At 47.1% G+C, this 64,965-nt stretch overlaps 5 protein-coding genes across 9 annotated transcripts; 4 read left to right on the forward strand and 1 right to left on the reverse strand.

The window, feature by feature from the left end:
• Positions 1–2,903: 2,903 nt before the first annotated feature.
• LOC118233158 (delta-type opioid receptor-like) lies at positions 2,904–7,882 on the forward strand. Its single transcript, XM_035428541.1, has 3 exons — positions 2,904–3,309; positions 4,633–4,985; positions 5,528–7,882. The coding sequence occupies exons 1-3, from the start codon at positions 3,071–3,073 to the stop codon at positions 6,055–6,057; spliced, it is 1,122 nt and encodes a 373-aa protein (XP_035284432.1). The 5' UTR covers positions 2,904–3,070; the 3' UTR covers positions 6,058–7,882.
• A 1,902-nt stretch (positions 7,883–9,784) lies between these two features.
• On the forward strand, positions 9,785–15,007 carry LOC118232919 (charged multivesicular body protein 5-like). The gene is made up of 8 exons (XM_035428166.1): positions 9,785–9,992; positions 10,769–10,873; positions 11,343–11,389; positions 11,659–11,752; positions 12,324–12,395; positions 13,303–13,411; positions 13,826–13,941; positions 14,549–15,007. The coding sequence occupies exons 1-8, from the start codon at positions 9,924–9,926 to the stop codon at positions 14,597–14,599; spliced, it is 663 nt and encodes a 220-aa protein (XP_035284057.1). The 5' UTR covers positions 9,785–9,923; the 3' UTR covers positions 14,600–15,007.
• A 1,409-nt stretch (positions 15,008–16,416) lies between these two features.
• On the forward strand, positions 16,417–20,713 carry bag1 (BCL2 associated athanogene 1). The gene is made up of 7 exons (XM_035427847.1): positions 16,417–16,524; positions 16,840–16,965; positions 17,267–17,349; positions 17,679–17,792; positions 18,266–18,373; positions 18,561–18,623; positions 19,093–20,713. The coding sequence occupies exons 1-7, from the start codon at positions 16,488–16,490 to the stop codon at positions 19,180–19,182; spliced, it is 621 nt and encodes a 206-aa protein (XP_035283738.1). The 5' UTR covers positions 16,417–16,487; the 3' UTR covers positions 19,183–20,713.
• Positions 20,714–21,105: 392 nt separating this feature from the next.
• On the reverse strand, positions 21,106–25,654 carry myl12.2 (myosin, light chain 12, genome duplicate 2). Its single transcript, XM_035430434.1, has 4 exons — positions 25,512–25,654; positions 22,743–22,945; positions 22,070–22,231; positions 21,106–21,769 (listed from the first exon to the last, which is right to left on the reverse strand). Exons 2-4 carry the CDS (start codon positions 22,924–22,926, stop codon positions 21,597–21,599), a joined length of 519 nt encoding a protein of 172 aa, XP_035286325.1. The 5' UTR covers positions 22,927–22,945; positions 25,512–25,654; the 3' UTR covers positions 21,106–21,596.
• Positions 24,578–58,814, forward strand: myom1a (myomesin 1a (skelemin)). Of its 5 annotated transcripts, none has more exons than XM_035430431.1 (38): positions 24,578–24,665; positions 25,923–26,039; positions 34,985–35,122; positions 35,508–35,682; positions 35,971–36,128; positions 37,790–37,882; positions 38,387–38,475; positions 38,755–38,793; positions 39,059–39,220; positions 39,654–39,815; positions 40,970–41,111; positions 41,792–41,988; positions 42,481–42,537; positions 42,780–42,904; positions 43,700–43,883; positions 44,225–44,399; positions 44,822–44,943; positions 45,736–45,932; positions 46,506–46,632; positions 47,220–47,404; positions 47,644–47,758; positions 48,181–48,337; positions 48,486–48,592; positions 48,819–48,863; positions 49,547–49,683; positions 49,866–50,010; positions 50,694–50,753; positions 51,141–51,208; positions 51,309–51,422; positions 53,041–53,130; positions 53,483–53,570; positions 53,939–53,977; positions 54,330–54,435; positions 54,898–55,061; positions 55,496–55,532; positions 56,081–56,103; positions 56,754–56,809; positions 58,381–58,814. In XM_035430431.1, exons 3-38 carry the CDS (start codon positions 34,986–34,988, stop codon positions 58,702–58,704), a joined length of 4,401 nt encoding a protein of 1,466 aa, XP_035286322.1. In that variant the 5' UTR covers positions 24,578–24,665; positions 25,923–26,039; position 34,985; the 3' UTR covers positions 58,705–58,814. The 5 variants fall into 5 exon arrangements, with proteins under 5 accessions (XP_035286322.1, XP_035286321.1, XP_035286319.1 ...); XM_035430428.1 differs by lacking the exons at positions 24,578–24,665; positions 25,923–26,039 and adding exons at positions 28,744–28,905; positions 30,720–30,914; XM_035430430.1 differs by lacking the exon at positions 25,923–26,039 and having other exon boundaries at positions 24,625–24,665.
• Positions 58,815–64,965: the final 6,151 nt, after the last annotated feature.

The raw sequence follows: 64,965 nt of genomic DNA on the forward strand, positions 1-64,965 counted from the left end.
CAGGAAGCGCGCGGTTTAGGGACAGGAAGCGTGCGGTTTAGGGACAGGAAGCACGCGGTTTAGGGACAGGAAGCATGCAGTTTAAGGCCAGGAAGTGCGTGGTTTAGGGACAGGAAGCGTGCAGTTTAAGGCCAGGAAGCGTGCGGTTTAGGAACAGGAAGCACACGGTTTAGGGACAGGAAGCGCGTGGTTTACGGACAGGAAGCGCACGGTTTAGGGACAGGAAGCGTGCGGTTTAGGGACAGGAAGCGTGCGGTTTAGGGCCAGGAAGTGCACGGTTTAAGGCCAGGAAGCGTGCGGTTTAGGGACAGGAAGTGTGCGGTTTAGGGACAGGAAACGCGCGGTTTAGGGACAGGAAGCGGCGCGTTTTCGCTTCGGTGGCCCGCTCTTCCATCTCTGGTTGCTAGGAGACCGTAATGTGTTTTAAATGCGTTTAAGTGGCTCCAAGGACTTACTGTACAAATCAAAACAACAAAAAAAACTGCACCTGAATAGCGGCGTGTGTGTGTGTGTGTGTGTGTGAGTGTGTGTGTGTGTGTGTGTGTGTGTGTGTGTGTGAGTGTGAGTGTGTGAGTGTGTGAGTGTGTGAGTGTGTGAGTGTGTGAGTGCGTGTGTGTGTGTGTGTGTGAGTGTGTGTGTGTGTGTGTGTGTGTGTGTGAGTGTGTGTGTGTGTGTATGTGTGTGTGTGTGTGTGTGTGTGAGTGTGTGTGTGTGTGTGTGTGTGTGTATGTGTGTGTGTGTGTGTGTGTGAGGTACTGGCCTTGCCCTCGATTTGAACGGCTGCACGGCTTCATTCAAAACATTTTTTTTTTTTCTGGAAAAGACAGGATGTGCTGAAGTTCATGTTGATCTCTTTTTAACCACAGATTTTAATAGCAGTCAATGATACACAAACTGGTGTAATTAAAATTTAAACACATAGATGTGGTTTAAGTAGCCTATACCCGAACACACAGAGCAGTGAGCATCGCTCTGGAGGGAAGAGAGGAAATGGAGCCGACGGGTGCTGTACCTGTTCTTTGGCTCTTAGGCAGACATTTCGTAGCTCTGAAAGGGTGTACAACGAGCCTCAGTCGCCTCAGGTGAACGGGCATTTGTTCCAGAAAACCTGTGCTGTAAAGGCCCCAAGCTGGGATTCGAACCTACGACCTTCTTGCTGTGAGGTGACAGTGCTACCCCCTGCACCACCATGCCGCCCAACTCAAAACCAATCAACTAAAAAAAAATTTTTTTACATTTTAAAAATCATGAGAATCCAGTATATTTTCAAAAGATCATCAGACCCTTCACGACTGTTTTTCAAAATAACTAGACCAGGTTAAAACCTAGTATATGGCTGGACCTAACACATGTGATCCAACCAACCAATGGTGTAACTTCATCACTTCATCACACAGTCAGTCAGTCAGTCACAGACATTTGGCTGTTGCGGTCCAGCCAAAAAATGCGATGATCACGGTTCGCATATTTTTCATGGGGATGAATGTCAAGCACCGATGACGGAATCAATATCAATCAAGAACAATTTGACTGCGTCTTCTCATTTCAGCTCTTAAAAACAAACTACTTTTTCTGAAGCTCTTGCGGAAGTCATTGGTCAAGGTTCTTGAAATTCCACTTCACCGAGTACTTGTCTGAGGAGGTACAAGTGTCCTTTCACCGCAGAGTGTCTGTTTCATCATCATCTCGGTTCAGAAGCAGCTCTTTGCCAAATCCGGCACACTCAAAATTCCGGTTTTATGTCCTTCTTTCATTGAACTAGAGCTTGCAACAGGATGCAACGTCTTAAAACAGTATTTTCAGATTGTAATGATTTTGAAATCTAATAATAAAAAAATTTGTTCATAACCCAAAACTGTTTGGTGTATTAAATGCAGTTAACCAAGTTAAGGACCTGCGTACATCCAGGTTTAATGAAAATGGTCGGACACGTGAGCATTCACAAAGGGAATGAGTGTTCATGAGTGTTGGCTTTCAAAGTGGCCTGTGTACCACGTGACTTCTCTCATCATTTTCTACCATTCCTGTCCCTTTGTATTTTTGGGTGGACCGCAACAGCGGGGCCAGCCCCGTAAACGCGAATGTCTGTGACTGAGTCACTGAGCGATGAAGTTACACCGCGCATGTCTGTGACTGAGCGAATGAGTGATGAAGTTACACCAGTGGTCGGCCGGTTCGGTCCAGCCATTCACTAGGTTTTGATATGATCTTGTTGTAGTAACATTAATAAACCGCGTCTGCAAGCTTTCTGTTGGTATTTCATGTGACATAATTTTTTGAAACTCGAATAAAATTCCATGCAACCCTTTCTCCAGGTTTCTGTTCTAATGGGGTGTCACGGGAGGAGAGGAGGTCTTCACCGTCTTTCACTTCACTGGGCTACTTTCCTCGAAGTCCTTTCGGTGTTAATGCTCTCTGTACAAATATGCTCTTCATTTAATAACTCTGATGTTGCATTTTACAGATCATACATGGCATATAAAAATACAAAAACTATTCATGAAATGGGAGTAAATGCAGCCGCAACAATATCGCTCAGTGGTAGGCAGCGTGCAAAGACTTATCCACGGGCGTAAACCACATACAGAGAATCGCTGGGCGGTAATTGTCCCAGTTGTGATGTCATCCTGCGCGAGCTGCAGGGGCCGGGGAGGGCTCTTAGGGGAGTCGTGCACGGAGAGCAGCCGCCCGCAGACAGAAATCCTCAAAGTTCGCAACACTCAATCTCTGTAGAAACCTACCGGCGTTTCTTTTTAGTTTTTATTATTAATTAATATTTTTGTAATACTAACCAGGGAGAGCGGGAAGTTAAAAAAAAAAAAGCTAGACTATCGGGTATGTAGCCAAATTTATTTTATTTAATTGCGAACTTGCGTGTGTGCGCGCGCGTGTGTGAGCGCGCGTGCGTGCATGCATGCGTGTGTGTGTGTGTGTGCAGGTTGGTTTCAGTGAACAGTGCAAATAGGAGGTAGATTCGTTGTTTTTGTTTATATACGTTTTCCCTGCTATCCCCCGCGCCCCAAATCTACACTTCTTCTGTGTTTCTTAGTTTCTCCAAGTCTCGCGGACGATGGACAGCGGTGTTGTGGAAATCTTTAAGGACGACAGGTGCTTCCCGGTCCTTTCCGAGGAGTGCTCTCCGAATTCCACATGGCAGTCCGCTTCACCCGACAGTTACAACCACACAGCCAACGGCAGCTCGCCGAGCGAACCGGTGTCCCCCATCATGCCCCTCATCACGGCGGTCTATTCCGTGGTCTTCGTGGTAGGACTAGTGGGGAATTGCCTTGTAATGTATGTTATCATCAGGTAAGACATGCTTGTTTTGCAGCGAACATTAGTGCGGACTACTGAAATAGTTTAAGATACGGTTCGTAGCTAATAAAAGTCGTCAACGATAAGAGATATGAGAAGAATAATGGCAAATATGTATATAATATTTGATATATGAAAACATGTTGAATTATAACGGACAAAATAAGGCCAAATGCTAAATTCATTTTTGGAACATTGCAATATATAAAAACGTACCAAATTTTATGTGCAATTCTATGGGCGGATTTACGTTTTTCTCATTCGTATGAGAAAATATAATAGACGCCAAAATGACACAAGTTGCCCTGTGGCTTCAGTACTTCTGAAATGTGGATGCGTAAACGCCCCCCTGTGGTTACGTTAGGTAGTGGTCGGTCCCAGAAGCGAAGCTAAATTATCTCCAACCAACCGGTCATCACCACCGGTCCATTTATATTAAAACGTTGTTGTCCTTTTTTAAAAAGAATAAATATTGTATATTATTTTATAATCGTATTTAATAATTATGTAATGTAATTAGCTATATAATGTAGTAGTCATATATTTGGATAAGACTTTCATAGGGATAACGTGATATGATGATTAAGATCTATTATGAAATGGCTGAATATGCTTTTTGTGGATGTATGCAGAACCGCTTTTTTCGGCTGAACTTTTCTCAGATTGTTTTGATTTACAATCACAGTTTACTGTGTGCACAGTGGTCATTTAGCAACAGAATTTCCTGGCCACCTACAGTACAAACCTCTGTTTGCCTAATTTATAATGAAAAAGATTTTAAAATGTTTTAATTGTGTGTTCCCCATAATGTGGCCCTGGTTTTGTCTGTTGATGGCTCCCTGCCACAAATACACAGCAATACACTGGAAGGAGGGGTAGTGAGGACGTTGGCCACATTGTGGGGTCACCTCACCTACCAGGACTCCTGGCACAGTATTTCATGAAGCAGTGTTACTGAGTTAGCCGGATAACTGCGCCAACTCACAAATCTTGAACATGGACAGAAGTAAAAAGATGTGTTCCGGGTTTTACTCAGCATAGTTATCCAGCTAACTCAGTTGTCCTGCTTTGATACAGAGCTCCAGTATTAAATTATGTTTATTTAATCTGTTTTCAATTGTTTCCAGTCTATTTAGCAAATAGTGCATTTTCTATGTGAAATTGTGAGCAGTATGACATTATTCTGGGCTAAGTGGTTTGTGGACACACAAGAGCTGTCATTCAAACAAATACAACAAAAAGAAAAGAAGAAGAGTGCAGTGCATTCCCCAGTGCGTGGCTCTTGTTATGGCGCCTCCTGCTGGTCTCCCGCCGCAGGTACACGAAGATGAAAACGGCCACCAACATCTACATCTTTAACCTGGCGCTGGCGGACGCGCTGATGACCACCACCATGCCCTTCCAGAGCATGGGCAACCTGCTGGACTCCTGGCCCTTCGGCGAGGTGGTGTGCAAGGTGTGCATCTCCATCGACTACTACAACATGTTCACCAGCATCCTCACGCTCACCATGATGAGCGTGGACCGCTACGTGGCCGTGTGCCACCCCGTCACCGCGCTGGAGTTCCGCACGCCCGTCAAGGCCAAGATCGTCAACGTGGCCATCTGGGTCCTGTCCTCCGCCGCCGGGGTCCCCGCCCTGCTGCTGGGAGGCACCGAGACCGAAAACGGTGGGGAGAGGGGTGAGGGGTGGGGGGGTTGGGGGAGAGGGGTAGAGGGTGGGGTGGGCTGTTGTTTAGGGGTGGGGGTTGGGGGCAGGGGTGGGGAATTGTAAGGGTGGGGGTTGGGGGTGAGGGGTAGGGTTGGGGTGCTGTGTGAAGGGTGGGGTGGGTGTTGGGTTTGAGGGGTGAGGAGTGGGGTGGGTGTTGAGGGTGAGGGGTGGGGGCATTGGTGGGGGAGAAGAGTGGGCTGTGGGTTGGGGGTGAGGGGTGGGCTGGGTGTTGGGTTTGAGGGGTGAGGAGTGGGGTGGGTGTTGAGGGTGAGGGGTGGGGGCATTGGTGGGGGAGAAGAGTGGGCTGTGGGTTGGGGGTGAGGGGTGGGCTGGGTGTTGGGTTTGAGGGGTGAGGGGTGGGCTGGGTGTTGGGTTTGAGGGGTGAGGAGTGGGGTGGGTGTTGGGGTGCTGACACTTTCGCGTCAGTCCCATTCCAATACATTAAACTAATGAAGTCAGGGAGACGGAGAGAGCGGGTTCTGACCGCTTTGCTTCTCGCAGGGACCACGGAGTGCGCGCTGCAGTTCCCGGAGCCCTACCTGTACTGGGACACGCTGATGAAGCTGTGCGTGTTCCTGCTGGGCTTCGTGGTGCCGGTGCTGATCATCACGGTGTGCTACACGCTGATGGTGCTGCGTCTGCGCAGCGTGCGGCTGCTGTCGGGATCGCGGGAGCGGGACCGCGGCCTGCGGCGCATCACGCGCCTGGTGCTGGTGGTGGTGGCCGTGTTCGTGGTCTGCTGGACGCCCATCCACATCTTCATCCTGGCCAAGGCGCTGGGCCGCGTGCCCGAGACGCCCGGCGTCATGGCGTCCTACTTCTTCTGCGTCGCCCTGGGCTACACCAACAGCTGCCTCAACCCCGTGCTCTACGCCTTCCTGGACGAGAACTTCAAGCGCTGCTTCCGGGACTTCTGCCGCGGCCCGGGGCTGAGCTCCGAGAGGCCCAGCATCAGCCGGGGGCGGAGCACCCTCCGAGACTCCGCCCAGCAGGGAGCGGAGGCGGGGCCCTGCGCCGGTAAGCCCGTATGACTAACCGTGGAGCTGTCCTCCTTCCCCCCCCGCCATGGCCGCGACGACTCCAACGGCCTGGGAGAAACTCAGGTCACCACCGCCCTGTAGTGCCCCTGTGTGGCCTGTAGCCTCCGTTAGGTCAAAGGTTAGAGGTTAAAGGTGAAAATCCCCGCATCTCAGACCCAGAGTTCTCACTCTCTCCATCGCTGCCTAGCAACTAATCCTTCCAATGAGCACAAGGCAGCATAGCCCCTTAAAAAGGGTCACCCCTTGTTCGGAGGTCCCGTCCGAACACTCGGAAATAGCTCCCTCTCTCTCCCTCTCTCATTTCGGTCATCTGAAGTGACTGGTGATTGGCTGGATGACATTTCGGCCATATTGCTTTGGCTTGTCCATGTAGATGAAGGGCCTATTCCAATCGCTTATTTTATCCGTCCTTGTCTCCTCGGTCCTTGACTGACTCAGAAATCGATTGAGGTCCACCATCTTCAACAGAGGTGACTGAAATGTAATTTATTGTGCAATATTTCATTTAAAAAGAGAGCAAGGGTTGTCTAGATTTTTTCTGTAACTGTATAACGTCCAGTAAGTGAAAAGGGCTTGTTTTTTTTTGACAAAATCTTACTGTGTGTGGTGTGATGTCTCTCCTCTCTTACTGTTGGAGTGCAGTCATAAATCTGACTTTTAATGAGGATGTATTACAAGTATGGGGCAATGCCACATTAGAAAGGGGCATGAACATAAAAAGTTGTTAAATGTATTTGATTTTGATATGATTCCAAACTATTTTAAAGTTCTATTCTGTAACTCTATCTCAGATCTCCAACAGTAATTTGAGAGGGCCAAAGTGTCTGCCAGTTTTTGGATGTGTTCCAGCTGTTAGATGTTTTGTTTGTCACTGATTGGCTAAATTGTGACTTTAATTAAAATTGGTTGCTAATTGAAAGGAAACCACAAAACAAGTAAATGTGTAGACCGGAAAAGGAGATCCCTGGTCTACCTCAAAACCCCGCCTCCCCCCCACCACCCCTCCCTCCTTGACTATCTGTCCAGTCTGAAGTTTGCCAGATTGGTTCAGAATTTCAACCAACCCCTCAAAGAACACTCCTGGCTATGCTGCTGGTTGCACTGCAGATCCATGATACAGCCATTTTTATGTTCCCGGAATGAACAAATATTTGCGTGTGATTACCACCGCCTAATCAGGTTATGCAATGACGTCTCTCCATCCGTTTATCCGTCCATCCGTGACAGACACATCTGGAAAAGTAATGGTCAGATTGCCGTGAAATTTGCTGTGCACATTATTGTTCCCGAGAAAAAGAAACGTATTGATTTTGGTGACCCGATAACCTGTCATCTAGCGTCACCATCAGGCCAAACATATCTCAAAAAGTGATGACTGGATTGCCAAGGCTGGATTGCTGTGCACATTCATGTGAGGAGGGGCTGTTGTGCCTCAGTGAAAGTCTGAGTCGATCCTTTCTAGACTTATAAGAAAATAAAATTGTTACTTTTTTCCCTCTTTCTGGTTTTGAAATGTAAAGATGCAGTGGGGAGGTGGAACACAGTTTCTGTGTTGACATCATCTTGACTGTCACTTGTGCTTTCCTCCTGGTGTTCTACTTGTGCAGTCTCTTTTGTAACAAACATCTGTGGGGTCTAAATCATATTAATCTCTCACAAACCGGTTTTTTGGACTCTTATAACACATAATATTATTATTTCCTTTTCTATTGAACTGTTGGTATCTGTAAATGTAAATGGGGAATTCTCTCAGGGAAATTGACTGGAAATTCTAACTGACATCTCCTATAGCAGTGTTTCTCAACCCTGGTCCTGGGGACCCACTGCCCTGCATGTTTTAGATGTCTCCCTGCTCCAACACACCTGATTCAAGCTCTGCAGAAGCAGGATAACGACCCATTCATTTGAATCAGGTGTGTTGGAGCAGGGAGACATCTAGAACATGCGGGGCAGTGGGTCCCCAGGACCAGGGTTGAGAAACACTGCTCTAGAGGCTAAATATCCATGGATGCAGTGGTCTTTACAGTCTCACTGGCTGAGGTTTCAGATGGCTAGCTTGTGGGAGTTAGCATAGCTGTCAGAGAGTAGCGACTGTCTTACCTGAAAGGCATAGCTTTACACTGACATGAAAGGTGTGGCTTTACTATCACGTGTAAGATATGATTTACAGTCACCTGAAAGTTGTGGTTTACTATCATCTGCAAGCAATGGCTCATTATCACATAATTGTTGTTTTAAGTCGCAATGCTCTACTCCTCTGGTTTTTCCACTGTATAGCTTGTGTTTTCACATATTTAATTATTTTTCTTTTTTTTTTTGTAAGTCAATGAGGTAAAAAAATATAAACAACAGGATGGTGAGATTTTTTTAGAGAAAACTTTCAGATAAAACAGTAGCGATTTGAAGTTTTGTGGACTTTGTAGACAAATGCAACTTTCCCTTGTGCTGCCCAACATTGGTAATGTAGTGTAATGCTTATAGTAAGTGCCATGGTATAGGCTAAATAAACCACTCCACAGCCTGTGGTTCTCATATATAAGCGCTTGTGTGCTGGCAATTGCACACCTTGTACCACATTTCCGCCTCTGGCTTGTGTATATACATACATTTTATACAACCTTTTTTGGCCATCTGTATCAAGAGTACTGATAATTATGGGCCTGACTGTAATATTGTGAGAAACACACAATTTGTTGTTGCTTATTCATTTACTTATAGATATGCAAATATTTGCTCGTTTGCATGTTTATAAGGGTAGTTGATTGCACTCAGTCTGTGGACAATCACATGAAATAGTGGCACATGTCAATGCTATGCTGATATGAATTAATGAGCAGGTACTGGTGCCAGATGTTCATGCGCTTGTAAAGTTTTTGAACAATGTTATTGTCCTTGACCGTGATAAAAATAAATCAGCTTGTGAAATCAGTGACTTGTGACATTGCATCTGTTCTGCCGTACTGCAAATGGCTTGTGGGTTCCTACCTGTATTTATTGTATATGTTAAATATAAAATATGATTTTTAATTAACAAGCTGCCTATGCTGTCTCTTACTGTACACGTGGAATGGTTGTGTAATTTCTCTTTATTTTGTTTTGAAAGGTCACTAGCAGTGTAATATTATAATGTGTAATATGTATTCATTGTAATATTATATATCAAGAATGCTATATTTGCTCTGTTTTATCTACGCTATTCGATGTTATGCGTATCCAAAAGAAACGTATTTTGTATGCAGTCAGCAAACTTGTGAACTAATTGTTACAATGAACTGTTTACTGACCCAGAACATAAGTAAATAAATGAGAAAAAAGAGAAACCAGCTTCGTGTTTTACTTTATCTATGAAATAGTTGCACACAATGAGTTTTTGTACCGGTCAGAGTGACATTTGTTCGACTGGTTCATTTTTTACGGAAACCAAAATGTATTTTTGTATTCCGGATCATCTTTTTGTCAAAGTCAGTGCGAAGCTGTGTGACATGGAAGCTATAAAGTGTTCGGAATTTCGGTTCAACAAGCTGTGGCTGCACCCAACAGAGTGGCTCGGGCTGATGGGTGTTCACAATACGTCACGTCACAGCGACAATAAAATTACTAAAGTATTATTGAATCAAATGTTACTAACGGAGTTCCATTCTCTTGCCACTCATTGCGCTGCGCGGCACGTCAGAACGCTTCATCACCAACCAATTGGGATACTTTTTGTGACGTCATATGTGAGGCTGTTTCCGGGTGTGGGAGCGTGGATTATTGTGTTCCTGGGCAGGGATTGAATCGCGTCTTTGTGTATTTTTGGGTCCATACATTCGAGAGCCTCGGGGATTTTTCGTAGTCTATTATCAGTGAAGAAAATAATGAATCGTATTTTCGGACGGGGTAAACCAAAAGGACCACCACCAAATCTCTCCGACTGCATTGGAAATGTAAGTTGCCAGTTCGATACCGCTAACGCTAGTTAGTTTGTTAACAATTTAGCTGTCAAAATACAGACAATGCAGTGCATTGGTGTTGGCGTTAGCTGATTTTCGGTCATTTTCCGTAAAACGCTAGTTAGGCTACTTAACCAGATGCAAATCTACTATTCCCATTTAGCATAGCGTAAGCTGAATAACCATGGGAACATGTAGCAAGTTTGTAAACAGTCGTTTTAAATTGCGACATGAATCATTACTTGGGGTGGCTACGATTTTTTTCGCTAGCAGGCTAAATGGTGAAACTTAATTCTTTTGAAATGTTGTCAGCTAGTGCTAACATCAGAATAACAAGCAGGCTAGAAACATTTATCATAAACGCACAGCCTTTAATGACAAATGCTTGTACAGTTAGGCAGTGAAAAGTAAGAGGAATAAATCAGTAGCCTTTGTTCCAAACAGTTGTACAAGGGATTGTGTTCTGTATAATTTTCAGACATAACGAGCAGTTCTACTCGTGTGTGGGGTTACTAGCTAGGCTTTTATGAAAACGCTGCGTATTTGGGCTGTGTATTTCCCTGTTCATATGCGCGAACCCGTTTTACTGGTTTGCGCCTCTCATCTACGATAGCTGCAGATAATAGAAAAATGCGCGGCCTAGTCGCGCCTCGTGAACCTGCCCTGTTCCGTCATCGAGTTGATGTTTATGTTGTCGTCGCACGATGTAACGTGAAGCTCTGCTTCCGCACCATGTGAGCTAAGGCTTGTCATGCACCTGTCCTGCCCAGGTGGACGGGAGGGCGGAGTCCATCGATAAGAAGATCGCCAGGCTCGACGCGGAGCTGGTGAAGTACAAGGATCAGATGAAAAAGATGCGGGAGGGGCCGTCCAAGGTAAACCACGGCACCCGAGAGCAACATCTTACTCGAAATCGATTCCCAAAAACATACAGTAAGCAGGGGAAAAAAGCGTTCAAGTGATGTCACTGGCTTACTACGCACTGTTCTTGTGCTTAGTCATGGACAGTTGCTTCATTGGAATGAAACGGTTACATTACATTACATTACAGGCATTTAGCAGACGCTCTTATCCAGAGCGACTTACACAACTTTTTACATAGCATTTTTACATTGTATCCATTTATACAGCTGGATATATACTGAAGCAATTTCGGTTAAGTACTTTGCTCAAGGGTACAGCGGCAGTGTCCTACCCGGGAATCGAACCTGCAACCTTTTGGTCACAAGCCCAGTTTCTTACCCACTGTCCTACGGTTAAGCTTTTCTTTTTAACAGGCTGTAGGCGACGCGGTGTAAGACTATTCTTAATGACAGTGTTGATGTAAACCTTTTTTTTTTCCAGAACATGGTGAAGCAGAAGGCCATGAGGGTACTGAAGCAGAAGAGGATGTGAGTCTCTCTTATTTTGACTCGGACACATGAAACAACCCCATAGTTTCCCCCCTGGGCACATGGGAAATGTAGTTCACCCGTCTTTATACGTTGCCGCGCTGTCCTGTGTAATATGTTTACAAGCTACTCACAAGTCACCGTTGAGACAGAGGCGCGGTCAGCTCCAGGCAATGTAACACACGAGGAGCCGGCGGAAAGCCGTGGGAATGTGACACTCCCCGAGGTTCACACCCCGTAATGGCCGTCGTCGCGGTTCTGCCCTTCAGGTACGAGGGGCAGCGGGACAACCTGACGCAGCAGTCCTTCAACATGGAGCAGGCCAACTACACCATCCAGTCGCTGAAGGACACCAAGACCACGGTGAGCATCGTCAGCCGCGGTCTTACCGGTCTCAGCACCGTCTCGTTAAAATGTGAGCTGGTAGTCTGTGTAACAGCAAGAGGTGCTCGCGGTCTTATACTCGAGGCACATACTGTTGGGTTGTTTAAGCCTCGGCTTGTTGCTATGCTGGATACACTAGACTGCTGATATATGGTCAGCCTAGATAGGCCTGCTGGTCTGTTCTCCTCATTACGTGTTGTTTTTGATCTTGATGGGCTGAATGGCCCGTTCTTGTCAGTTGGAGTTCTTATGTTCTTATGTGACATAGGTACACAGCCCTCTCTGATTTGAGTATTCTCTTCAACGGCAGGGGTTCCCGAACTTGCTGAGCCCAATTAATGAGCAAATGCATATTCTGTGTCCCATCCCCATATAAAATGTAGTCCGGCATATGTTTAATAGGGATTTTAGAATATTGTTAAAACTAGTGGTGTGCATATAGGTGGATAGTGTATTATATACAGGATTTTTTTACAGTGTGATTTTGTGACCCTTCATTTGGGGGAAGTGGCACAGAGCAGCTGAACATAAGTGTGTGCTCCTGTTCCAGGTGGATGCCATGAAAATCGGTGCCAAGGAGATGAAGAAAGCTTACAAGCAAGTGAAGATTGACCAGATCGAGGTACGTGTTCTCCATGTACAGTCAGTGTTCTCATCTAGCGTTACTTCTGCCATTATTAATATTGGCTGGAAGATACTCTCGTCCAGAGTGATTTATACAGCTTACATTTTTACACACAGTCCATGTGTACAGTAGAATATTTGCTGGAGCAGTTCAGGTTTAGTATCTTGCTCAAGCGTAAATGGTAAATGGACTGCATTTATATAGCGCTTTTATCCAAAGCGCTTTACAATTGATGCCTCTCATTCGCCAGAGAAGTTAGGGGTTAGGTGTCTTGCTCAAGGACACTTCGACACGCCCAGGGCGGGGTTTGAACAGGCAACCCTCCGACTGCCAGACAATCGGTCTAACCTCCTGAGCTATGTCGCCCCGTAGAAGCGTACAATGGCATTGGGATTTCAATTCCCATTCTCTAAGTTGCGAACCAGAATCCTTAACGATGACACTACATTGACTCTGTTCAACCAATGCCACTTGTTTTTAATTGAAAACAGAATTCAGTTAAAGCATAATAATAATAATAATAATAATAATACACCCTTCATACAATTGTTGTGGCTCAACATGCACACAGAGAAATGAATTGGGTGGAATGGCATGTTCTACTTTTTGGGTGTTCTTATGTTCTACAACACAAGAATCTAGCTAAATGGCCTTATGATGGTGATGATGAGGATGATGGTGACGATGGTGGTGATTACAGATAAAGGGATGATAAAGCTGATGATGTCTGTGGGAGTGATGAAGATGCTGGCACATTGATGAGAATGATATCGGTGATGGTGTGTGATGGCATTAATGCTAGTGAAAGTGGTGATAGTGGCGATGGAGTTGATGGCATTAATGCTAGTGAAAGTGGTGATATTGGCATTGACACTGATGCAGTGAGTCTCCTTCTCTCTCTCAGGACCTGCAGGACCAGCTGGAGGACATGATGGAGGACGCCAACGAGGTGCAGGAGGCTCTGAGCCGCAGCTACGGCACGCCGGAGATCGACGAGGACGACCTGGAGGCGGGTACGTACCGCGACCGAAACGCTCCACACACTCTCCCAGAGCTGCGTGTGTGTGTGTGTGTGTGTGTGTGTGTGTGTGTGTGTGTGTGTGTGTGTGTGTGTGTGTGTGTGTGTGTGTGTGTGTGTGTGTGTGTGTGTGTGTGTGTGTGTGTGTGTGTGTGCTGCTCGCCATTGTAGTTCCACATCAGTATCTATCTGATGGTTGTGATTCTTAATCGTGTGTGTGTGTGTGTGTGTGCGCGTGTGTGTACATGTTGCATGTGTGTGTGTGTTGCATGTGTGTGTGTGTGTTGCGTGTGCATGTGTATGTGTTGCGTGTGCGTGTGTGTGTTGCGTGTGCGTGTGTGTTGCGTGTGCGTGTGTGTGTGTGTGTGTATGCGTGTGTGTGTGTATTCGTGCGCGCGTGTCCCCTCAGAGCTGGACGCGCTGGGTGATGAGCTCTTATTGGACGAGGACAGCTCTTACCTAGACGAAGCCTCTTCTGCTCCCTCCATTCCAGAGGGCGTGCCCAGCGAAATCAAAACCAACAAGGTACAGACCACACCCACGGGCCTGTCCGTCAAAGCACTGACCACACCCACGGGCCTGTCCGTCAAAGCACTGACCACACCCACGGGCCTGTCAGTCAAAGCACTGACCACACCCACGGGCCTGTCAGTCAAAGCACTGACCACACCCACGGGCCTGTCAGTCAAAGCACTGACCACACCCACGGGCCTGTCAGTCAAAGCACTGACCACACCCACGGGCCTGTCCGTCAAAGCGCTGACCACACCCACATTATCATCAGTGAAAGCACTGGCTATATCCAGTAAACCCTCAATAATGTTTATGTACAAAATATGTTTGTCATGTATAACCATTACAAGAGCAACAACACAGTTCACATCCAAAAACCAACTATATCTGTCAACTGCAGTATGCTTTTGTGCCATTGTAAGAATTGAACAGTAGATGGCGATGTTGTTTTTTCCTATCGCTGTAATGACTTAAGTATACAGGTAGATAATGCAATATGGGCACAGTATCTGGGAGTTCCGCCATGAGTAAGAAACAAAGATTGTTGCAGACAAATAAAGAAGCTCCAGTTTCTGCTGTGCTTGTTCAGAAATTAATGTGTTTCGTGGTTGTTTTCCAGGATGGCGTTTTGGTGGATGAATTCGGCCTCCCACAGATCCCGGCCACATAAGATGCTCATTAGAGGCGACACTTTGAACACTTTTTTTTAAAGATGTAAAATAACATTTATATATGAAAATGGCAAGAATGTGGCCTGTACGCAGTCAAACGTTGAATTTGAAGTGACAGGTGTGAAGCATTGAAGCTGGTTTTTTTTTTTCTCGTTTATTTCTGTTCATGGTGCTGCCATGCTAGCAAATGCTCTCTTTAGCCTGTTTCGATTGATCCAACTCCTTAACATAGTATTTAACAGTGAACAGTGACCTGAAAAGCAAGCTGTTGTGTTGAAGATTATAAGGTCTGGATAGTGACTTGATACACATTTTAAAGACCCTCAAAATGTGGCCTGCCTTTTCCTCTGTAAAATAACTCTATGTATCCCATTTGAAATGAATATAATAAAGTACATTTTAAATTAGTCTGGGTAGAGTTTGTGGTGCTTTTAATAGAATGTTAAAGGGGTTTTGCTTTTTTATGGGCTTGAAAGCACAGCTTGCTCAATACACCTCTGGAGTTTTTTTTTGTTTTGTTTTTTTTAAAACTATTTTGACATGCTGCCTATGATAGATGATTTTAACTACAGTAATAATCCAAGCATGTTTTATTCACTTTCACAGCACCTGTTTAGGCATACATATATGGGCAAATATAAAACTGTTACAATATAATGTATAATACATTGCTGTGAAATACGTTGAAAGCATTGCAATATCTGAAATTGTAAATAGTTTGTGTATTTGCATAATTAGTCCAGCTGTATATTGTAAAGCATTTCAATATGTTTTCTGGTCTTAATATATATATTCCTATATACTTCAGTACCTTCTATTTTTAATTCAGGCATAGATATACAGGCTGGGATACAGAATTGCATTAATGTTGTTATCTGATGTGGAGAGACTGCACACATTCCTTCAGAAAAAAAAGATAAAATAAGTTTTTAGACATATTTACTAGTGAATTTGTCCACAAAAACAGGCATTTTTGCCAGCGCTGGTATGTAAATAAGAAGAATATATGAATTGCAATTTTAAACTACAGCTCTGTATCCACCGTAGGGGACCCGCATTGGCACATATTAACACACACAGGTCACCACTGGAATCATCCACTTGGCTGTTCTCTTCAGCAATATCAATGGAAGAAATCAGATCTTCATAGTTATTTGTCCAATGTCTGTGCATAATTTTGTGTTCTTTTCTGCTATACAGTGATTGATGTCTCTATATTGTGTTGCCAAGACGACAGCTTTGGTTTCTGTTACTTCTGTCACTACAGGCAATGTCTCATTTTTTTTCTTGACGAACAAGAGATAAACCACACCACTGCCAAGTGTACTTTCAGTAAGAGAATAGCTTTACCTGTTCTGTGATTTACATGGTAAAGGTCTGATTTGGTTTGGTCTGGCACACATATTTCAGGATTCTGCACATCTTGGACATTACAATGAGGTGTTCGACAACGATCTAAGGCTGAAATGTTCATGCCATCACTAAAACAGGTATTTGTATTTTTATTCATTTATTTCTATTAATATAATTCTATGGTGTGTGTGTGTTTGTGTGTGTGCACTCCGAAATGCACTTGTCCATACACCATTGTAATCCTTTCCAGAACAACTTTTATATGTTTATTTTACTTATATTATTGTGTTTACAATGCTATTTTTCCTTAAAAATAAAATAAATAAATAAATAAAAATAAAAAATAAAAAACCTAGCCACACTTTTTCATTTAACATCGATGTCCCTAAACAAATATGAAATTACATACTGAATGTACTACCCTTATTTAAATGTTTTTTATGAATGAGATCAAATTCTCATTTCGGCGATTTGTACGGACGTTTTCCGGTGTGCGCAGGAAGTGAGAGCCGCTGCGCTTCCGGTACATTAGACATGGCCGAGAATACAATAACAGTGACCGTTGCCTACGGTAAAGTTTTTCTGTGGTTTTCCTTGCTTAGTTTCCGTATTTTTACGTCTTTATGCAAACAAAACATATTGACTTCGACATAGTTTTTGCATAACGTAGGTTACTCCCGTATGTTAAGTTATAATTTCGATTCGATTGTCTGGTTGTGCAAACCAAGTTGACCGCGAGTTCGTTCTTGTGCAAAATGTCTTTTTTTGTTGGCTAACGTGAGAGACTCGATCTTTTTGAAGTAGCGACAATGCTCGTCTGTGTAGTGTGTTGGAGGTGGGAATGTTTAGCGATGATCGTGTTCACATACCTTTCGTACTGTCGCAGGCACAGCCAAGCACAGCATCACACTGGCGGGGAAGGACGGGGCTGAGCCGGTGTTGAAAGATCTGTCAGAAACGCTCGCCGAAATGACCGGCGTCCCCATACCGTCGCAGAAAATCATTTTCAAAGGTGAGTTGCAAGCTGGCTTTTTTGCGATGACAAATTTGTATTGATCTGTGCGGAAAGTGGAGCGAATTTGGTCACGTATTTCTAGGCTAGTGTGCTGGGCGGATTAGCTAGTTGAGGCTACCAACTTGGATTCATGCACGCTAACACGAAGTTTGGACCTCGGTCTTACTGTTTATTTCCCGGTTGGACACGGGGCTGAGCAGTTAGCGTTTGTTTGGGTCTCTTAACTTTAGGCGCGATCTAATTTGCACAAGTTTGCATTTGTTGAATCCGTTGGTCGTTCCGTTTGCGCTCTCTGCAGGAAAGTCACTACGGGAGATGGATTCAGCCCTATCCAGCTTTGGCGTGAAGCAGGGCTGTAAACTAATGATGATAGGAAAAAGGGTGAGTCCATTAATTTGTCAAGCCCTTTCATTACAGTGGGAGAAAGGTAACTTAATATGTTGCTATATTGTTATTGATTCATAATGTTTGCATGTTATTTTATGTCTGCGTGTTGAACGGGTTGTTTTAGATACCCAATTACTTTGTATTTTCGTGGTTAATGTTAAAAGCCAAATTAAGCAAAGTCTGTTATCTTCGTACTAAACTTCAGTACAAATACGTAGTCCTCAGAACGGTTAACTCAGATCCCAGAAAAGCAGATGTACACGTGTGTGTGGTTATAATCGGGGTTAAATTCTCTGACGTTGTGCTCCTGTTCCCCACGACAGAACAGCCCAGAAGAGGAGGTGGAGCTTAAGAAGCTGAAGGACATTGAGAAGTCCGTGGATCTGACGGCCAAGAAGCTGGAGAAAGTGGATGGAGAGCTGACTGGGTTAAGGAACGTGAGTGCAGTATTTATTCTCTTTAAAAAAAATTAAAAAAAAATTTGGGAGGCCTATTTAGAACTGGCAGTTGCGCAAGACTTTGGTCTGTGCTATACCATCTGCAGCTGAAGCTGTGTGATCCTCTGATGAGTCCCTGAGCCAGGGAATATTTTCCACACAGTGTACTGTGAGAGATGGTTCTGTGAGAGATCTGGTGCTGTGTGCAGGTGGGGCCACACAGTGTACTGTGAGAGAGTTTGTGCTGTGAGAGATGGTTCTGTGAGAGATCTGGTGCTGTGTGCAGGTGGGGCCACACAGTGTACTGTGAGAGAGATGGTTCTGTGAGAGAGATGGTGCTGATGTGTGCTCTTCGATTGGCTGATGTGTGTAACAGGGCTCTCTGTGATTGGTGGACGCGTGTAACTGGGCTCTCTGTGATTGGTGGACACGTGTAACGGGGCTCTGTGATTGACTGCTGGGCCGTGTCTCAGGGCTTCCTGGCGAAGGACCTGCAGGCCGAGGCTCTGAGCAAACTGGACCAGAGAGTGAAGGCGGCAGCCGAGCAGTTCATGAAGATCCTGGAGCAGATGGACACCATGGTAATGCACCCGTTTTTGGGCAGGGACAACCACAATGATTGACAGTTATTTGACATAGTTTGAGAGACTCGTATGCAGAACGATTTACATGTTTTGAACTTCAGTGTGACAGTTCAGTTTCTCACAAAGGGAAGGAGTGTTTCAGAGGGTGTGTTCAAACCCCTTCTGAAATGATTCTCCATTTCAGACCTTCCCAGAAAACTTCAGCGACTGCAGAATGAAGAAGAAGGGACTGGTCAAAACAGTTCAGGTGAGGGAACACCTTGGGAATCACGAGCCTGCAGGACCGGAAGGGCTGCAGTGTCTGCTGCTGTTCAGTGTGTGTAATTTAACCCTTTGAAGAGTAGGTTTTTTGGAATGGTTTATTTATTTATTTATTTATTAAGAATGCTAAGTCAGTGTTCTAGAACTCCACTGCTTTCAGTTACCAGTAGCGATTGTGACATCAGCATTAGAATGTTCAGTTAAGAGCATTCTAAACACATATTTGTGACCTCACATCTTAAAGGGTTAAGTCATTGGAGTTAAAACTGCAGACACTGCAACCCTCCAGGACTGTAGCTAAACCTGCAGACACTGCAACCCTCCAGGACTGTAGTTAAACCGGAGTTTGGTGAAGACTGAGCTCCCTGGTCTGGAGAAAAGCTGCTTTTGTGCGTAACCCTGCAGTCAGAGGGCACTCCGATCTTCACGCCTGTTCTTGCGTTGTGCTTTTGCAGGATTTCCTCGCTCAGTGTGACCGGATCGAGGCAGGGATCTCAGACCATCTGGCCAAGATACAGTCCAAGAACCTCGCCCTGGCCGACTGAGGAAGAGTGTGATAAGGAAGACCTCCCTCTCCCCTCCCCGTGGTCCCCAATCCACTGCTCTGTGAGCAGAGCTAAATAGAGACTGGTGCTCTGGGTTCGAGCAGCTTATTTATCTGACTGCAGGAAAAACCCTTAATATATTTTTATGGAAATTACTATTTAAAACCATCTCCAAAAAAAAACACCGTAACAAAGATAGCACCACCAAGATATTCTTGGACAGTGGAAAGACAGTGTGTGGTCCTCTTTTTTTTTTTGTTGTTGTTGTCTTGCACTGACATATTGACAGATTGTGTGACTGATCACAGAACTCCCCTGTGTTTGTGTGTTTTAGCTGTGTGGGCAACGTGTCAGTTTGGCCTTTTGTTCTGAGTAATGTACCTGCAAATAATAATGTGCCCTCTTTTTTTTTTTTGATGTTAGGACTGTAAGCGTGCATGACGTCACACATTAAGTTGTGTGATGTCATAAATAAGGAATCGGCAGTGTTCCGCAGGAAAGCCGTCTGTGCTGAACTGGCTCCGCCCCATTTCATCCTGTAATCAGCTGTCCATTTGAACGCCTGAAAGGGGAACTACACCCTAATCTGATGTTACTTTATTTTACTGATCTGTCCACTTCTGAATTGCGGCTGACCAGATGCTTTACTTGGGAAGTCCTGCGTGTGGAACAGGCCAGTGACTGCTGTGTGTGTGACTGCAGCACTGAGAGGGTGTGACTGCTGGTGTGAAATATGTCGCTCAGCCTAGTTCTCCAAGGCCAGAGGAGATGGAGATCTGTCAGACAGGCCTGCTGTACAGTAAACTCTTTTTCTTTCTTCTCAGAATCACGTTTTCAGTGGACAGATCAGATTTACCATCGACGGTTGATTTTGGGGGGGGGGGGGTGCAGTTTTTAATTTGGCAAGACGGTGCAGCAGAGGTTGTGGTTGTGGCACATGCTCAGTGCACCCTTCCCCAAATCTCCTCTCCTCGGGTGTTAGGAGTGCCCAAACCCCGAACCCTGTACCCCACTTTGCCACAGCTGATCTCAGGGTGCATTGTGGGGGCCAGTCTGTTACGAGATCTCATCCCAACTTCTGGTCATAATTAAGCCCTATTCCAGTCAGTCGTGTGATCTGACACGTTTGCCACGTCACCAGCAACAGCTGCAGACTTTACTGTGGTTCTGGTATCCGGGTGAACCAGCCCTTGGGTACTCAGCCGTTTAGAAATAATTGGTTCTGAATAATTGTTTGGAACAAAAGCCGGCATACAGGCATGGACCCTCCTGTACTGGAGTTTTGTTCTGTTAACTGAACCAGCCTTGATAAAGCTCCATGTGTTATTTAAAGAGGAGCCTCCCCATCATGATGACCTCCGACCCCAGGATTTCACACGTATTCTGAACGAAAGGAATGTTGGAGAGATCAGCGCCAGGTCCATTGCTGTACCTTCAGGGTAGTGTGCAATATTCCCCTGCTGTCTGTGTGCACTGTTGTGTCCGAGTGATTCACTATTAAAGGCCTTCTCTGAGGGGTGGCTGTACAGTACCGTGTGTGTGTGGCTTCACTTTAATCTTCCAATCAGAGCAGAGATCTAACTCCAGTCCCAGAGCAGGGATCTCAAACTCCAGCCCTGGAGCAGGAATCTCTTAACTCCAGGACTGGAGCAGCACCAGAACCAGCAAAGAATCCGATCTGCACATCCACACAGGTCAGATCCAGAGAAACGGAAGCGAATGTGATTTGAATGCTACAAATGAAGGCAGTGAACGGAAGTACTCCAATGTGGTTACAATGATGACTGACGATTCAGGTTTATTTACCAGTACCAGTAAGTTAATGTGGACCATCAATCAAAAAAAGAAACCCTTTCCCCTCCCTCCCCACTTTAAACCATTAGAGCTTTTTTTTAAAAAAAAAAACAGGTCAAAATGAATGGCTTGGGTTGATAGCACTTTATTTCAAAATTTATCGGTTACAAAATGTAAAAGTCCAGCTAAACCAGGTCATGAGATCAACAGTCAGTTTTATTTATTTATTCATGAGTTTCCTTCATATTTTCCCTTTTCTGTTTTCACATTCAGGAATGGGGTTCACATACACAGCACGCACACACACACACACCCTGCCTTCTGCTCCCGAGACCCGGTGACGTTTCTTTTAAACTCAGTGTTACTTCATGTTTTTAAATATGATTGACGGGTGAAACTTCAAAAACCGGACAGGAGGAGCAGAGAGGCCAAGTTATCTTTTTACCTCAGGAGTTCCACAGTGGCGCCATTTTGTTTAGCATCCCCCCCCCCCCTTCCCAAACCTCGTTCTGTGCGTGGTGTTCTAATAGGTAAGAACCTGGATGAGCACGATGTGTCTGACCGTAAAGAGGAGGAGAGGGGGTGGGGAGGTGTTTTAATTTCTCCGCCCCCGCGCTAGGCTAGTCGTCCTTGTCCTTGGCGCCATGCTTCAGGATCCGGGTGAAGGCCACGTAGTTGAAGTTGCCCTTCTTGTCGATGGGCGCCTCCCGGAAGAGCTCGTCCACCTCCTCGTCCGTGAAGCGGTCGCCCATGGTGGTCAGCAGCTCCCGCAGGTAGTCCTCCTGGATCACACCTGGGGAGACACGCACGCACACACACACGTATGCGCACACACGCGTGCACACAAACACACACGCATCAGGTCACCTGGGCAGGTTACGGGACATCCCGTATCAACAGAGCGTTCTGTTTCTGGTTCTACAGCAAAGCACGGCTACGGCCACAGATCTGTCCTTGGCCATAAAGTCATTATGATTGTTTTTTTTTTTTTTTTTTTGGGAGGGTGGTTACATAATCGTTCCCAGCGCGAGGGCGTTCCTAGGCCCATCTCGTGGGGGGGGGGGGCAGGGGGGGTAGATCCAGGCGCACTCACCTGTGCCCTCCTCGTCGAAGCAGGCGAAGGCGTTCCGGATGACGTCCTCCGGGTCGGTGCCGTTGAGCTTCTCGCCGAACATGGTGAGGAACATGGTGAAGTTGATGGGGCCGGGGGCCTCGTTCATCATGGCCTCCAGGTACTCGTCTGTGGGGTTCTTACCTGTGGGACACAGAGGCAAATATCCCTTCACCTGCCACGACGTGTTGTGATCACTTAACAGGAGTGGCGTAAAACATACCTAGATGCAGGGTAACAGAATGCTAACCTTGCTAGCTAGCCAGTTAAACTGGCGTTTTTGAAGCTCACTTCCTGGTCTTGTTGAGAGACGTATATCACTAGCGCCACTAGCACAGTGGCTCCAGTGTAGGGGTTTCAGCCACCCGTTTCAATGCAAGTCAATGGTAACAATGCGGCAAAAATACGAAGTCTATGCTGTTTATGCTATTTGGACAAGACGGAAATACTTTTTGGACGAATCAGGGACAGTTTGCATCACTGCCGAGTCGCTGTCTCACGCACTTAGTGGACGACCCTGACTTTGCCACAAACTGCACTTCCCGGGCTTCAAAACCCTTTTCACCAAGCCCATGGAGAGTCAATGGGTGACGTCACAGAGACTTGGTCCATATTTGTCCCCACAGCCTATGCTCCGCCCCCTCTCCCAGCTCACCCAGCGAGGCCAGCATGTCGTGCAGGTCCTCCTTGTCGATGAAGCCGTCGCGGTTCTGGTCGATCATGTTGAAGGCCTCCTTGAACTCCTGGATCTGCGACTGGTCGAACATGGCGAAGACGTTGGAAGTGGCCCTCTGGGGCCTCTTCTTCGTGGTCTTCCCCTTCGCCCGTTTACTCGACATTTTGGCTCTTCCGTTTTACCTAGAGAGGTTTTTAATAGGATTGGATTTTATTTTAGGGTTAAAATAAATGCTTTGTGCATAAAATGCATTTATACTTCAGCCCAGAAGGGAGTCTTTAAAAACATTTTTTAAAAACACTATGAAAACATAAGTTACAAAAATACCAACATTTATGAGTCAAGCATTTAAAATCAAATCACAGTGGCAAAATTCAACAAAAAAAATATAGCCTACACACTGAGAATAGCAAATATCCTGACAACAGCAAGTACTGTCCATCAGACTGGTAATGTGGTCAGTCAGGTGTATGCAAATTTGGAGGATTAATAAAGGATTTATGTCCGTGTAAGAACATAAGGCCTAATGGCAAGAGGCGGCCATTCAGCCCATCGAGGCTCGCCATTTTGCCTCCCATCTGGACCAGGGACCTCACACTCCAGGGCCTGTCAATCATTTCAGCTCTCCTTATAATCAAATGGTAAATGGTAAATGGACTGCATTTATATAGCGCTTTTATCCAAAGCGCTTTACAATTGATGCCTCTCATTCGCCAGAGCAGTTGGGAGTTAGGGGTTAGGTGTCTTGCTCAAGGACACTTCGACATGCCCAGGGCGGGGTTTGAACCGGCAACCCTCCGACTGCCAGCCAATCGGTCTTACCTCCTGAGCTATGTCACCCCCAATCAGCAGCAAATGCAGGGCATGGAAAAGAGGTGTGGGTTTTTTTTTAGCCAATTGGTGAGCTACATTAAGCTCTGCTGAAATGGGAACCAGCAGAGGCCGCCTGCAGGCCTCCCAGACTGGAGAATGAGATTCTGTGCATCTAAAGGGCATCCAGCACATAGCAGCAAGCCTGGACTTCGGCAAGAGTCCACACCAACTATATGGGCTGGGAACACGTTTCATAAATTAACATGATGAATTAACCATTTAGATAATCTGAAAACTGTGCTTGGGAATAATTTACTACCTAAAATATTTTTTATTGCAGGTGGGCCCACACTTGTAGAATGCTGTAACCACAGGGAAACAGGAAAGCATTATGCCAACAGGAGGAGTGATCTACACCCCCAAAACCGCATTCAGCACTGAAATAAGGAAGCCACAGCGAAATCGGGACTGTTGCCAGCTGTACCCCAGGCTGTGGAACCAGGACATCCCCGTTTAACACCACATCACACAGTGCACAGGTGCTGACACACCTGCAGCGTTAAACCGGTAAGAGGGGACAGCCTTTCCGAGCAAAAATCTACACGTGCACGCAAAATGCGCTGACGTCATCAAAAATGACCTCATAACCGCACACAGCAATAGCAACGGGAATTAATCAGACACAAGAAAACAAGCAAAACAGAAATCTAGTTTCGCACTCAAATGAAAAGGTTACCTCATAAACCAAAGGACGTCTGAGCTAATATGCTAGGAGTCATTAGTCTAGTACAGTTAACTCCTAAAATAAAGGAAAAACTTGAGTAAAGGAGGAATGTAAAGTACTCTGAAAGCAGATGATTCCTCGCAGGTGTGGTCTCTGATTTAATTAACCACTCAAACATCGCAGCACCCAGGTTGTGCATGCAAATTCTAGGGAAACCCAGCAGCCCATTATTTTGACTATCGTGCCTAAAAGAAAACATCTCAGCGACTCCGAACGAGGGATGTTTGTTTGGCGACATTTGGCTGGAGCTTCGGCGACTAAAGACTGCGGATCTGGTCGATGTTTCACGAGGAACAGTGGCTAAGGTGATGTTTGCACGTCAAAGATAACAACCTTAACCGGGGGCAACTGAGGTCTTCGACCGTGATGTCCGTAAATTAGTTTAGCGATGTATGGCAAAACTGATAAGCGACTCTTAATTAACTGCAAATATCAACCTGGTCCCCGAGCAAACATTTTCGTCATGAACAATCGATCAAGAACTTTACAGAGAGTCACTATTGTTTGCGTTTCACCTTTATATTAGCAGTTACCTGTACGTCGCTTGTACATCTACATCACCATTTTAAACGGCGAATTATAGGCTGCCATTCGTCGTTAACACAAGCGAGCTACACTGCAGAAACGCTTTCTCCTTGACAAGCCTTCGTGAAATTCATCAGCTGGTTAGTAACTTGGCCAACGCTGCCTGGTTCAGCGGTGCAGCGAGTCAAACCAGTCAGCCCATTCCGTAGACGGCAAGCCCATTCAAGGCACCGAGCCCGCGGGGCAGACATAATTAGATGCTAGCTCACTAATCCCGTCTGGTCATCGCCGATGCAAGAACACGGACAATTATAGAACGATTACTACATATGCACGTGATCACATATCTAGTTGCACTGTCAGGTACCTAGGTAACCAAGCAGGATTCTCTATAAATTATTTGACACTCATAAACACCCATGGTGAGGTTAAAATGAAGTGTTAGCCGACCGGCTACACAACAACATCAATATCCCAATTACCGTTAGGCCCGTTACCTCCACATCATACATCAACCACAGTTCTGAAATTGTGATATCGTTACACAATTGACAGCTTTAAGATCACAGACTTAGAGGAAATACGCAGTCTCGTTAACAAAATGTTCAAACCTTCGTGACACGTACCTGATACCCGACACAGGACAAGTTTATCGAGGACAGATCCCTGCCTTTTCAATAGAGCCCTAAACTTCCGGTTACGGCCTGGAACAAACCATGATTAACAGTGTCGGGGGTCAAGGACACTAATAACATTGTCAAATATTAATCGTACTGTGAAAAATGTACTATAAATATTTTGTAATACTATATTTTGACGAGTTGGTGTACTATAAAGAGTAATTCTGGCTATTCAAATAACTCAAATTACCTATCTTTTCATGGTCTGTTGGTTTGGTCCTCTATGTCCCACCTATCCAGTGAACCGTGCTAACAGCTGTACATCCAGGATCAGTTTTTCCCAATGAACAGCTCATTGGTTTTTCCCACCTCTCGCTATGACTCTATACTACACGATTCTCGTTATGATTCATTTAGCATTTTGAGAGAAGATCCCATCTACACCCGAGTGACCCCTTTGCTTGGGAGGATGGATCAACGTTGTCAGATGTACGCAGATTAACGCATCTAGAATGTGATATCAAATGACAACAGGTGAGTCCTATCCAGTGAGTAATAGGGATATCATTGAGCATCATTCCACTTCTATATTCCCCACCCCCTTTTTAAAGGTTATCAACAGACTTTAAAAAACCAAATAGTGAGGTTTAGCAAAAAGGTCCTGCTTTTACAGTCACCTGTGCAATAGTATGGCTCAATCAGATGGTTGCCTGAACAAACTGAGACAATTACAGTTCTTGGGACTGGATGAGAGCTTATTTTCAATGGCCAGTTTAGGTCTTGGAAGCAAGGTTTGTAAACTCCTATCCAATCAGTGATTTAACACACGCACTAAAACACAAAAAATGAAAATAAATGTAAAAATTGCGGCACAACCTCAGACAACTGAATATTTCAAGTTGATTGCACTTTTTCCCTATTATAAATTACTTCTTAGAATATAAGATCCCTGCAAAGATCATTTTCAGATAGGGTACAGATGCAAAACACAGAAAACTAGGAAATTTGCTTTGTGTTGCCACTAGAGGGAAGCAAAACTCTTTCCCGAATTTGGAATTGAGCACTGCTTTTCATTTAGCTCATTTATGCCACAGAGCTGACCCTGCAGATATAGTTCTAATTCTCTCCCACCACCAGCACTGTCACAAACCCAACACAGGACCAGTGACGTTGTCCGGCATATGGCAGAAGTGCAGTGTTATGGGCGGGGAATTGTGTTTTGTAAGTCAGAGGTTGCAGATTTTGTTCCCAGATGGGGCAGTGCGGTTCTACCCCTGAGCAATGTACTAACCAAGTTCGACTCTAACACTGACGTTATAAGCGTTATGAGATACTCTTGTCCAGATAGATTTACATTTACTGTACGTACAATCCATTTATATACCTGGATATATTTACTGAAGCAATTCTATTTAAGTACCTTGCTCAAGGGTACAACAGTAGAGCCCCATTAAATATTTAGGTCAGGGCTGCCCAACCCTGTTTCGGGAGATCTACTGTCCTGTAGATTTTCATTTCAATCCTAACTTGGCATTGTTAATTAACTATTAATTAGCAGCTGCTCTAGCTGTTGAATGGTGTGCTTTGTTAGGGTTGGAATGAAATCCTACACGACGGTAGATCTCCAGGAGCAGGGTTGGGCAGCCCTGCTCTAGCTGTTGAATGTGATGTGCTTTGTTAGGTTTGCTGCAGACTGTATGCTTCTGAATGCATCCTCAAGAATACCTGCTGTTTTGTAAATTAAGGTATTATTATTTTTTAAATTATTATTATTATTATAATGCCTCTGGGGTGGGGGTTGTGCACCCCTGATTGAAGCTCTCAGTGAGACAGGGTGGTGAGGACTTGGGGGAGTGGGGTGGGGGGGTTCGGGGGTGTGGGGGGGCGGGGTGCTGTCAGGGGGACAGTGACGAGGGGCAGACAGATGTCACTGAAATGAGGGCCGGGAGTCCAGGGCTCACTTTATTTTGGTGACGTGGGGGTGGAGGTGGGGGGGGGGACTGGTACATGTAAGGCACCAAAAATATGTGTTACCTCCTCCACTACCAACCCCCCCCCCCCCCCCCACCCCCCCACCCACCAGCAGTCTCCATGGAGCAGTTAAACAGCACCTTGGAAGTATGGGGGGGGTGGGGTGGGGTGTTTTGGAGGATTTCAGATGGCTGTCCTATATGATCAGGCCCTGTATTTATGAACCTTCTCAGAGTAGGGTTGCTGGTCTGAGATCACACTTATTTGACATAATGAACTTTAGTCATGTAGTTGCTTGCAAAATGGCTGCAGTCCACTGAAAATTTGGACTGTCACACACGTTTTTCCCGGTATTCCGAACAAAATTATTTTTTCGTACAATTGCGCATTTTTGGTTAGTGTGTTTTTCTGAACATTTCTGATGGAATCTGAAAGATCAGGTGTGACACAGATTCTGTAAGATATGATCTGTCACAGTCACTCTGAACTCTGGGACGCACAGATTATCTGAGGTCAGGTCTTTATGACGGCAATCCTTAAATCTGGAACACAGAAATGATGTAAATCTGCTCTACCACACCATTCCCTACGGAGACTATTAACTGTCAGGTTTGTGACATTCACATTCAGCGCTAAAAGGTTCTCAGATCTTATTGGAACATGGAAATGTCCAAGAAGGTGGTACAATGGAGTCTAACAACCATTCCTTCAGTGTCTGTGGCATTTACCTCCTGGCCAATGGGAGACCAGGTCAGGCTGGGAATTATTTCACATCACATTCCTGAGGAGTTCCCTGCCATTGAGCATTGAGTTTTATGAGCACAATGAATGAACTATCATTCCAAAAGTTAGGAAACAATTTAATGGCCAGGTAACAGTCAGGGTGAGATTTCATTGGTTTACCCCCCAATTCGATGAACCTTATTGGTGTGTGTGTGGTAGAAAATACATCTTATTCGTCACAATTTTGTCCTTTCACAAGTACCAACAGATTTAAAAACAAAATGTGTGTTTATATCAACCAATGATTAGGCGACTATACAATGGAACCAATTCTGACGCTCCTCAACGAGCTAATCTCGGGATTATTCAATTGCACCTCACCACAACAAAACAAACATTTTGAGATCCAAAAGATTTTTTTTTTCATTCTCTACAGTAAGTGTGTCTGAGTAGGTGACTTGAGCTTCCCTTTCTCCTTGGCGGCTATATTTAACGGGGTCTCCTTCCATAAAAGGTCGCGACTGTGTCCCCGACATTCTGCCGAGTGGCCGCGTTATTTTTGCCCCGCGGAGCAGAATCCTGTCTGCCGCTCCGCTGCCTCGCGCCGCTTTGCCCGGATTCGCTCGTAGTTGCCTGCTTTTGGAATTATTCATATCGCTTCATTTTTTTTCTTTTTTTCCCACAAGTTGGTATCGTTTCTGTTTTGGTAAGTGGCAAGGCGCAAGTGAAAGTCAACTCAAAATGTTTATTTTTTCCTTGTGAAATGGATGCTATGTCGTTAGCGTTACATTATTATATTACAGTCACGATTATTATTTGCATGTTTACGATTTTAAGTTATTTGAGGATTAACAATAACTGCTGCATTTAAAACTGCCTGCTAATCTTTTTTGGCTGTGTGGTGTGACATGTAGAAGCTAAGTGCATTTACGAGGAAGTTTTTCATTATCCATTGTTCTGTCAAACAGGACGAAACTTGATTTCTGACCTACGGGTTACTGTTTAAGTAGGTTTTTATGTACCAACATTGCACCAGGCAAAATACATAAACCTTTACACAGACTCTATCTCAACAGCAGTTCCTCCACATTATTTTAGCATTTGTCATTTGGCAGTGTAACTCATGTGAAGACATTTGTAACTCAGTTTTAATTTTGCAAATATAAATTGAGACCAGATGTGAAAGTTCAGATAGAAGAGTAGAAGAGTTTCTCCACGAACCTCACCAAACCTGCTGAGAAACAGCTGAACTTTTCTTTACTGTGCAAATCTAATTTAGCATTTACCATTACACCGCGGATTGGAGACAGGAAAATGATTCATAGTTCCCTTGGAAGCGTTTGTGTTTGAAGACGAACGCTGTGGTCAGTAATTGGTTGCTAATGACAAACGCTCTGAAAAGCCTCCCTTTCCAGTCTGGACGACAACGGCTGGAAATATCCACTTGAAGGATTATATGTTTTAGAAAGAACAGGGTTTTTTCCTTTGAGATTTTGGGGGTAAGATTCAGCCCCTGTGCAGCTGAGCTGAAAACCAAAAATAAGGACTCGCTGTGTTTCCATGGATGAGCAAACAATACATGATTGGCAGAGTTTTCTACCAATAAGCTGCATTTATTCAGAGGCTAACAAATGCAATGGAGCCTGTCACTGAGGTTTGTGAAGGGTGTAGGCCTACCTAACTCTGACCACCTGTCGGAAGAGATGCCCCATGTGACCATTGTTATACTAAAGGACTGAACTCCACTGCAGGTTAATCTCTGCAATATGGCAAAATGGGAGGTCTGGAGATGTTCTTTCAGATAAATGTTGATAAATTGCTTTGAAATGGGACCCTTTTTTCAGAATGGTTAAGTTTTGGTTTTGGTACCGAGTATCTGACTAACTGCATATGTGGAATAGGTGGGTTTTTTCAAGTAAATACCATGTGATGTAACTGGTAGTCTGCATTATAAAATCCTATGCTGAAAAACATCATATGAAAATATATTGCTTCTAAAAAAAATGAAAAAAATAAGGCTTACTGAATAATTATTGACTATAAGCCATATTCCATACAGTACTTTAAATGACAACATTTGTAAGCCTGCTGTGGTGGAAATGTAATTTGTATTATATCTCCAATATAATCTTTCACAGACATAGTGGAGTTGTATATGAATTGTGAGTCAACATGCCATCTAGCCAATAACTAGCCATCTAAACATAATATTTGCTTTAATGATTCCTTAATGATTTTAAAGCATTTTACCCTAAATAAACCTATTGCATTACAAAGTGCTAATTGATTTTATAATTAATATAACCTATTTATTACAGTTGTTCAAAACACTTGAAAACACTTTGAAATGCAAGCTTGTAATGCTTTCTAATAACTGCACGAAAACAGGTTTGTTACTGGTAACATTGCTACAACTGACAGTATTATTTAACAGCAAAATAAAGCTCAGTTATGAAACCATAGCCTTTAGTTGACAGCCATGCGCTTTATTCACAACGCAATGTAAAACCATAATTGCAGAAACGTAGGTCAGAGGGTCTCGCAGAATTCGGGTTCGCAGACGGAACCGGGCAGGATGTCAGGATCCACATCAGTCTCTCACGCGCGCCATCACCGGCGCGCCGAGCGCCGCGTGCAAAGCAGCAAGGTGGAGAAGTCCGTGAGCCAGACTCACCAGTCCAGCAGCCGCGTCTCCTCCGCGCGCTACTCCAGCGGGTAAGCGATTTCACTTTCACAATGCTGCTATAGAAACGGAGCCGCTTAGCCAAACGCCAGTGCTACGCGTTGCAATATTTCTTGCAAAATATAAAATGCGCAGTTGATGTCAAAAAAAGATCGCGCATCGTATTGTGGCTTTCTCGCTTCGCACGGATTAGAAACTGAAATGACTTCGTTAGCTCTAACCCGCTGAACGCTGATGCCAGCACCGCTTCACCTGTGCGCTTTCTGGCGCGTCTGTCGCGTGCGCTGTGTGCGAGTCTCTGTCGTGGTCTACTGAGTGTGAACCATAAAACATCTATATATTCAAGTCCTTTTTCGTACGGGTTATGCTTTTTATGTTTTATAGAAGTGAATGGGCATTGGCCAACGAAGCAAAACCGTCGTATGTAATTCAGAGAGTTCAACCCCCAGTCTGGAGGGCTGCAGTGTCTGCAGGTTTTTAAGGATTTCTTTCAGTCAGTGGCCTGTCATTCTAGGCCTTGGAAACGAGCTGAGTGGGACTCTTCAGTCAAGCGAAGCCTTAAGTGACGCTCTTAAGTGCTGAAACTAATGGAATCAGCTGCCAGCCCTGCGGGACTGGAGACCGGTCCCTGATACGGATGGTGTTAGTGAGTCTGTGTGCAGGTGGTAACATAGACAGCTCCAGTGGGAGAATAATATGCTTTCTGCAGGCCTATCGTCTGTTCATTAGTCCCTTTGGGCTGTAATGAGCTGGTGTGAAGAGCAGGGGGTGGGGGTGGGGGGGGGATCAGATGAGGTGTTTGGAATTCGGAGCTCGCTCGCCCCCTTTTTGAGCGGTTTGACCCCGGGGCCCCGGCAGCGCCTGTCCCGTATGCGAGCGGGCCGTCCTGGGACTCTCTCCCTCCTCTCCGGTTTCTTCGCCGAAGGATGGGGAATCTGGAACAGGAAGCAGCGGTCCGCACGCAGCAGATGGTCAGCTGTTCTGCGTTCATTCCCACAGCCGAACCTCGTCTCGGCTACCTTGTCCCGAGCGGCAGATGGCGCGCTGTTGTGGCAGAGGGGCGCAGTGCGAAATCGAGGTCCCTGTACAAATGCAGTCTCTGCGGGCCCCCTTAAAATTGTAGACCAAAGTAAAACTTTCCAGTCCAGCCCTTTCGAGTGACCCCCGCGTGCCCCCACACATGGATAGTCAATTTCTCTATTGCCGCCCCCCAACACCTGTGACGTCCCTATGCTGCCATGGCGATCTGCCGAAACGTTGCCGGCCCGGTAGCCATGCCGACGGCAGGCCATTGACAGGAGCTAGTGACAGTGGACCGTTGAAGGCAGCTGGAGGGCACCACGTGCCGATTGGAGAAAGGCTTGTGTCACATGGTGAACGCCGTGCTAAGCTACGCAGTGATGTGCTGAGCACTGGTGTTCAGGCTGCTTGTGTTTGAGTTCAGAGTGCTGTGCCAGGGACTGTGGTGCTGGCAGGTGCAGAATGAGGTTCCCATGGCAGCAGTCCAGAGTTATTACTGGATGGACGGACTATTTCTGTAGGGCAGGGAGGTTATACATAACTGTACTGTAAGACCGGTGGGGCATGGCTGCAGGTGATCTGATTGGCTGATTCCTTACAGGTAGAGAGGCCTTGTGCAGAAGTGTGTGTGTGTGTGTGTGTGTGTGTGTATTATTGAATGTGTTTTTGGTGTCTTCCCCTTTATATTAGCATGTGCTTGTTTTTTCCTGTGCGACCCTTCTGTGTATGTATGCATATTTTTGGTGTCTCCTTACTGTATGTTGGTATGTGTGTGAATATAAGCGTCTCCATCTTGCATGTTATAAAGTGTGTTTACAGGTCTTATTTTAGCTTGAGCTCCACCCTTGGCTTGTGTGTGTTTCTGCTGTGCACTTCTGTAGCCTTACTGTACAGTACACTAAAAGACTAATTGTCTTTGTACTCACCTGAAATTAGATACATTCATAGTGCAATTGGAGTCGTGAGACCTGAGAATGTTGCTCCATATTTTTTTTGTTCTACTTCAGCCCATGAATCACACGCCCCTGGTCTTTTTAAAAACCTTTTTATATTCTGTCCGCATGGCAGCATAGTTATTATTGGGCTGTGCTTAAGTTGGGATGGCAGAAAAGTGTAATTGAAATTCCAGTGTGTTGGTTCTGCCCACCCCCCTGCTCCTGGGTGGAAAGTCCCCCCAGTGTATGCCCCCCCCCCCCATGTATCGCACACCCCCATGCCCACCCCCCCAGTGTAACAGCCCTCCCCCATGTATCGCCCACCCCCCCAGTGTAACAGCCCTCCCCCAGTGTATGCCCCCCCCCCCCCCCCCCCCCAGTGTAACGGTCCATCTGCTCCCCATTCCAGACCCGGTGACCGTTTCCCTCTGAGCCTCAGGGATTGGTTTGGGAATTTGCCTGGATAATATCCGTGTGCCGAGTTACACTGTGTTACACAGGCCATAGTGAGCTCTGGGGTTTAGTGCATAATAGGTGCTAATACCGGAGATCAGGGGTAAACTGTGGGCTACCTGAGACCAACTGTCATTAGCGGTCAGACTCTGCTGGCCTGTCACCCCCCCACTGGTCGTACGAGCTCTGTGCTGTGATGTGCCTCCCTCCTTTCTTTCTGTAAACTTTTTAAACCCCGTGTAGAGTAGGTTTTTGGAATGTTTTTCGAAGTCAGTGTTCTAGAACTCCACTGCTTTCTGTTACCAGTAGTGATTGTGACATCAGCATTAGAATGTTTGGTTAAGAACATTCTAATTGCATATTTGTGACCTTAAGCCTGATTTTTACATGGCCGCATGATCATTTCCACATGTGTCACATGACGTTTTGCATTTATACTTCAGCAATGGCCTGTGGGGAGGGTCATTTTTGTCATACGACACTTGTCGATAGAGTTGGGTGAGGCTTAAATTAGGCTTTACTCAGTCTGTGGCTCTGGGTGTGACTGGCTTTAGGAGCTGGTCTGCACTCATGCTGTTCTATAGTGTCACTGGAGAGCCTTGTGTGTTTTCATTTTTACAGGCATTGTAGTTTATCATGATGTCTTCACTGTTGTTCCTTTGAGCTTCTCAGGAGATTCTGAAAGACAGATCACACAGCTTGGATGCCTGTGGGATGAGCTTGTGCAGCTCTTATGCAGTGCAGTGGAAAAAGCTGCTTCAGGTCTATTCTCAGTAAAGTTTCCAAGTCAGCTGGGAAAGGTGATATAGGGCGGTAACTGTGGTGTGTGTGTGTGTGTGTGTGTGTGTGTGTGTGTGTGTGTGTGTGTGTATACTCTTTCTCTCTTCCTGTAACTCTTGAAGCTGTGTGTGCGGTGCTTGTAGATGCTGCTTAGCTGAGCTTTTTAACACTGAATGAATGTGAAATTGTACGAACCAGCTTCTCTAGCCTTACTATAGTATTGCTGTTGATGCATTTGAGAGGCACCAATAAGAGGAACCTCATCATAGCATGATATTGTTTTCGTGCTTCTGGTTTCTCTTGGTATGTCACTGAATATTTGCACTGGAAATGCCCCCAGTAACCCATAATAAAAATATCTCCTCTGGCAAATACTCCAGTGTTAAAATACTGATGTCACACTGCAGGCACATAAAAAAACCTGTTGTTCATTGCAGAATAATTGTTTTTAGAAGTTAGAATATTACATTTATTGAAAGGAGATATAAGAGCCATATTATTGTCTTGTTTTCAGAATGCATGCAAAGTTTGAATTTGCTCTCCAAAGTTAACTGACAACGTGCAGCTTGTTGAACAGGTACTGTATCTGGTTTACTGGAAGTCTCTAAAATCTCTCCAGAGACTCCAGAGTTCCCTTATTTGACTTGGTGCTTTGAGTCTTTCTTTAGACAGGTGACCAAAAATGCGTGACTCCAGGGGTCAGAAAGTAAAAGTCCTCTCTCGTGTTTCTTCCACCCATGAATTCAGCCAGCTGATTTCACTCATTAGTGTTCTAGTGTCCTGGCTGAAGAATTTTGCTGATTAGCAAATCCAGGTGACTGGAACACAATGCTGGGGAGGACTTTGGCTTTCTGGGGTTCCCAGCGGTGCTGGCGGGGGGATTTAGGCGGGTGTTGTTTGCCGGTACCCTGCAGGATGAAGGCCTCTCTGCACTCCATGAAGGGGCAGGAGGTGACCCTGAGGGCCCTCCCCCAGAGGGTCAAGCCTTTCTGCCTGGCTGTGGATGAAGACACCGAGATCATTGGCTACGTGGTGCCAGCCTTCAGGACCCGGTCTGTACCTGACACACCTGCGCACCTGTGCACCTGCACACCTGTACAGTTACTGACCTCATTATGTTCACCTGCAACTGCACACATCTGTGCACTTACAGGTTGATGAAATCATAATGATGTAATGACGGCTGTGCTGTCCGCGCAGTCATACGCTCGTTCAGGAGCAGGCTGATGATGTCATAATGATGATGATGATGATGTAATAACGGCTGTGCTGTCCCTGCAGTCATGCGCTCGTTCAGGAGCAGGCTGATGATGTCATAATGATGATGATGATGTAATAACGGCTGTGCTGTCCCTGCAGTCATGCGCTCGTTCAGGAGCAGGCTGATGATGTCATAATGATGATGATGATGTAATAACGGCTGTGCTGTCCCTGCAGTCATGCGCTCGTTCAGCAGGAGGCTCACGAGGAGAGCCTGGGGCAGATCGCCATGAGGCAGATGTTCTCCCGACAGACGGAGAGCATGGAGGTGCAGCAGGTGCACAGGGTGGAGAAGAAGAGCAGGGAGGTGATGATAAGGGAGTCCGCCAACCTCATCACCCTGAAGAGAAAGGTAGGAGCAGCACAGACACACCAAACAGACACACACAGAACTGACCGCTCGCACACAGAACAGACCTCTCCCCCAAAGAACTGACACACAGAGCACTCCTGAAAGTCCCGTAAGACTCTTTCTTCACACAGTGGCATCATCCCTGCGTCAATGGCAAAGCTGCTGGAAAGTGCTCTAAGTCTAATAGGAACACATCCATTGTGACTTCCCCGTGTGAGGCTTCTCAGATACTGTAGATGCACTCTGACCCCCCACCCCCGACCCCTGACCTCCCCTCCCTGACCCCAGATCCTTGAGAAGGAGGAGTTTGAGAGGAAGATGAACAAAGACAGTCTGACTCACACCCCGGAATTTATAGTGAAGCCCAAGTCGTACACCGTGTGGGAGAACCAGACCGTGAAGCTGCACTGCACCGTAGCGGGCTGGCCCAAACCGCGCGTGACCTGGTGAGTGTGAGAGAGAAACCGCGCGTGACCTGGTGAGTGTGTCAGAGAGAAACCGCGCATGACCTGGTGAGTGTGTGAGAGAGAGAAACCGCGCATGACCTGGTGAGTGTGTGAGAGAGAGAAACCGCGCGTGACCTGGTGAGTGTGTGTGAGAGAGAAACCGCGCGTGACCTGGTGAGTGTGTCAGAGAGAGAAACCGCGCGTGACCTGGTGAGTGTGTCAGAGAGAGAAACCGCGCGTGACCTGGTGAGTGTGTGAGAGAGAAACCGCGCGTGACCTGGTGAGTGTGTCAGAGAGAGAAACCGTGCGTGACCTGGTGAGTGTGTCAGAGAGAGAAACCACGCGTGACCTGGTGAGTGTGTCAGAGAGAGAAACCGCGCGTGACCTGGTGAGTGTGTGAGAGAGAGAAACCGCGCGTGACCTGGTGAGTGTGTCAGAGAGAGAAACCGCGCGTGACCTGGTGAGTGTGTGAGAGAGAGAGAGAGAGAGAGAGAGAGAGAGAGAGTGAGAGAGAGAAACCGCGTGTGACCTGGTGAGTGTGTGAGAGAGAGAAACCGTGCGTGACCTGGTGAGTGTGTGAGAGAGAGAAACCGTGCGTGACCTGGTGAGTGTGTCAGAGAGAGAAACCGCGTGTGACCTGGTGAGTGTGTGTGAGAGAGAGAAACCACGTGTGACCTGGTGAGTGTGAGGGAGAGAGAAACCGTGCGTGACCTGGTGTGTGTGTCAGAGAGAGAAACCGTGCGTGACCTGGTGTGTGTGTCAGAGAGAGAAACCGTGCGTGACCTGGTGTGTGTGTCAGAGAGAGAAACCGTGCGTGACCTGGTGTGTGTGTCAGAGAGAGAAACCGCGCGTGACCTGGTGTGTGTGTCAGAGAGAGAAACCGCGCGTGACCTGGTGAGTGTGTCAGAGAGAAACCGCGCAGGACCTGATGAGTGTGTCAGAGAGAGAAACCGTGCGTGACCTGGTGTGTGTGTCAGAGAGAGAGAAACCGCGCGTGACCTGGTGAGTGTGAGAGAGAGAGAGAGAAACCGCACGTGACCTGGTGAGTGTGTCAGAGAGAGAAACTGCGTGACCTGGTGAGTGTGTGAGAGAGAGAAACCGCGTGTGACCTGGTGAGTGTGTGTGAGAGAGAGAAACCACGTGTGACCTGGTGAGTGTGAGGGAGAAACTGCGTGTGACCTGGTGAGTGTGAGGGAGAAACCACGTGTGACCTGGTGAGTGTGAGGGAGAAACCACGTGTGACCTGGTGAGTGTGTGAGAGAGAGAAACCACGTGTGACCTGGTGAGTGTGTGAGAGAGAGAGAAACCACGCGTGACCTGGTGAGTGTGTGAGAGAGAGAAACCACGCGTGAGCTGGTGAGTGTGTGAGAGAGAGAAACCACGTGTGACCTGGTGAGTGTGTCAGAGAGAAACCGTGCGTGACCTGGTGAGTGTGTGAGAGAGATGGACAGAATGCAGAGCGCAAAAAAAACAAGGGAAGTGTGATCTCTGTGGAAACACGCCCAGTTGTGGAATTGGATGTACAGCACATTTTGTCCGAATGTATATATCAGTTACACAGAGGTCTGATTTGTGGACTGTATTGGATGTGAGTGTAAAAAAGGCCTTAACCTCTCCTCCTTTCTCCTCCTTCTCTCCCCTGCACTCCCGTTCACACCCAGGTACAAGAACAATGTGTGCATCGACCCCAAAGCTCACCCTGAGAAGTACACCGTGGAGAGCACCTACAACATGCACTCTCTGGAGATCAAAAAGTAGGCCCAGCACCCCCACACCTGCAGCTATGACCTCACTTCCTGTTTGTTTGTTTTTTTGGTTTTCTCTAGGGTTTTTGTGATTTTCTCAGGTACAAACCTGCAACTCCAAGTTGCTGGAGTTGTAAGTTTGCTTTCAGGTTGCATGGAGGTATATAAACCATACAAAAAATAGGCAAGCTCGCAGTATTACATATTAAATACATACTGTACAGGCAAACACACACACAAAATACTGCTGTCAATTACTGTGATATCTCAGCCTAGGCAAACCACTGTTTTGTCTTTTTTTTGCATTGAATAAGCACGTATTGGTTGGATTTAAACTGTTTTTAGTTTAAGATTAAGAAACATGTTCTGTATTTGAGTATAATAGCTTACATACGATGTAGAGCTGTATGTGTGTGAAATACAGCCGGGGCCCTGAGCAGACTGTGTGTGTGTGTATGTGTGTGTGTGTGTGTGTGTTTGGTTTGTTTTTAAATGTGTGTGTGTGTGTTTCAGCTGTGCGTTTGAGGACACTGCTCAGTACAGCGCCTCCGCTCTCAACATCAGGGGCGGGATCACAGCCGTCTCCTCTGTCGTGGTGAAAAGTAAGTTTACACTAACCCTGCGATCCTCTCCTTCAGAACCGCACACACGCTTGTTCACACACACACACACACACACACACACATACGCGCACACATGCATACACCCAACACACATGCACACATACACGCACGTACTCTCGCACACACACACTCTTACATACACACACACACCACTCACAGTTCCTCAGCAGAGTCTTTGTTGCAGCAGTGGAGTTGTATATTTCAGTGTGTTTACAGCCTTGTTGTGAAAATAACTCTCATAATATCTCTTATTTTAAGGATACAAGGAAGATGTGATTCTTCATCCAGCGAAACCACGTAAGTTACACCCCAGTCTTCTGATTCAGATTTAATAGATGCTTTAATTTAAAGCCAAAGTAAGGAGGAATCTTGAAGGAACAAGTAATAACTGGAGGCTGCAGTACTGATCTCTCTCTCTCTATTTCTCGCTCTCTCTCGCTCGCTCTCTCCCCCCCTCCCTCTGTCTCTCTCGCTCTCTCCCCCCCTCCCTCTGTCTCTCTCTCTCTCCCCCCTCCCTCTGTCTCTCTCTCTCTCTTCCCCCCTCCCTCTCTCTGTTCTCCAGACGGGTTCTGCGCAGAGTTCGGGGTCACGTTTGAGGCCCACATCATGGATAAGTTTTCGGTGTCCTTCGGGAGGGAAGGCCAGACGCTGAGCCTGGGCTGCACCGTGGTGGTTTACCCCACCGTCAAACGCTACCAGCCGGACGTGCTGTGGTATCGCAACAGTAGGTGGAAGCGTTGCCCGGGTTACGCAGTGCATCGGGGAGGCAGAGTCTAGTATAGATGTACTACAGCAGGTGGAGTCTAGTACCTGGAAGGTGGGAGGAGTCTAGTACAGGTATAGAAGCTGGAGTCTAACACAGGTACTACAGGAATAGTCTAGCACAGGTATGTCAAGTGGAGTCTAGTACAGACATATCAGGTGGTGTCTAGTACACGTATAGAAGGTGGAGTCTGACAGATATGACAGGTATAGTTTAGCAGAAGTATGTCAGATGGAGTCTAGTACAGACATGTCAGGTAGAGACTAGTACAGGTATGACAGGCATAGTGTAGTTCAGGTGTGTTAGGTTGAGTCGTAGACTGAATGTAATACAAGCAAGATGGTGGAATCTGAGTATTTCTAAGACACCGCCCCCTCCCCTCTGCACCAATCAGATACCCTGCTGAAGCCCTCTAAGTGGGTGTCGATGCACTGGAGCGGGCAGAAGGCCAGCCTGACGCTGCCGCACCTCAACAAGGAGGACGAGGGCCTGTACACCCTGCGCGTCAACACCAAATCCGGATACAACTCCCACTCCGCCTACGTCTTCGTCCGAGGTGAGGCCCCGCCCCTCCGGTGCTGACCTCACATGCTCCGTTACCGTGGCTACAGCGTGGGCGAATCCACCGGGGCTCCGCCCCCACGGTGCAGACCTCACACGCTCAGTTACCATGGCTACAGAGAGGGTGAATCCACTGAGGCTCCACCCCTCTGGGAGGGGCATATTGCTGGATTTAAGGTCAACACAGCGCCTCTTCATTCATTGAATTGCCCCAAATTTGCTATGCTGACCTGTCATTTCAAATACATTACATAGGAACATAAGAATCGTGATGACAAGAACAGGCCATTCAGCCCAACAGTTTCTCAGAGGAAGAGCGCTGAACTGGGATCAGTTTTGACCTTTCGACTCCTAATGGATAGGGCTGGGATATAGACAGGGGAGGACTGATCTTAAATCAGCGCTCCTACTATGAGATGCTTCATGAACATGGTCTCTGGTCTGGGATCAGTTTTACCTTGGAGCTCAGAATGGACAGGGCTGGGACATGGACCGGGGAGCACAGATCCAGGAATCAGAACAAACAGGCCCAAGGCTTTGTGCTTTCAGGACGCTGGCCCTTTAAGTGACATGCCCCATATCCAGTTACACGCTGTGGGGCCTGACCTATATCTGCCCCCCGGGACCACATGGGGGGCGAGCCTTAAAGAACAGAGCTGTGAAAAGGCTGTGTTGAGGGGGGACACAGAGGTGTCCCCACAGGGGAACATACTCAGGGTTTTTTGTGGTTAATACAGGACGGGTGAGGGGAACGCAGGGTTTTGGTTTTGGGTGTGAAATAGTGTGTGAGCACAGTTTTAGGACCCAGGGCTTGATTGAAAGGGGAACACATGGGGCAGTAACTCAGCGTGTGAGAGCCTGTCACACTGTCACACCCGGAATTAGAACCCATAACTGTGTGCTTGTGTGCGTTTGTGTGTGTGTGTGCATGCGTGTATGTGCGTGCGTGTGTGTGTGGGGGGGGGGGGGGGGGGGGGGTGTGTGTGTGCGTGGGGGGGGGGGGGGTGTCGTGGACATTGCACATTACTTTAAATATGTTCTTGATAAAATGTCACAATGTCTGATAGCACGTTGTTTTATTTCTAAAATCTCTAATGAAGAATTAAAATGTGCATGTGGTTGTGTCTGTCTCTCTCTCCCCCCCCCCAGATGCTGATGTGGAGGTCGAGGGTGCCCCCGTGGCCCCTCTGGACGTGCACTGCCACGATGTGAATAAGGACTACGTGGTGGTGACATGGAAGCACCCGGCAGTAGAGGGCGCCAGCTCCATCCTGGGCTACTTTGTGGACAGGTCAGCCTGCGGTCACATGACACTCATTACCAGCTGAGGTCTTGGAAACCACATGTGTGGACTCCTTAGCCAATCAGTCACTGAAATTAATCACTGAGGGGCTGAAAAACATAAAAATCCAGCAGACACTGCTGTCACATGCATGGGGTGGAATATAAATAATGTGTGGATGTGTTCTGTGTGTGTGTATGTGTGTATGTGTATATGTACGTGTGCTAATTTGTGCGCGTGCGTGCGTGCGTGTGTGTGTGTATGTGTGTATATATATATGTGAATGTGTACGTGTGCTAATTTGTGTGTGTGCGTGCGTGTATGTGTACATGCATGCTAATCTGTGTGTGTGTATGTGTGTGTGTACATGCATGCTAATGTGCGTGTGTGCGTGTGCGTGTGTGTACGCGTGTGTATGTGTGTGTGTGTGCGTGTACATGTGTGCTAATGTGTTTGTGTGTGTGTGTGTGTGTGTGTGTTTGTGTGTGTACGCGTGTGTATGTGTGCGTGCGTGCGTGCGTGCGTGCGTGCATGTGTGTGTGTGTAAGTGTGTGTGTGTACATGCATGCTAATTTGTGTGTGTGCGCATGTGTATGTGGGCGTATATGTGTATGTGTACATGCATGCTAATGTGTGTGTGTGCGCGTGCGTGTGTGTGTGTGTGCTAATGTGTGTGTGTTTGCTCCTAGGTGTGAGATGGGCTCCTCCTACTGGGCCCAGTGTAACGACACGCCGGTGAAGTTTGCCCGTTTCCCGGTGACGGGTCTGGTGGAGGGGCGCACCTACTCCTTCCGCGTGCGCGCCATCAACCACTTCGGCATCAGCCACCCGTCCCGAACCTCCGAGCCCGTGCTCGCCATGGACCCGTCCGACCGCGCCCGCCGGGGTGAGCCTGCGACCGCGCCCCGTCCCGTCCCCACGTCCCCAAACCCCGTCCCCCTGTCCCCCCGTCCCCAAACCTCGTCCCCCCGTCCCGTCCCCACGCCCCGTTCATGGGCTGCTTTCTCCTTAGAGATACCAGTGAGCGCCATAATGTGTGGGACAAAAAAGTGCATAAAAATGCCCTTCAATAAAAGCTGAGAATCTCAACTTGTATGTGAATTGTTTGATTGCAAATTTAACTTTGGGGATTACAGAACCAAACCAAGAAAGAAAAAAGTATTTGTCCCAAACATTATGGACTTCGCTGTATGTAAAGCTTCAGTGAAATCGGTGACAGTAGAGATATCTCAGTAGAGTTAGCTCAGCTGAGAGCTGGAAGAGATGCTAATAAACATTAAACCTGTTCCCTGACAGAGCCTCTGCAAGTCGAACAACCAGAGTAATGTATCCATGTGTCCTTATACATGTGTGTATCTTATCTCTTCCTGTGTCGAAGGTCATCCCTTGGCCCCGTGGACCGCGCAGATCATTGTGACTGAGGAGGAGCCTGCAGGTGAGTGGGCTCAGGTGTTTGTTAGCTGTGAATAGGCAGGTAATGCATGCTAATAATCAGGGCGGTGTGGACAGTGTATAGGTACCTGAGAACATACCTCTGGGCTTCACAGACAGGAAGTGAGTCATATTTGCGATAAACAGAACAGCAAAGCTGAGTTGTAGCCATTATTCAGAACAGACGGCAATGGGAAATGTGTGATGTCACATCCTGTGCGACTGACGTGGTGCTTCCCTCTTCAGCTGGCGTCGTCCCGGGCAAACCCAGTGACCTGGCGGTTACCGAGGCGACCAAGAGCTACGTGGTGCTGAGCTGGAACCCGCCCGGCCAGCGAGGTCACGAGGGCCTCATGTACTATGTGGAGAAGGTGAGCGGCCCGGCCGCCAAGCACACTGCACAGGAAGTGCTTCATTTACCTGCTCCGACTGCGCAGGAAGTGCTTCATTTACCTGCTCCGACTGCGCAGGAAGTGCTTCATTTACCTGCTCTGACTGCGCAGCAGTGAGGTTTATCTGCTCTGAATGCGCAGAAGTGAGGTTTACCTGCTCTGACTGCGCAGAGTTACTGTTTACCTCCTCTGACTGCGCAGCAGTGAGGTTTATCTGCTCTGAATGCGCAGCAGTGAGGTTTACCTGCTCTGACTGCGCAGAGTTACTGTTTACCTGCTCTGACTGCGCAGAGTTACTGTTTACCTGCTCTGACTGCACAGACTTACTGTTTACCTGCTCTGACTGCGCAGAGTTACTGTTTACCTGCTCTGACTGCACAGAGTTACTGTTTACTTGCTCTGACTGTGCAGTAGTGAGGTGTGCCCGCTCTGAGGTGTGCCCGCTCTGAGGTGTGCCCACTTTGAGGTGTGCCCGCTCTGAGGTTTACCCGCTCTGAGGTTTACCCGCTCTGAGGTGTGCCCGCTCTGAGGTGTGCCCGCTCTGAGGTGTGCCTGCTCTGAGGCGTACCCACTCTGAGGTGTGCCCGCTCTGAGGTGTGCCCGCTCTGAGGTGTGCCCGCTCTGAGGTGTGCCCGCTCTGAGGTTTACCCGCTGTGAGGCGTACCCGCTCTGAGGTGTGCCCACTCTGAGGTGTGCCCGCTCTGAGGTTTACCCGCTCTGAGGTGTGCCCACTCTGAGGTGTGCCCGCTCTGAGGTGTGCCCGCTGTTCTGCAGCTGATCTCGGGCACGGAGACGTGGCAGAGGGTGAACACGGAGATGCCGGTTCGGTCGCCGCGGTTCGCGCTCTTCGACCTCGCCGAGGGGAACAGCTACAGCTTCCGCGTCCGCTGCGTCAACTCCGCCGGCGTGGGCGAGCCGTCCGACGCCACGGCCGAGATCACCGTCGGCGACAAGCTGGGTGAGCACGGCGCCACCTGCTGGCCAGGGAGGGCAGGGTGTCTGTCTGTCTGTCTGTGTGCTGGAGAAAATGTTCTTTATTTAGATGCACTTGGAGTATATTCTAAATGCCTTTTAAAACACAGGCTACATTTCTCACTATGTGTGTGTGTGTATGTGTGTGTGCATGTGTGTGCGCGCACGTGTGTGTGTGTGTATGTTTGTGTGCGTGTCTGTGTGTGCGTGTGTGTGCGCGCTCGTGTGTGTGTGTGTGTGCGTGTCTGTGTGTGCGTGTGTGTGCGTGTGTGTGCGCATGCGTGTGTGTGTGCGTGTGTGTGTGTATGTATATCTGCGTGTACGCAGACCTGCCCCAGGCCCCCTCTCACGTGGTCCCCATCCGTCTGACGGACTCGGCGATGGTGGTGACCTGGAGCTCCACGCAGGAGACGGAGGAGTTCCTGGGGTACTACATCGACTACAGCGTGGTGGGATCCAGCGTGTGGACCCCCTGCAACAACAACCCTGTCAAAGGCAACAGGTACATAAACACCTTTTAAGAACATTTTAGCGGCAGGTAAAAAAGCCCTCACGTTCAAACGGGTCTGTGGAAGAACCTTGTGCAAGTGAACAATGGATTGAAATTGTGAATGAGATACATAGAAAGGAAAGGCGGACTCTTCATTTCAGTTTCAGTAATTTCAATTTTGTTAGGGTTGAAGTGACAACCTACAGGACGGTAGATCTCCAGGAACAGGGTTGGGCAGCCCTGCTCTAGCTGTTGAATGAGGAGTGCTTTGTTTCCTTTCTGAATGGTATCACAGGTTTAATGGCAGTGCCCCACATGAGAACAGGACCTGCAGAGGTAGTCTCTGTTCCCCAGGCTCCTGGTAACTGGTGCGCGGGACGTGTTTGACAGGCCCTTTGGGGGCGTGCCGTGTCCCCTGTTCCCCCCGTGTTCAGGTTTGTGTGCCACGGGCTGAACGCCGGAGACACCTGCGTGTTCAGGGTGAAGGCCGTCAACGTGGCGGGATACAGCCTGAACTCCGAGGAGTCTGAGAAAGCGCTCATCAAGGCTGCCATCTGTGAGTGACAAGCCCCACCCACACCAAGGCTAAGCCCCACCCACGCCCTGACAAGCCACACCCTCACCCCTAGCAAGCCCCACCCACACCACTGACAAGCCACACCCACACCAAGGCTAAGCCCCACCCACACCCTGACAAGCCCCACCCACACCAAGGCTAAGCCCCACCCACAACCTAACAGGCCCCACCCACACCAAGGCTAAGCCCCACCCACACCCTGACAAGCCACACCACACCCTGGCAAGCCCTGCCCACACCACTGATTAGCCCTGCCCACACCACTGCTAAGCCACCCCCACACCCCTGGCAAGCCCCACCCACACCACTGATAAGCCACACCTACACACTGACATGCCCCACCCATACCACTGATAAGCCACACCTACACTCCTGGCAAGCCCCACCCACACCACTGATAAGCCACACCCACACCCCTGGCAAGCCCCACCCACACCCTGACAATCCCCACCCACACCATTGGCAAGCCACACCCACACCCCTGGCAAGCCACACCCACACCACTGACAAGCCCTACCTATGCCACTGCTAAGCCCCACCTACACCACTGATAAGCCACTCCCACACAACTTCCATTCCTTTCTCTAGTGAAAGGTATGAACCCAGTGTAGTGATGGTTCTCCAAGCAGACGTCTCTCAAGCGCACATGCACACACACACCCTCCCGCACGCACACACACTCACACACTCCACTGACTGGTTTAGCTGTGAGTGTTCCTCTCAGTGCACAGCAGAATGATCATTTGAGCCGCCCCCCCCCCCCCCCCACAGTGATCGCAGACCCCCCCCACGGTATCAGGGTGCAGGAGAGTGTTCGCGATTACAAAGTTCTGACCTGGGAGGAGTCCACGCTCGATGGCGGAGCCGAGGTCACCGGCTACTTCCTGGACTACCGTACGGTCACCGGCGGGGTCAAGGGTCAATGGCACGAGCTCAACACCAAGGCCATCAAGGAGCGCTCCTACAAAGTGAGTCCCCTCCACCCCAGCGCTCTCTCTCTCATTCTCTCAGCTCTGTTCAGTTTTATTTGCATTTTCACAGGCTTACTGCCACAAAGATGCTTTGCAGGAACAGAGGAAAATTATTAAAACTGGCCCCAACCACTAATACTCCAAGCTGTCCTGTGGGAAGAGAAAGCTTTCTCACAATGTAGTCAGATGTGCCTAAGAATTGTTCCTTTGTCTAATTTTGATAATATTTCAGTCCTAGAAAGGTGCTCAAATCTGTCTGTCGTTTAGCAGACGCTCTTATCCAGAGCGAATGACACAACTTTTTACACAGCATTTACACTGCATCTGTTTATGCAGCTGGGTATATACTGAAGCATTATGCAGCTGGGTATATACTGAAGCATTATGCAGCTGGGTATATACTGAAGCATTATGCAGCTGGGTATATACTGAAGCAATGCAGGTTAAGTACCTTGGTCAAGGGTACAACGGCAGAGTCTTACTGGGGAATCGAACCTGTGACCTTTAGATTACAAGACCAATGCCTTACCCTTCATACCACACTGTGGCCCCTGTCTGTCTGTGTCTCAGGCAGAGAACCTGAAGGAGAACGTGTTCTACGAGTTCAGCGTGCGCGCCATCAACCAGGCGGGAGTCAGCGAGTCCTCCCTGGCCTGCCCTCCCACCGAATGCAAGGAGTTTACCATCACCGTTCCAGGTACCGCCGCCATTACGGCTCTGACTCCTGCCCAGTTTCCATGGGTAATGCCTGCTTGCATGTGAAACTGAGCCTGTCGGCGGCAGCGCCGCCATTGTGGAACAGTGGGCTGCATTGGAAATGAGAGAAATGTTGAGAACTGTGTTATGCACAGGCATGGGGCTGTAATGAACATCTGAATGTGAAGTCCTGTTCCTGTCCCTGCTGCAAGGGTTTCTGTGTTCAGTCAGTGTGACTCTGATTCTTGAATACCTCACTCACATCTCCTAGTTATACAAGCGGTTACACATTAGCGCCCATAAAGCCATCACAGAACCCTAGGAAGGTTTTTGGGGGAGTGTAATACTCAAGGTGACGCCATGAAATACACAGCAAAGCATTTAAATACTGCAGTCTTTGCTAAGGATTAGTCAAATCAGGTGTGTTACTGCTTGGTTGGAACAAAAGCCTGCACCCACACCAGCCCTTTCTGGATAAGATTGAGGAGCCGTGCTTTAAGATCTTGAATGCTCCAATGGCATTGTGGGTAATGGTTGCTCTGACTGAGGTGTGAGGGCTGACCCCCCCTCCATTCTTTTTGGACGCAGGAACCCCCCACAGCTTGCATGTGCAGGAGGTGCGTAGCGACTCCCTGGTGTTGCTATGGGAACCGCCGGTGTACCAGGGCCGCACCGCGGTCACCGGGTTCTACGTGGACATCAGGGAGGCGGAGTCTTCCGAGGAGGCGTGGCAAGGAGTCAACGAGAAGGCCACCACCAAGAAGTACCTGAAGGTGTGTGTGTGTGTGTGACTGTGTGTGTCACGGGCTGACTGTGTGTGTGTGTGTGAGAGAGTGTGAGTGTGTGCACGTGTGTGACTGCGTGTGTGTGTACGTGTGTGTGTATGTATGTGTGTGTAACTGTGTCTGTGTGTGTGTGTATATGCATGTGTGTGTGTGTGTGTGCACTGAGTCTCTCTCTCTCTCTCTCTCTCTCTCTCTCTCTCCCTCCCCCCCCCCCCCCCCCCCCCCAGGTCGAGGGTCTGAAGGAGGGCGTGTCCTATGTGATGCGGGTCTGTGCTCAGAACCTGGCTGGAGTGGGAGAGCCTGCAGAACTCTCAGACTCAGTGCTGGCCCTGACCCGCCCAGGTAACCCCCCCCCCCCCCCCAACACACACACACAACCCTGCCCACACACACACACTCAGACGCGCACACACAGTCACACACACCCCCTGCACCAACCCTGATGTCCTCAAGTGGGTTTCCAGTGATTTAGTCCCTTGGAGTGTTAAAGATCTTTGTGCTGAAAATGTGCAAAAATGAGCCAAACTGGAAAGCAGTCTAGTGCAAAATGTTTTTTCATTGATGGGCTCAAATACACCAAAACTCATTTTGTACTTCTCAAAAAGTGTATTGATACATTTTGAACAAGTGCAATCAAAAGGGTGGAAATATAGGTCGTGTTGTAGGTGGAGCCATATAAAAATTAGATGAGCAATATTAAATTTTTGCGAGTGGCATATTTGAAATGTCCGGCTCTAATGAGGCGTGTGTGGCTCGCTCTCCAGGGACCCACGAGATCTACGTGGACGTGGACGATGACGGCGTGATCTCCATGATCTTCGAGTGTTCCGAAATGTCAGCCGAATCGCAGTTCGTCTGGTCCAAGAACTACGTGGAGTCCGTCGACGCCTCCCGCCTCAAGATTGAGACCTCAGGGGGCAGGTAAGTCAGGTGTTTTTCTCCAGGTGTTTTGTGAACACAGGCACTTAATCCCCAAAGCTGTGCTTATGGGAATGTTAATAACTTATAATAGCTTAATGTCAATAACTTGCAAAGTAAAATATGACGAGAACTATTTTTCTCATGTCAGGTCACGGGCCATCTTCACCGACCCCTCCCTGGAGGATCTGGCCATTTACTCCTGTGTGGTCACAAACACTGATGGGGTCTCCTCCAGCTACACACTCACAGAGGAGGGTGAGGCTCTGTGTGTGTGTGTGTGTGTGTGCGTGAGTGTGTGCGAGTGTGTGATTATGTGAGTGAGTGTGTGTGTGTGTGTGTGTGTGTGTGTGAGTGTGTGAGTGAGCGTGCGAGCGTGCGAGTGTGTGTGAGTGGGTGAGTGAGTGTGCGATTGTGTGAGTGTGTGTGTGAGTGGCTGTCTGTCAGTCAGTCTGTCACTCACTGAACTCCTCCTCCCTCATAGGACTGAAACGCCTGCTGGACATCAGCCATGACCACAAGTTCCCCAGTGAGTATCCCTTTCTCTCTCTCTCTCCTCTCATCTCTCTCTCCCCCTCTCTCTCTATCTCACTTCTCTCTTTCTCTCCTTCCTTTTTCCTTGCTCTCCCTCTCTCCCCCCTCTCTCTCACTCCCTCTCTCTTTCCCTGTCTCCCTCTCGCCCCCTCTCTCTTAAATTCTATTTCAAAATGCTTCATTAGAATGCCAATTTCGCTGTATATCTTTCTCTATCTATCTCTTTCTCTGACTGTGGTCAGTTGCAGTAAGTGTTCCGTCAAGACTAGTAGCTCATTTCAACTTAATACCTATGATGAGCTGAAAACCTTCGGTTGACAACATCAGAATTTTCCATTTGAAAATTGCCATTAGTGGTTTGCCCTGGGCTGAACGTGCCGGTTAGCGGTTAGCGCTGAGCTGAACGTGCCGGTTAGCGGTTAGCGCTGGGCTGAACGTGCTGGTTAGTGGTTAGCACTGAGCTGAACGTGCCGGTTAGCGGTTAGCACTGGGCTGAACGTGCCGGTTAGCGGTTAGCACTGGGCTGAACGTGCCGGTTAGCGGTTAGCACTGGGCTGAACGTGCCGGTTAGCGGTTAGCACTGGGCTGAATGTGCCGGTTAGCGGTTAGCGCTGGGCTGAACGTGCCGGTTAGCGGTTAGCGCTGGGCTGAACGTGTGGTCCTCCGCGTGCTCTCCAGCCATCCCCTTCACCTCTGAGCTGGCCGTGGAGCTGCAGGAGAAGGGCCGCGTGCGCTTCTGGATGCAGATGGAGAAGTTCACCCCCAACTGTGAGGTGGAGTACGTGTTCAACAACAACATCATCGCCCAGGGAGAGGTACGCAGCTGAGACAGACTCGCGCACGGCTACACACACGTGTCCACACACACACACACACACATACACACACCCCTGCACACACAATCACACGCCTACACACACACACACACACACTTATAGGCAAACATGGGCTTTCCACACTATAGCTTGTTCTGTATGTGTGTGTGTGTGTCTTTCAGAAATACACCATGAACTTCGATAAGAAGACAGGCATCATCGAGATGTTCATGGACTCGCTGGAGGTCCAGGATGAGGGAACCTTCACCTTCCAAATGGTGGATGGGAAGGCCACCGGCTGCTCCAGCGTGGTGCTGATTGGAGATGGTATGTTAAGCCCTGCCCTTCCCATGAGTCTCCACCAATCACAGTTCAGTCTCTCAGTTGATAGTCCTGCATACCAGAAAGCAGGCTTCATGAGTGTTACTCTGATTGGAGAAGCCATGAGCCTTCAGTCTGTGGGTTATTTAAACCAATCAAAACACTTTGCAGTCTAAAGCACTACACTGACGGCACATGAAAGCACCACCCATTTTGAGACTCGATAAGCTGTGCATTTTCTCTCCAGTTATTCCCTCTCCTGCTCCTCAGTGGAGCAGTAACTGTGTATATCCACTGGGGGGCAGTATTAGCCATACTCTGGCTTCCATTAAGACTTATTTCTCTGGTTATCCTATGGGAAGCAACACAGATCACATGAATCAAGCTTACATTTAAAACGTTTGCCTGTTCGACTGATGTACGCATACAGTATATACTCTTTAAAATGTAGCCCTGTGTGACATTATTACACGCTTTTATTGTGGATATATTATTATGAGCAGACTTCCATGTGACAAATCAACTTCCTTTAACTCTGTGACATGCCCTTACAGTTTCCTGTGGCAGAAATTAGGTTTTAAGGTGTGATCTGCGTACTGCAGCGCTCCTGTGAAGCACGCTCACTGCTGAAAAGATATTTTATGAGCGGCTACTTTTGATTGTCAGTGTGGATATTGTGTTTCCTGTAGAATTCAGAGAGATGCAGAAGAAGTCTGAGTTTGAGAGGAAGGAGTGGGTCAGGAAGCAAGGTGAGAGAAACCCTGTGTGCGGAAGTGATTCTGTCTGTGGTCATTTCTGTGGTTTTAACTATCTCTGTGGTGATTTTTTTGCCGGTGCTATTGGCTGTGTGTTGTCATTACATTTGCATGTGGTCATCACTATGGTCTTCTCTGTGTCTGTGGTTGTAACTATGTCTGTGGTGAAAACTGTCTGTAGCTCTGACTGTAGAAAGGACTCGGTCTGTGTCTGTGGTTGTAACTATGTCTGTTGTGAAAGCTGTCTTTGACACTGACTGCCTGTAGAAAGGAGTCTGTGTCTGTGGTGAGAGCTGTCGAGCTGTCTGAAGCACTGACTGTCTGTAGTACGGACACGGTCTGTGTCTGCGCTGATATTGTCTGTGTTTATTCCACCCACAGGTCCTCACTTTGTGGAGTACCTGAGTTTCGAGGTCACAGCAGAATGTAACGTTCTCTTGAAAGCCAAGGTATGACCCCTGTACGACCTCTTTCCTCACCTGAGCCGAGCGGGTCACAAGGCCCCCCCCCCCCGGACTCATAGCTCACCTCCCTCTAACCCCCCTGCAGGTGGGCAACCTGTCCAGAGAGACCGACATCACCTGGTACAAGGACGGCCTGGAGGTGGAGGAGCAAGATAACCTGTCTTTCACAGACGGCATCCTGGCCCTCAACATCGCCAAGGTCAGTTTTATTAAGGGGCGGAGGGTTCACCCCTGAACACAGAGGCGCCAGGGGTAGAACCTCACCCCTGGAAATTCAGGAAGTACAGTCACAGAAACAGGAAGTGTGAAATGTGGCCTCAAATTCAGACTTGCAGAACGGGATCTCACCTTAATGCCAATCATTCCATCCATACGTCCACCTTCACCAATTCACCTGAGTAGCTTTTAAATTAAAACATGTATTGAATGTCTAGGAAGTTTACTTAGTGACTTTGTACAAAGGTTTTGCACTGTGCTATAATTTACTAAATATTCACCTGAAAACTTGAGTCTGTAATAAATGTATGATGGTTTTTGTGTGCTTTTTGAATATGATGTCACTGGGGCTGCTGGTGTTCCTGTGCGTGAGTGTGGGTTAGTCCAGCTCTGGCACTGGGAGTATTTTCTGTGTGTGTGTGTAAGTGAGTGTGAGTGTGTGTGTAAGTGAGTGTGTGTGTGAGTGTGAGTGCGCGTGCGTGTGTGTGTGTGTGTGAGTGCGTGTGTGTGAGTGTGCGTGTGCGCGTGTGTGTGCATGTGTGCATGTGTGTAAGTGAGTGTGTGTGTGTGTGAGTGCGTGTGCATGTGTGTGTGTGTGTGTGTGTGTGTGTGTGTACATGGTACAGAGTGTGGGTTAGTCCAGCTCTGGCACTAGGAGTATTTTCTGTGTGTGTGTGTGTGTGTGTGTAAGTGTGTGCGTGCGCGTGCGCGTGCGTGTGTGTGTGTGTAAGTGAGTGTGTGTGAGTGTGTGTGAGTGTGAGTGTGAGTGCGTGTGTGTGTGTGTAAGTGAGTGTGTGTGAGGGAGTGTGAGTGCGTGTGCATGCATGTGTGTGTGTGTGTGTGTGTGTGTGTGTACACGGTGCAGAGTGTGGGTTAGTCCAGCTCTGACTGGCCAGCAGCTCCTCAGGGTGGGGTGTAACGGGCCATAGCGTCTCTGAAGGAGGGAGGGAAGCAGCATGCGATGATGCAATCTTCCTCACCACGTCACACGCTCAATGCGGTTCCTCTGCTTTGGCTGTGCAGCTCTGCGCAGCTCTACGCTCTGCTGATGCAGCTCTGCAAAAATGACGCTGAAAAATAAACCTGACTGAGGCATTCTCATGGTGACTATTATATGAGGAACATGTGATGTCACTGCAGTGGGTGGCAGTTGGAGGCGGGGCTGGGGGCTGAGGGCGGGGCCTCTGCTCATCCCAGTAAATGTGAACCTGATGGTGTTGGTCTTGTAGCATTTTTAAAAAAATCAGTGGACCAGTAGAAACATTCCGACATCTGCCACCTGGAGCAGACTGGTATCAGTGGTGTAGCGTTGCTGGGCCGGCATTGGCTCGTGGTAAATTCACCAGCCACTTACGGCAGTGCCAGCAGTGGTAACGGTGAACATCAGCGACCATGTCCGCCAGTATCCAAACACCAGGCCAGACCAGGTTCCCGTTTACACACAGTAACGTGTTCAGTGTTAAATCAGCTCTAGGAGAGTGCGTGTGGTCCGTATTGCGCTCATACGCGCTCTGTGTTAGCGCTGAGTTAGCACCGACGGTCTTTACTGTGCAGCGCTCTCACACCTTCGCTGCGTAACGAGCCTGTGTGTCTGATTGCAGTGCGGCTTTAAGAGAACGGCAGGCTCAGATTCAGAATCCGACGACGCAGATCTTTTCCCCAAGGAGGAGAACATCGAAACGGAAGCCAAAGTTTGGGACATTACCTTTTCCCCCCCGCGTGCTAGATGTGCTTCATGTTTGCTTGCGAATGCAAAAACATTTTTGAGCTTGCTTTTTTTTTTTGTCTGTTTAGTTTTTTCTCTCTCTCTCGCTCTCTCCTCCTCCTCTGTTCTGTCCTGTGTTTGAAACCTGCAGCACCCATCGCAGGAGAAAAAGCTTGCCTTTTCAGTCACTGTTTTTTTTATTTTTTTTTATTTTGATGAAAAGTTTGAAGGACTTCCCTCGTGTTTATTGGAACGCACGTGCAGGCAGAGAGAGAGGGTGTATGTGTGTGTGTGTGTGTGTGTGTTCTGACCCACAGAAACTCTGGCTTTCGTTTCAGATCAGTAAGAAGGATGCCGGCATTTATGAAGTCCAGCTGAAGGACTCCAGGGGCAAAGATAAGAGCACCTTGGACCTGACAGACAAAGGTGAGTCACCTGTTCACCGTAAACATCAAACTACACCTCAGAGGCCCTCACACCTGAGCTGGAGCAGCAGAGGCCCTTATACATGCTGAACTGATGCACATGGCTCAGCATGTTTAGAGTCCCCTGTCCACACCCTGTCCATCATGAGCTACCAGACCAGACTAGTCCTGGATCCAGTCCTTCTATTCTGAGGTGTATCGCTCCTGGGCCTGGATCTCTGCACTTTGGCCTTTTCATGCTGAAAAGAAGGTCGCTTCAGTAGCATCATTCATGGAGTCCTCAGGAGTTGGGTGCTTATGAAACACACACTGTGCGTGATGTGTGTGACACCAAGGTCCTTGTGTGGATCACCGTGTGATATTTTCCAGGATTCCAGGAACTGATGAATGAAGTCTTCAGAGTTATTGGTAAGCCTGCACTTCTCAATACTTCTCTCTATTTTTAACAAATATAGTACCAAAGGAAAATATGTGAAGTACTCTGATCATAATAGATATGTTGCCTTTAGCTGGTTTGATGAGATTATCATTTTTTCAACAGATAAAAATCATAATTGGTTTTTATGCAAGAATTTGACAATGCACATAAGGCAGATTTAAAAATGGAGGTTCACATTTATTTACACATAAATTACCTTGCTCTAATATTCTGCACGGAAAATTCCAGAACACGCAACCCGACATTGTGCTTCGGTTGTGTCGTGTGACATCACATTGTATGACCTTGTGTGACCTTGTGTGACCTTGTGCACCCCCGCAGCAAACTCTGCCACTGAGCTGAGTGTGACAAGCACTGAGGAGGGCATCATACTGCACACCACGGTGGTGTACTACCTGGAGGATCTGCGCGTGGGCTGGCTGTACAAGTACGTCACCACTTCCACTGTGTGTGTGTGTGTGTGTGTGCGCTAAACCAAGGATCTGTGTAAGTGTGTGTGTGTGCGCTACACCAAGGATCTGTGTAAGTGTGTGTGTGTGCTACACCGAGGATCTGTGCGTGGGCTGGCTGTACAAGTATGTCACCACTTCCACTGTGTGTGTGTGTGTGTGTGTGTGCGCTAAACCGAGGATCTGTGTAAGTGTGTGTGTGTGCGCTACACCAAGGATCTGTGTAAGTGTGTGTGTGTGCTACACCGAGGATCTGTGCGTGGGCTGGCTGTACAAGTATGTCACCACTTCCACTGTGTGTGTGTGTTTACGTGTGTGTCTATGTGTGTGTGTGTGTGTGTGTGTGTGTGTGTTTACGTGTGTGTCTATGTGTGTGTGTACGTGTGTGTGTGTTCTCACATTGTCTGCGCTAACACATTTTCCCCTGTGTTGCTCCTCAGAGATGCAAAGATCACTCAGTCCAAACATCTGGAGGCTGGCATCACAGGGGAGGAGCTCTGGCTGAAGATAAACGAACCCACAGAGAAGGACAAAGGCAAATACGCCATCGACATCTTCGACGGGAAGGCTGGGGTGCGGAGGGTTTACGAACTGGCCGGACAAGGTACAGTTTAGTGTGTGTGTGTGTGTGTGTGTGTGTGAGTGTGTGTGTGTGTGAGAGCGTGTGAGAGCGTGTGCCTGTGTGTGTGTGTGTGAGTGTGTGTGTGTGTGTGAATGTGTGTGGGAGTGTGTGTGAGACTGTGTGCCTGTGTGTGTGAGAGAGTGTGTGTGTATGTGTGTGTGAGTGTGTGTGAGAGAGTGTGTGCCTGTGTGTGTGCGAGTGCGAGTGCGAGAGCGTGAGCGTGAGTGAGTGTGTGCCTGTGTGTGTGTGTGTCTTGGTGCAGGTCTGAACATATATCATCAATGGAACTTGGCAGCACCTCTTAACTCTTCACCTATTTTCTCAGTCTTTGTGCTCTTTTCTCTTTGCTGTTTCTATTTTTTTCTCCTCGTAATAAAGGCCAAAATCTGTAATATTTTCCGTCTGTTTTTACACAGCGTGGGAGGAGGCTTTCGCTGAGTTCCAGAGGCTGAAGTGAGTATGCTCAGAATACTCCTGTCAGGACAGGGCTGTGTGTGTGTGTGTGTGTGTGTGTGTGTGTGTGTGTGTGTGTGTGTGCATGGTGTGGGGGAAAATCCATCCTGCTTCCATATCTGTTTCTGAATTTCATTCTCAACCCGACCGTTTACCTGAGCTGATATTTTAGCTACATTTACCGATACGCTCACAAAATGATGTATGAAGACATGGTGTTTTTTTGTGTCCTTATGTGAAGTACTTTACTGTGGTCTAATCTTTAAATTATTGTGTAAACAGTGTGTAAGCAGTTTGTAATAAGTGTGTAAGTAGTGTGTAAACAGTGTGTAGATTATATGTAAATAGTGTGTAAGCAGTGTGTAAATAGTGTGTAAACTGTGTAATTAATGTATAAGTAGTGTGTAAGCACTGTGTAAATAGTGTGTAAACTGTGTAATCAGTGTGTAAATAGTGTGTAATCAGTGTGTAAATGGTGTGTAATCAGTGTGTAAATGTGTAATTGTCCTGCACACACACTCACCATCTCTCACTCTCTTCTTTTCCAGGGCTGCTGCCATAGCAGAGAGGAGTAAGTGGGGTGGGGAGGGGGGGGGCGGCATCAGTCCCCTATCTACTTCTCTCCGCACATTTGGGGGGGGGGGGGACACATCAGTCTTGCATCAGCCAGGATGTCCCGCACTGTCGCTGGAAATATTTTGGAGGCTTTTGTCCCTTCTATAGCACGTTTGGGTGGTTGCATGGTTACCATGCACAGCAAATGTAATTGTGATAATTGTCAGCATTGAATTTAATCACATTACGCATTACAAATTATACATTACACATTAATACTTGTTACACATACTTGTTTATACGGACCACCAACCCATATACAGGTCAGCCCAACAATGCAATACAGTGTTGTGTTGAAGCCTAGGCATATTTTTAATGTGACTCTTTAATGTGATTAACCTCTCAACCTTACCTTGTGGTGATTATTTGTACAGTACATGTACCTGTATACGTTTTAGTTACTTAACTGATAAATAATTGTTGTTGTGGCAACACTATATTGTCAACAGAGCCTTTTGAACTGAGGGGAGTTGGGTTGAGTTGGGTTCCGCTGAGTTCAGTTCAGCTGTATTAAAGAGACCAGTGTCCCCCAGGAAGTGTTTGTGCTCACCGCACATGAAGCATGCTGGGATATGTAGTTTCTACACTGATTATGTCCTTTTTCAGACCGCGCTCGTGTTGTGGGAGGCCTGCCAGACGTGGTCACCATCCAGGAGGGCAAGGTACTGAGCACTTAGGCTCTGCGGCGTCCGCTAACAGTTAGCCCTGCTAGCTAGCCCTGTTTTTTGACACTCATAAACACAGTTTGCACACGGACAGATTCACCATATTCTGTACAAAGTTGAAAAAACCAAACAGTAGATCAACATTTACACTGAAGGCTTCAGTCTTGTTGTTCAGTGATTACTGGGCCTTGTAATGTTTATGGCTCATAATGCATGTGATGTTTCTTATGTTGTCATTTGGTAGTGCTTTATTCTGTCCACGAGGGGGCACTCTTGGTTCACGGTGGTAGTCGGCTATGCTTGGGAAAACTGCGAAAAATAAGCCAATCAGGACCCAGAACACAATGCGCTAATCAGGACGCAGAACACAATGCGCTGTAAAAAAAAAAGCAAAATTGCACTAAAAACCGCGAAACTGCGAGGCCGCGAAAGGTGAACCGCGTTATAGCGAGGGACCACTGTGATTCAATATTGTAATATAACCACTGTCCGTTTTTGTAAGATTCTATGATGATGTATTCCGGACCCGTATTGTTATGCACGTTGACTGTCTAAAAAAGAACCAACTGCTCGACTCATAGGATCTCAGTCGACTGAGGGGTCTCTGACAGATGATTCGAATCGTCGACTTTCAGGGGGCAGCCCTAGTCTCAAGGGAAGGATACAATCCAGCTGGAACACTCTAAATATAACTATAACTAACTATAAGGCGAGCAGAGGGGCAAACCAACAGTCGAAGTCAGGATCGAGACCGAGTGGTACGCTGGGGCAAACAAAACGAAAGGGCTAGGCAACAATCAGAGTCGATAGGACGAGGCAAGGGTCATACACAAAATCTGATGAACAAACAAATCAAAAGGGGCTAAGCAAGAATCAGAAGTCAAACAAATGCGGTCATACACTGGTCAGATAAGCAATCAATAATCCACGATCCAAGCACTCGAGTGCGCAGAGCTAGTCTACCTAGATCAACGCTAACGACGGTCTTTTAAATAAAATGACCGGAAGCGGAAATTACCACTCTGGGGCAAACCGGAAGTGGATCAAAGATAGTCAGGCAGAGAGCAGTGATGCACAACTATAAACACAAAAGCTTATACGATGGAGGTCGTAAGAAGCATAAGGAAACAGCCGTGGACAAATACAGATAAGAAAAAAAATGATGAATGCCAAAATGTTCTTGGAAACGTTCTTACCCGTAGTTTACGATCAAATGTGATTGTACGCATGTTTCCTGAACGAGACCCGATGTCCTTACCTGTTGCCTGTGAGTGTCGCTACCTATGGTAAATGGTAAATGGACTGCATTTATATAGCGCTTTTATCCAAAGCGCTTTACAATTGATGCCTCTCATTCGCCAGAGCAGTTAGGGGTTAGGGGTTAGGTGTCTTGCTCAAGGACACACGACATGCCCAGGGCGGGGTTTGAACCGGCAGCCCTCCGACTGCCAGACAATCGGTCTTACCTCCTGAGCTATGTCGCCCCCTACCTGTGTGCCTTTGGTCACTGTTTTGGTGTGGTCACCCTGGTTTCTGCTGTCTTCCCCCCCTCCCCCCCCCCGCCCCAGTCTCTCAACCTCACCGGAAACGTCTGGGGAGACCCCGCCCCCCAGGTGCAGTGGCTGAAGAACCAGGTGGACATCTCGGCGGACGACCGCTACGTCCTGAAGTTCGAGGCGGGAAAGTTCGCCAGCATCACCATCCCGTCGGTGACCCCGCCCGACTCCGGCAAGTACAGCCTGGTGGTGACCAACAAGTACGGCACGGAGAGCGGCAACTTCACCGTCAGCGTCTACATCCCCGAGGCTGAGGAGGAGGAAGGAGAGCAGGACGAGAAGGACAAGAAAGAGAAAGACAAGGACACGGAAAAAGACAAGAAAGTCAAGAAGTAGGGAAGGGAAGGGAATTTTTCGGGAGAGGTTAGGAGGGTGAGGGGGGGTAAATAATTAAGTAGTTAAAAGAAGTTACTAATGAATTTTTGCCAGGGCGATTTACAAATGCCTTTACTTATTCATGAGATATCCTCAGTGCACTCCAGTGCTATCTCATGAGTAATTAATATCCTCAGTGCACTCCAGTGCTATCTCATGAATAATTAAAATCCTCAGTGCACTCCAGTGCTATCTCATGAATAAGTAATATCCTCCATGCACTCCAGTGCTATCTCATGAGTAATTAAAATCTGCAGTGCACTCCTGTGCTATCTCATGAATAATTAATATCCTCAATGCACTCCAGTGCTATCTCATGAATAATTAATAGCACAGGAGTGCACTGAGGATATTAATTACTCATGAGATAGCACTGGAGTGCACTGAGGATATCTCATGAATAAGTAATATCCTCAGATATGTTCCCTGTGTTATGCGGAACACGCTCACTCTCTGGTCTTTCCAGAGTATGAAGATTAAATAGCACAGGTTACTGCACTGGGATAAAAGGCATTGAAAGGTTGTTCTGATTATAAGCGTAACCGGGGCAACCCTGGTTTTGCTGGGAATTGTATGCATTGCCGCTCTTGTGGCTTGTTTTGTCTGTGTGTCGCTGGCCGTGTTTTTACACGAGCCCCAGATCTGTGCTTTACCAGCATCCGGGTGCCAGAGAGGGGTGCAGTAAGGCCTCAAAATGGCCCCTCCGTAGGGCAGAAACAGAGGGGTCAAAGGCCGCGATGGTACTGCGATGTACTGGCCTGCTCTGTGAGTAACCCGCTGATGGAAGAACAGCACAATGAATGTTTCTGTTCACATTTGTGATGTTGAGTAGTGTGAGCCCTGTACAAATGGGGCTGCGAAGCGAATGTAATGCTTAGTGTTTAGTGTTACAGTCAAACTGGGCTCCCAGCAAAAATCCCTCCTCACTGGAACCCAGTCCCTACCTGAGAGGGTCAGGGAAATGCGAACATGTTGAGCTCACTGTTTTCTTGTCAGACGGGAAAGTTAAGGGTCGCATTTTATCATGAGAAACGTGGAGCTACAGCGATAACTGCACTTCCTGTATGACTGTCCTGTTCTGTGTCGCCTAATAAACGATGCACGCATTCCCTCATCTCCTCGTCCTCTTTCTCTGTTTCTGCGTCCGCTGTCCTTCCCCAGCAGATGCTAAACTTTTCAATAACAGCAGGGGAAATGTTCCAGAACCTTTCAATAACAGCAGGGGAAATGTTCCAGAACCTTTCAGTAACAGCAGGGAAATGTTCTGGAACCTTTCAGTAACAGCAGGGGATGTGTTCCATAATGTTTCAGTATCAGTGGGGGATGTTCCAGAATCTTTCACTAACAGTGGGGAAATGTTCCAGAATCTTTCAATAACAGCAGGGAATAAATGTTCCAGAATGTTTCAGTCTCAGTAACTCACTTGCTGTTCGGACTCCTTCGGAACAGTCAAACAGACCTCAGGAAAATGCACCTAACAGGAAGCATTTTAAGAATGTTCGGGGTCATTCCCTTTAACTTCTTATTTGTTTGTGAGATGGCACTGTGACAAGAATGTTTCCTCGACAGTCTTAGAACTTGTTTCCTGTCCCAAAACGAGTCGCAGAATTAGAATTTCAGGCTTGTCGCGTTCAAACAAACTGTTGGAAATGACAACCCGTTCTGGCATTATCCCCTGATGGTTATTCTTTCACCTAATAAAGTTTTATTTCTCTTTCTTTTTGTTTCCCCATGTAAAGTGACTTTGAGTACCTAGAAAAGCGCTATATAATCTGAGGTATTATTGTTGTCATTTCCTCATTTAAAACAAAACAAAAAAAAAACAAAAGATATGAGCCAGTAAAGCTTGACATGTATGATATTTGCTGGCCCTTGCTATAAAATGAAGATGAATGACTGATGATGATTTTACTTCAAAAAAAAAATTAAGGCTGAGTAACATTACTATGGCTGTTCCTGTGATCTTCCTTGTGACTTAAAAATAATGTCCTGGAAACTGGAGATCCTAGAAACGGGAGAGATGGGTGTCGTGGGCTGGCTCTCTCTGCTAGGGTCTACACAGGGCAGGTCATGAGGGGTCACGGGAAGGGCATCTGAGAACAGCGGCTGGGAAACATAGCGCGGACGTGAGCGTTCCTGTGCCCTGTGCCCTTTGACCCCTCTTGGGTTTGCTCGGGAGCGCTGCCATGGTTCTGTCCTTTCAGGTGATTTTATCTCTTATGTAAGTTTGGATTTCTCCCTCCCACCCCCCCCCCACCCCCCCCCCCCCCCAATGGATCTGATACCGGGGGTTGTGTAAGTTTTATTGGACCTCACCACACATGACTCCTGATAGAAACGCACGAGTAGGATGCTGATGTCATCGCCACACACTGCAGAGCGTTGACCCAGGCAATATTGAACATGTGCTTTTTAACCTCTTAGCGCAAAGCCCCTAGTGGTCGGCATGGCATTCAGTGGTTACTGCAACCAAAGTGTGAGTTAAAAACAAATGCATTGTTTTAGTTTCATTAGTAGACGATACACAACAACTATGCCTAATACGGAGTTTCACCACCGGAGTGCCACCATTGTTAATTTAACACACACCCCCTCCCTGCAGTCTCATCTACAAAACACCCCCCACCCATGAGAATGGACAATATTGTCTATCTTGGCATTCATAAAAATATTCTTTCACCACTCAAAAATCGTATTCCCTCATAGTAACAATAGCCCTAAGATACGCCAATACAGCCATGAAAATGCTGCTCACTGAATAACAAAATAAACGAGAAAAAGTTTTTAAAAAATGATACCATGTCATTCTACAGTCAATATCTGGGACTAAATATTGAATAAATATAAATCCTTACTGTTGGTTTTACGTGTAGAGATGTCCCTTTTGAGACTGCGTGGTCATATATTGTCTTGGACAATCCGTTTGGGAAATATATGCGCATCTGTGACGCTTGGGTATCTTCCAAAATAACTGTGCCTAATACCACACGTGTTGTTTACGGCGTTGTCGCCCTTTTTAGTACAGCCTGGCTTGATTGACAATTCATTTATTCAGTAGGTGAAAGTATAAGCATTTTAACAATGTATAACATGTCTAATTCTGCTTTTGGAATAGCGTTTTATAGGTCAGCATGACCGAAAAATGATTTATCGCATTCACTTACGCATTCACTCTGTGGTAACAGTAAAAGATGCTGCACCTAATGAAACGTTGTCAACAATTTTGTGTAATTTCTTGGAAAATGCTATTATTATTGAGGACTTTTGGGCATAGCTAAGTCATATGTTTGCTGATAGACCTATCTGACATCGTTTTCTGGAGCAAAACAGAAGCAGATAGATTGTATCATTGATTTACTGTCTCTATCTCTATCTACTGAACACAGATAAAATTTAATCATTGCTATCTAAGTATTAGGCCTACTGCTCAAAATATTTCGGTTATATACCTTATTTTTGAAATCGAGCATCTTTAAATAGGTTGGTGGTATTATATAATGTGGATGTTTCACACTGTAATGTAAGTGTTAGTTAGTAGTGTAATAGTTTTTGTGATGCATGCAACAGTGATGACGTCAGAGCTGGAACATTGCTAAAACGTGGTGGACGGTTAAATTGTTTTCATGTTGTCCCATCCCCATACAAGAAAACATACGAGAGTACAGAGTATAGAAATACATACAATTATTACACATTTAGGTACTGTAGAGCATTGTGTGATAATATTTTTGCATTATTTTTAAAATCTGATATCAATGTTTCATCTTAAACCTTCATAAGGGGCTCATTTACACTCCTGGGCAAAAAAATGGGCCAAGCCCAAAATGGCTAAATATTAAGCTTTTAATGGTCTTAACAACAGATCATCGGTCAGAAAATTAGCACAAATGAAACAAATGGACTCCTGAGACCTCCTGTGCATTTGCTTGTTTTCTTTTGCTGCAGTGAACTGTTTGGGGAAAAGCTAGAAAAAGGGAAATTCACTTATACAGTAGACAAATGAACACAATGTCAAATAAGAGTCATGTTTTGTATTTGGTTGCATATCATTCGCATGCCATGACTTCCTGATGTCTGTGACCTATCAACATCATCAGAGTCTGGATATCTTATACAAAAACTCTTTACATTTGAATGGATCTCTATGGGAATTGGGGGGTGGGACTAGATTCAGCTGTAAATTATGCTGATAAAGTATGGAACACATTTGTTGGCTAAGTGGCTTTAAATCATCAAGGGTCCAAGGTATTAAATAAGCCTCAAACCACCGTGCTGCTGCCAGATATACAGTAGATACTACAAGCATTGTTTCTCCTGATTAATCTTCCTGTTGAACTCAATGTAAAAAATATTCAGGAGAAACAATGCTTGTAGTGTCTACTGCATTTCTGTCAGGACCACTGTCATCAAGTAGAACTTTATTGACAATAAAGGCAATACAGTTATGTTTGGCGGTATGGCTCTGTTCTGGAGCTCTCCCGCCAACCACGCAGCCCGTGTGGATAAGGCCGGGAGGCCAGCAGCCAAACCCCCCTTAGAGGGGTACACACAGAACAGATCCAGCAGCAAAGCAAGTTCTTAACACATAGGGATGGAGCAAAGCAAGTTCTTAACACATAAGGATGGAGAATGCAAATTCTTGACGCATGGGGATGGAGCTGGGGTGGTGGAGGGGATTTACGAAGCAACGTGCAGCGCTTGCATGCAGGAGGAGCAGCCGAATAAGTAGAGGGAGGCTGTTTAAGTAGACCGCCCTGTTAGTGAATGTACTGTGATAGGCTAACATCACTCAGCTGAGCCATCAGCTGATTCGGCCGGAGCGCTTGACTCTCGTGACCTGCCAGAACTACGCGATGCTCCATATTTGGCAGTAGCACGGTGGTTTGAGGCTCATTTGAGTACACTGCTTAGTTTTTGCTTAATAGATCTTTAGTAGTTCTACATATCCACCCTTAGATTTTATGAACTTGTGGTCAAGAAGTTTTTGATCCAGGACATGTATACTTTAACCTGCTGTATATATGCAATCTCCCAATATTTCATTGCGAACTAAAAAAGAGCAAATTCATTTTAGATTTTTTGCCTTGACAATTGAATTTGCGGCACTCTACTTCTTCCAATTTTATGAATATAAACTAATCTAAGCTAGTATTGTAAATTGTACAAATGTCTTGCTTCATTTAAGCCATTCTTCAAGTCTCTGTGATGTTCACATCTGGAGTTATAAAGCTTTAAATAGGGTACCCCCTAAATGGGTCAGGATTGGCCAGATTTGGCATGTGCGCTACAGGTGCAGGGTACATTTTGCTGGCCTTTTTATTCATCTGCTGCCTCAGTGCATTGTGGGGAAACTGAACAGTTCATATGAGCACGACGATTCCAGGCTGTTTTGAACCCGGGATGTCAGTCTCTCAGAATCAGAGGTCGTCCCCCCCCCCCCCCCCTGTGTATCCCACAGGCTCAGTCAGTATCACCACTTATCGTTTGATTAATTTAAGTCACTCATTGGCCAGAGTCTGCAGACCACACATCTGAGAGGTGAAAGGAAATTTTTAAAAAACCTTTGGCCACTATGGTCCTCCAGGACTGAGTTTCAGGCCTAGATATCTTTGCGTATTTCGCATTTTTGCTACAAGCCCCCCCCCCCCCCCCGCGCCCTCCCTGTGTATCCCGTGTCTCACAAAGTGCGCTGAAGTGGCCCATGAGCGGGATCTCCGGGATCTTCCGTGTCTGAGGGAGGGGACGCGTAGCACCATACCAGTGGTCCGCTGGTTGCCCTTGTGGACTGAAGTTCCCCCCCCCCACCCCCCCCACCCCCGGGTTACTCATTTCTAGAAGTTTTCTGGTAATCTGCAAGATTGCAAAGGTTGTTTCTGCCCCAGGTAGCCTGCCGTAGTGTTAGGTACACACTGTTCTGATAGGGGGGGGTAGGGGGGGTTCGGTCAGCCTACTGTCAGCATTGATCCGAACGTTTGGCTGTTTACCGCATCGCAGACACACACCAGCAGCCATTGCCCACCCATCCCTATATGCTATCCACACACACACACACACACACCCGTGCACGCATACATGCACACATACACACACGCACGCGTGCGCGCATGCACGCACACACACACAACCTCTCTCTGACACACGCACACACACACGCGCACGTGTGCACGCATACACACACACATACACACACACACACACACACATGTAAGGAGCCCCTTGTCT

The sequence above is a fragment of the Anguilla anguilla genome, chromosome 8 (assembly GCF_013347855.1).
Source record: "Anguilla anguilla isolate fAngAng1 chromosome 8, fAngAng1.pri, whole genome shotgun sequence".
NCBI classification, from domain to species: domain Eukaryota; kingdom Metazoa; phylum Chordata; class Actinopteri; order Anguilliformes; family Anguillidae; genus Anguilla; species Anguilla anguilla.

Excerpts from the sequence above, each read along its gene's own strand:
- myl12.2 (XM_035430434.1), bottom strand. The coding sequence starts at position 22,926 with ATGTCGAGTAAACGGGCGAAGGGGAAGACCACGAAGAAGAGGCCCCAG. Across the intron at positions 22,232-22,742 it reads CGACATGCTGGCCTCGCTGG|GTAAGAACCCCACAGACGAG; the intron begins GTGAGCTGGGAG and ends TGTGTCCCACAG. Across the intron at positions 21,770-22,069 it reads CTTCGACGAGGAGGGCACAG|GTGTGATCCAGGAGGACTAC; the intron begins GTGAGTGCGCCT and ends GTGTCTCCCCAG.
- bag1 (XM_035427847.1), top strand. The coding sequence starts at position 16,488 with ATGGCCGAGAATACAATAACAGTGACCGTTGCCTACG. Across the intron at positions 16,525-16,839 it reads AACAGTGACCGTTGCCTACG|GCACAGCCAAGCACAGCATC; the intron begins GTAAAGTTTTTC and ends GTACTGTCGCAG. Across the intron at positions 17,793-18,265 it reads AGCTGACTGGGTTAAGGAAC|GGCTTCCTGGCGAAGGACCT; the intron begins GTGAGTGCAGTA and ends GCCGTGTCTCAG.
- LOC118233158 (XM_035428541.1), top strand. The coding sequence starts at position 3,071 with ATGGACAGCGGTGTTGTGGAAATCTTTAAGGACGACAGGTGCTTCCCG. Across the intron at positions 3,310-4,632 it reads GTAATGTATGTTATCATCAG|GTACACGAAGATGAAAACGG; the intron begins GTAAGACATGCT and ends CTCCCGCCGCAG. Across the intron at positions 4,986-5,527 it reads AGGCACCGAGACCGAAAACG|GGACCACGGAGTGCGCGCTG; the intron begins GTGGGGAGAGGG and ends TGCTTCTCGCAG.
- myom1a (XM_035430428.1), top strand. The coding sequence starts at position 30,775 with ATGTCAGGATCCACATCAGTCTCTCACGCGCGCCATCACCGGCGCGCC. Across the intron at positions 41,112-41,791 it reads CTGGGCTACTTTGTGGACAG|GTGTGAGATGGGCTCCTCCT; the intron begins GTCAGCCTGCGG and ends GTTTGCTCCTAG. Across the intron at positions 45,933-46,505 it reads TCAAGGAGCGCTCCTACAAA|GCAGAGAACCTGAAGGAGAA; the intron begins GTGAGTCCCCTC and ends TCTGTGTCTCAG.
- LOC118232919 (XM_035428166.1), top strand. The coding sequence starts at position 9,924 with ATGAATCGTATTTTCGGACGGGGTAAACCAAAAGGACCACCACCAAAT. Across the intron at positions 11,753-12,323 it reads TGAAGGACACCAAGACCACG|GTGGATGCCATGAAAATCGG; the intron begins GTGAGCATCGTC and ends CTCCTGTTCCAG. Across the intron at positions 13,942-14,548 it reads GCGAAATCAAAACCAACAAG|GATGGCGTTTTGGTGGATGA; the intron begins GTACAGACCACA and ends GTTGTTTTCCAG.